At 48.4% G+C, this 70,418-nt stretch overlaps 1 protein-coding gene and 1 long non-coding RNA gene across 2 annotated transcripts in view; one reads left to right on the top strand and one right to left on the bottom strand.

The window, feature by feature from the left end:
* Nucleotides 1-9,782, bottom strand: part of Phb1 (prohibitin 1) — a 10,919-nt gene extending 1,137 nt beyond the window's left edge. Inside the window, exons 1-6 of the mRNA XM_090350650.1 lie at nucleotides 9,702-9,782; nucleotides 8,074-8,188; nucleotides 5,848-6,009; nucleotides 3,643-3,785; nucleotides 3,335-3,451; nucleotides 1,097-1,192 (exon numbers count right to left, since the gene is read on the bottom strand). Of these exons, the coding sequence (XP_090206776.1) occupies nucleotides 1,097-1,192; nucleotides 3,335-3,451; nucleotides 3,643-3,785; nucleotides 5,848-6,009; nucleotides 8,074-8,161 (606 nt within the window). The 5' untranslated portion in view covers nucleotides 8,162-8,188; nucleotides 9,702-9,782. The remainder of the gene's footprint in view (nucleotides 1-1,096; nucleotides 1,193-3,334; nucleotides 3,452-3,642; nucleotides 3,786-5,847; nucleotides 6,010-8,073; nucleotides 8,189-9,701) is intronic.
* A 25,680-nt stretch (nucleotides 9,783-35,462) lies between these two features.
* On the top strand, nucleotides 35,463-54,586 carry LOC150051607 (uncharacterized). Its single transcript, XR_016538435.1, has 5 exons — nucleotides 35,463-35,807; nucleotides 46,069-46,181; nucleotides 49,274-49,412; nucleotides 54,183-54,321; nucleotides 54,470-54,586. It is a non-coding gene; the product is annotated as an uncharacterized LOC150051607 (long non-coding RNA).
* Nucleotides 54,587-70,418: the final 15,832 nt, after the last annotated feature.

Below are 70,418 nucleotides of genomic sequence, written 5' to 3'. Positions count from 1 at the left end.
TCTATCTGGCAAATATCATGTAACCCTTTTACTAATTACAATAAAAAAATGCAAAAAAAAAAAAAAAAAAAAAAAAAGAATATTTGTGGTAGCTGGAGGCCAATGCCAAGCGTGTTATTCTAGCTACTCAGGAGGCTGAGATCTGAGGACTGTGGTTCAAAGCCAGTCCAGCCAGAAAGTCCTTGAGACTCTATCTCTAAAAACTACTCAGAAAAAGCTGGACATGGTGTTATAGCTCAAGCAGTAGAGCACTAACCTAGAACAAAAGAAGCTCAGGGTAGTGCCCAGGCCTAGAGGTCAAGCTCCAGGACTGGCAAAAAAACTAAATAAAAATTAATTAATTAAAAAATAAATAAATAAAAAAGATTTGTGGCTGGGCACCAGTGGCTCAGCCTATAATCCTAGCTAATCAGAAGGCTGAGATAGAGGATTGTAGTTCAACGCCATTCTGACCAGGAAAGTCATGACTCTTACCCACAATTAATTGTCAAAAAGCTAAAAATGTATCTGTGGCAAAAAACTCAGGGACAACGCACAGTTCCCAAGCTCAAGCCTCAGGAATGATGTGCAAGCATGCACGCACGATGGGAACAAAGGGACAGCAAATAAATAACCTTTACCAACATTAGGAAGGCTGTGCTGCAATGCAAATACATTGTGTTCTATCACTGACACATCTGGATGGATTTAACAATAGAAAAAAAAAGAGAAAAAAACAACCCAGTGTCGATAGCTCATCTGGTACAACATTTGATCTTTTCTACTGTCACCTTTCACTATATAATCATGGTTAAAAATGACTTCTCAGCAAAGTTGAAAATACTTTAGGAGGAACATTTTTACTTGTAAGACAGAGTGTTTGATCTTGGCCAAGTGGGGAAAAAAAATGGCCCTTCGGCGATTTAGGAACATAAGTTCACAAATCCCTGGCCCCCAAAGACTCTGGAACCAATTGCAGGATTAAGGTTCCTTCAACCCTTTCCTATTATCCCGGAAGAAGAGATGACAGATGATGAATTTTCAGGCCACCCAGCAGATGGGGAAGCCCCGCACAGGAGAAAAAGAAAGAACTTCTGCCATCTGGTTGAGCGCTCACCTTTTCTACCACAAATCTGGCCCTCTCTGCTTCCTGCTGAGCCACCTGTTTGGCTTCCACTGCTTCTGTGAACTCCTTCCCGAAGGTCAGATGTGTCTAGGGAGAGTGAATGAGCACAAGCTGAGGCAGTGTAATTGCTTAGACAGCATCACTGAGAGGCCTCCCTGGCCTCTGGAAGAGACCAGGAATGGCTCTAGCAGCTGGAGGCATGGTGAGACACCCTCCCACCCCCATTCCCTAGTCCACACAAAGTGTATACCTTGGGATCCTTGCATGTCTGCATTGCACTTATATACCATTCTGTCAGTATGGCCACATCACACAACACTACCCCACCTCCAGACTTTTGACAGGCCTGTGGGTACCAGAAGGTCCTACTCTACCAACCACTCCTCTAGAGAAGACCTGGGCTCTAGGACCCCTACCACTGACTAGGCTAATGTCTTTACAAGTTCTTTGATGCCCTCCTCAAAGACCCAAGGGAGGCCGGATGGAAAGCTGAGCCCCTGAGAGAAGAGGATGCCGCCAGTTCCCAGGGATCCAAGGGCCTGATGTTCTCTGCTTATGGATTAACCAGGCCTTCCCTCTCATAGCACCGCCACCACGAAACAGGAAGCAAGCGAGAGAAAGTGGAGTGCAAATCCTAGTCTTCTCAACATGTGAGTGGTTCTGGTAAAGGGTTTAAAAGAGGAGGCAGGTAAAGCCATCCATCAGGGAGAGGGTTTAAGACTGCTTATCCCTAGACCTTCCCTAATCACATAAATAACAAGAGACCTGGCTAAAGTGGCTGTCTCTAAAGATAGAAACATGGGAACAGACTTCAGATTCCTAACTGCCTAGCCTAGAGCAGTTTACTTCCTCATTCAATTTTCAACCGAGAAGGAAACAAAGGGAAGACCACTGGTTTTGCTATCAAATGGCATTTGTTTCATTTCCTCCTCTACTCTCCCAATCTCTGCTTTAAAAAAAATATAAGCAGAGTTCAACCTTCTGAGAAGTAAATCCTAGCCCCATGATCTTCCAGAGCTTTTAACATTACCCTCCCAACTCTTAAACTGCAGCTGTTCTAGTCTGCCTGATTTATTTCTGGACTCTTACTCCAAGTTTGGATAAGAAAACATGATCTTGAAAAATGAAAAATGAACTATTTAATTGAGGAATAAAATTCCTTTCTAAAAGGGCCAGCTGAGGGCAGCAAATTCCCCAGGAAATCTAATTTTCTCCTCACGCCTCTTAGATAAGGTTTCTTGCGGTCAGTCCAAAGTTCCCCAGAATGGAGTGTGTGGTCAGAGTCTAGTAGAAATGCCAAGTTTTTTCCCTCAGGTTTTTACTTCGTGTGTTCTCACAGCCAAGGTGCTTGGGTTAATAGTAAGTGCGGAGAGCCTCAGGCAGGGTTCTTCAGAGTAGCAAAAAGCTGCAGCTTGACATGCTGCCAGCAGAGGGAGCTCCCCGTCCTTCTCCTTAGACCAAGGGAAGCAAGGTGGAACAGAGCCCTCAGGGTGAACAGGCTGCATTCAGAGTCACTGTTTAAACAGCTGCACAGATGCTGGAGGGAAACCCACCTTTTCTTAGCAATGCACAGGAGAACTGAACAGGAAATACACTACCTCACCACCCGAACAAATCACTCCAAGTGATTTTTCCCAGAGCATCTAGAAACACGACCCGGTTCCCATCACCTCCTCAACCTGAAATGTTATCCTGCCTGTATTACTTCCTGACATTCAATGTCACATAAATACATAGACTATAATGTCTCAAGAGGCTAGCTTACACCTCAGTGATGTCCCCAGCCCCCCATGCCAGGCCTTAGGGAACAGAACCACTCATCTGCACCTTTCACTGGGAGCTCCCAGAACTCACTTTACCTCAGACTCTGTGCTGGGAAAAATCCCAGAGGTCAGGAAGGGAGATCTGTGCTTAGAGAGAAAGGCTACCAAGCTGCTCTTTGGTCTCCACCAGGCAGTTTCCTTCGGTGCCAAACATGGTTAATAAGATATTGCTTTCTGGGGAGTTCTGGGGAATATCCAGTATGGTTTTAGACCATTCAGGGGAAATAAAATTGTGTATGCCAGATGGCAAAAAACAGACCCAAGGAGACTACCTAATATCATCCAGAAATTTCCATTTCACACCTAGGAAAATGGGAGGCAGGATCTAACCATATATGCCCAGAAATAAGTCAGGCAGCTAAGCACCAAATGCAGCCCCTTCCCTTTGGCCTACCATAGAACTTACCAGGGACACGTCATCCAAGATGAGCCCAAAGGTTGCTGCTCGCTCTGTGAGGTCATCGCTCACCTGCCTAGAGACCAGCTCTCTCTGAGTGATCAGTTCTCCCGCATCAAAGCGAGCCTGGTTTCCAAGGGATGGAGGGAAAGCCCATTAGGCTAGTAAAGGAGTAGAAAAGTACCAGGAAACCAAAAGCTAAATCCTAGCCATCTTGTCTACCTCCCCAACCCCACCCCAATCCCCGAGCTCTTGTGGCCACCCAGCCATCTCGGGGCTGTGCTCTGGGCAGGAGGCCGAGGGTTCCACCCACTCACCACCACAGACTTGAGGATCTCTGTGGTGATGGACGGCAGCACACGTTCATCGTAGTCTTCTCCGATGCTAGTGTAGATACGAGGAAGCTGGCTTGCAACGGGCCGGAAGAGGATGCGCAGCGTGATATTGACGTTCTGCAAATCTTAGGGCAGAAGACAGACACCAGTTACTGCTTCATGGTGATGGCACCAGCGTCTTGGGACATCATGAACACTCTCTGACAGGAGCAATTCAGGCAATACTTTGCCAGTCATGCCATGTTTGGAACACTGGACATTTTAAAAGGACAAGCCAGTGTCTAGTACTCCAGTCTAAGGCCTTTTCGAGGCCTGGTGAAAATGTCCAAGTCGGAGTCCTGTTTTAGTAGGTTATGTGGAAATATCACTCAGTAGCCAGCTGTCCTCAGAGCTGGGCCCTGGCCTATCTCACCCTGCCAGGCGGATGGAACTGTAACCAACCTGAACTTTTCCTTTGCTTTGAGACTGGGGATGATGCAGGGCTGGTGGGGAAGCACACCCTGTGGTATGTGTAATGGACATATAGTTACCACACATTCATTCTCACATCATTTCTTGGTCTGAGAGAAGGGGGAAAGTAGAGCCTGGTGCTCCCAGGGCGTGAAGGGCTTTGGCAAAGGATTTAAAGAAAGGCATGCCCTGGGCAGAGGTGCGGGTTGAGCAGTCAGATTATCCAGACCTTCCTACAGGATGCAGGGAAGGGACAGCTTTCACTTTCAGCTGGCACAAAGCTAAAGCCCCAATCACTGGAAAGTCATTCAACGTTTTAGAAACAGGGATGTAAGACAGCCTTGGAACACTTACAAAGCGGTACAAAAAGAAATCCCACAGGCAGGAGTTGTGGGTCACCTGGTAATTCAGCCAATGAGCGAAAGCAAGTGTCACTGAGTTTGAGTCCCAGTATCAGACAACCCCCCCCCCAAAAAAAACCCCTAAGAGGTGGCAAGTGTAGAAGCAGGCTTTTAAAGTTGCTTATTTCATGATACCCACCTTACTCTTTAAAGAAGCCTGCTACAATTTCATGGCAGGACAGTTAGGCAGATTTTCCATTTCCCTATAAGCTCTTCTCTGCCTCCCCCTCATCCCATACTATGTCAGGATCCTACTTAAACTTAAATCCTCATGGGTGCCTTCGCAGGGAGTTGGTGGTACTCCTCTGCACTCCCCTGCTTGGCTCTGGCCCTTCAACACTCATGTCTCTTCACATGTCTTTCTTCCTTCATAGACTTGAGCTCCTCAAAGGTGCTCATTTGGCTGGGTGCTGGCGGCTCACACCTGTAATCCTAGCTACTCAGGAGGCTGAGATTTGAGGGTCGAGTTTTGAAGCCAGTCAGGGCAGAAAAAGTCAGTGAGATTCTTTATCTCCAATAAACTATCCAGAAAGAGCTAGAAGTGGTGCTGTGGCTTAAGTGGTAAGAGCATGAGCCCTGAGCATAAGGAGGCTCAGGGACCACATCCAGGTCCTGATTTCAAGCCCAGGACTGGCAAGAAAAAGGTGCTTATTTGTCATCTCCACCCTACACACCAGTACCAACCCTAGGACAATCAGACGAGGGGAACATCCGCTGAGAAATGGCAGGGAGGGCATGGAGTGTTAGCAATGGAGACAATACACCGATGTCCATGTGACCCTCTCTCCTATGTACACATGACCCACCCCCCAGAACCACACCTGCAAATGCCATTTGCTGCCTGCCCATTTCTATGAGTGACTGTGGAGAACAGTGATGATCACTCATTCCAGGCTGACTGGAAACCCAGTGGGACATGTCAGACGCCAGGCTGTGGGACGGCGATCTGAGGTCTGCACTCCCAGAGCAGAGGCCGTGGAAAGCAAGGCAAAGGGCAATTCAGCTACAAGGGCCACAGACTATGGTTTAGACAGTCACTCTGGGGAACAAGAGCTGATGGGAAAGGGGCAACTGAAGGAACAAAAGGTATATTTAAGATTTCTTTAAAATCACACCACCATGTAATCCTCACATCTTTGTATGCATCTCTAAATTAGTTCTGCTGTGTGTGTACACCTTAACGATATACTTCTGCCTATAAACCCATATAAAACTCTCTAGGGAAAACACACTAGAAATTTGTATGACTGCAGTTCAATCTCCTTTGGACCTTGGTGTTCCACAGATGCTTCTAGCCCAGCTCCCCTCCCCACTTCCTTCACACAGCAACACTCACCTTTGCTACCAGTGATGACAGGCACATTACGTGGCCGGGAGCGGCAATCAAAGATAATTGGTTTCTGTACCCAAGGGATCAGAAAGTGAGTCCCTTCCCCTACCACAATGTCCTGAACACCTCGGAATCGGTCAAAGATGACAGCTCTGTGCCCAGCATCCACTAGGGAGGAAGAACAATGACAGGTCAGAAAAACTCCTTTACTATTTAGCCAAAAGGATCTGCCTTTCAAAGATCTCTGCTGTTTTTTATTTGTTTATGAAGTTGCCACTCTCTTTCTCTGGATGACCAAACTCCAGGGCTCTAGAAGCTTCTAAAAATCCACAAAACTACATAATGACTTCCTGCCCCACGATTCCCCAAGGATGTTGGTAGGGGAATATGTTCCTTAACATGCTTTCTCTGTTTTCTCTCAGTGGTTCTGGTGGGTTGAACTTAGGGTTTACAGCACTCTATCACTTTAGGCATACCCCAAGGTTTAGTTTCTTTCTTTTTTTTTTGTCGGTTGTGGGGCCTGGACTCTGGGCCTAGAACTGTCCCTGAGTACTTCAGCTCAAGGCTACTGCCCTACTCCTTGAGCCACAGCTATACTTCTGGATTTCTAGTGGTTAAATGGAGATATAGTCTCATCATCTTTAATGCAGGAGCTGGCTTTGAACCGTGATTCTCAGATCTCAGCCTCCTGAATGGCTAGGATTACAGGCATAAGCCACTGAGCCTGGCCTAGTTAGTTTTCAGATAAGGTCTCTCACTGATGCTCAAGCTGGCCTGGACAGGATCCTCTTTTCCTCAAGAAGCGAGAATGGCAGCTATGTGCTACCTTGCCCAGCCTTTATAGATTGGGGTCTTTTTTTCTTTTTGGTCTGGACTGGCCTCTAACCATGATACTCCCAATCTCCGCCTTCTAAGTAGTTGGAATTTACAGGTATGAGACCGCTGCCTGCCTGACCCATTCATTTTCTCATCTTCCTATTTCCCTTTTTATCTTCCTTCTTTTTTCTGTGTGATGGTAAGACTGAACTCAGGGACTTACGCATGCTAGGCGAGAATTCTACCAGCTACATTACATTTCCAGCTCTTGTTGATTTTCTAATTAATCCCCAAACTCCTACTAACACAATTCCAAGTGACACAAAGCTCTTCATTGTTACTACATGTCTAATGTAGCTCCAATTTAAACCAATACTCCCAGAGTCACTATAGGAAGTCTGAAATGTAAAAGGCTCTTCCTTGTCTCTCTTGCTATGAGGCCAGATTGGCCTCAAATTGCTGCCCTTCTGCTTGTACCTACAGAAACAGTACTAGGATCATAAACTGGTATCATCACATTGGTATCTTTTTCTAATAGTCCAGTTTCTCTAAAGTTTTAGAGTATACTTAGCTGTTTTATTGGTTGAGAGAAAAATTCAGATGGTGATGACTGTCTAGCTGTACAGATCTCATCAAAAGGATCATAGTATCAACATGTGCTGCAAAACCTGGTCCCATGACTCTAGCTATTCAAGGGGTGGAGATCTGTAGGACTGCAGCTCAAGCCCAGCTTAGGCAGAAGTTTATTAGATTCTGTTTCCAAAATAACCAGCAAAAGCAGGGCTAGAAGTATGGCTCAAGTGGTAGAGTACCAACAGAGTAAGTTCTAGGTTCTGAGTTGAAACTCCAGTACCACCCCCACCTCCCCATCCAAAAAACAAAAAGCCATAAGCCAAGCAAGCCTTTCTAATCACATACTTTCTGTCTTTTCCTTTCTGGACTGTGGACTTGATCTAAACACTTTCCTTCTGAAAAATAATCCTCTTGTCCCAAAGCTACACATTAGGTCAATGGTAAGTTACAGAATGTCAGAGTTGGTATCTTAATGATAAACTAGTCCGACTCCATTGTTGTAGGAGATGAAGCCTAAAGAGGTAGAAGCAACTTAACCCAAAGCCACATAGTAAAGGGAAGAAAAGCCAACTTAAATTACTGCCACACCTTTCAAAGCTAAGCAATGCATCTCAAGCTGACAAAAGCAGCTGGGATTATCCAGCCAGTAACTGGGTAGGGAGGCCATGTTGAACAATGGCTCTATGAAAATCAACAATTTGTAAGGTAGGGCCTCTGATACAGCAATACAACTATATTGTGTGGGATGGCATCAAGTCAGTCCTCTTGGCTAAAACACACTCGTGAACAACAGCTACCACGAGAAGTCTCAAATGACATTACTCTACATTCCCAATGCCTCACCGTTATATAAGGCAGAGTTCACCACGCCTCCTGCGACAGCTAGGGCCAGGCCAAACTTGCCAATGGACTCAAATATTTTGGCAGCCATGTTTCCTTCTGTTGGACCCACTCACACCTAAGGGGGTAAAAATAAAGCAACACAAAACAACTTGATCCCAAATCAGCCAGCTCTGAGCCCCAACATCACTTCTCAAACTTATTTATTCTTGCCAGTCCTGGGGCTGGAACTCAGGGCCTAAGCACTGTCCTTGGGCTTTCCCAAGGCTAGAGCTGCACCAGTTGAGACACAGCACCCCTTGTGGCTTTTTCTATGTATGTGGTACTGAGGATTTGAACCTGGATCTTCTTGCATGCTAGGCAAGCACTCTACCACTAGGCCAAACTCCAGGCCCTCAAGCTTATTATTTTTTTTTTTTTTGCCAGTCCTGGGCTTGAGCTCAGGGCCTGAGCACTGTCCTTGGACTTTCTCAAGGCTAGAACTCTACCACTTGAGCCTCAGCACCACTTCCGGCTTTTTCTATATATGTGGTACCAAGGAATCGAACCCGGGTCTTCGTGCATGCTAGGCAAGCACTTTAACCACTAGGCCAAATTCCCGGCCCTCAAGCTTATTCTTTACTCTCTAGAGCTTTAAATAGTCCATGGAGGGACAACTCACAAATCTGCATCATCTGCAAACAGTAATATTATTTTCCCTCCACTTTTTGCTTGTGCAATTGCTTTGTGTGTATGCAAATATTGGGGCTTGAACTCAGGGTCTAGTCACTGTCCCTTAGTTTTTTTTTGCTCAAGGCTGGCACTCCATCATTTGAGCCACACTTTCACTTCCAGCTTTTTGGTGGTTAAGTGGAGTTAAAAGTCTCATGGGCTTTCCTGCCTGGGCTATTTTTTTTCTTTCTTTTCAATCTTTCCAATCTTGAAGAAAGGAGCATGAGATACTTGGCTCAATAAGGGTAAGGAGGCCTGGCTTTCATACCCATAGAGAACTGAGTACCACCTGAAACCTCTCCTGTTTCGTGTGCATTTTGGGGGCTGGAAAAATGGTGATGACGATGACAAAAAAAAAAAGTCAGTAACAAACATTGCTAACCAGGCAGCGTTCTAACGAAGGTTCATTTAATCATCACAACTGCTCTCCGAAGATGACCACAAACAGAAACGCGGAGGGTCACAGAGGCATGCAACTCTAAAGTGGCAAGTGGTGATGAGGATACGCAAGGTTTAACTCTAGGAGGTTCTGAGTTCACCAGGCCCGCGTAAGAAGACCCAGCGACCTCGGGTGCGGAGGGAGGCAGGTGTTAAACCACTCCAGCCTGAAGCTTGCAATGCCCCGCCCCGCGCCCTCGTACTCTGCCCCGACACCCCCCAAAAACCCTTCCAGATCCAGGTTCCTCCCGGCTGATTCACCTTCCTGCCTGGCCCTTTCCATTTCAATGGCTTCTGGATTTTTCCTCACCCTGCCCCCAAGCGCACCTCTCCAACCCTTTCGCAACTCCTGCCTCGTTCTCTCATCAGCCCCTTTCCCGTCCCTCATAAAGCCGACCCACGCATGAACCCCACTCGCCTAAAGAGCGTGTGAAGGGGAAAAACGCGGGAACGCGGCGCCCCGCTCCCCGAGCACGTCTCACCTGCTTCCACTCTGACCTCCACATGAATTTTTCCCAGTCGTGTCTGCTGCGCGTGCGCCAGGCAGCTTCTTTCTTTCCCCGCCCTCCCTCCAAGATCTGCGTCTCCGATTGGTGGGACCGACCGCTATGACTTCTGGGAAACGTGGTTTGTACTCTTCCGTCGCCTCTGAGATTTTTCTGGGCATGAACTACAATTCCCAAAACAACATGCAGCGGCTAAGCCCGCGCAGGAAACCCTCTTCTCTTTGGTGGTAGACAGTGGCATGTTGCCGCTAAGCCTTTCGGGGTTTGTAGTTCCGGAAGGAATAAGTGCCCGTGCCTGTTCTGTGGCTGCTCGGTACCTGAGGTACGGATTGCAGGAGGGCTAGCGCCCTGGGCTTGAGCCCAGAAAAGACTGTGGTAAACTTATAGTTGGTGAAAGAGTACGATGGGTAGTTTGCACAAAGTTGTGGTGACATACACAGTTGTTGTACTTAGAGATCTTACAGAAGCCAGGGATCGTTCTTTTTGAGTCCCTGACTGGAGCTGTGCTCAGGGTGGTGGGACTTTGATCTTCAGAACCAGGGGCACTTAGAAACCATCTGCACAGCGAAGAAGAAGAGGCTCCTCAAGGCCATGCACCAAACTAACAGAGTCCTGGCATGCGTGGGTATGTGCACACCAGTGTGCTGGTCCTCGGACTTTAAACTCAGGGCCTCAACACTGCGCTGTGCGCTTTGATCGCTTCCTCTGGAAAAGCTGGGGTTCCAGGTGCCACCCAGCCCTTTGCTTTTCTTTCTTCTTTTTTTTTTTTTTTTTTTTTTGGCCAGTCCTGGGGCTTGACCTCAGGGCCTAGGCACTGTCTTTGAGCTTTCTCAAGGCTAGCGCTCTTTTCTTTTCTTTTCTTTTCTTTTAAATATTGTATATGGAAAAGTTGTAAGAATAGTAAAAAGAACATGCGTATCCTTTCTCTAAGACACTTATTGTTAGCCAGTTGTCCCTTTTGCTTTGTTGTTATTCCCTCTCATCCCCTCCATTTCTCCCTTTCTCCCTTTCCTTTCCCTGCTCTTCTCTTTCCCTCCTCTCTTTTCCTTTTCTTCCCTTCCTCCCCCCCCACCACATGCATGTGCACATACATACTTCTCTTTCTCATTCTGTCGAGGGGAGTGTGTATTTTCTACACAAAAAAGGACATCATCTGGCTTAAGTAAATGTAATCTACCTTCTGCATTCCAATTTTGTCACTTGACCCAATTATGAACTTTATAACCTCATTTCCAATATAGGAGATGGTCTAAAACGAAGTGCTGTGTTTCTCATTTCTTTTCAGCCTTCTTTAATTCAACCTTCCTCTGACTTACTACATTTTTAAAAAACAGAATATGTAACATTTGGGATTTATTTGCTGTCTCCTCATGATTAGATTCAAGTTTTCTTGCTCTGTTTTGTTTTGTTTAAGATACTACAGCCAGGCACTGGTGGCTCATGCCTGAAATCCTAGCTTCTCAGGAGGTTGAGATCTCAGGATTACTGTTCAAAGCCAGCCCTGGCAGGAAACTCTGTGAGACTCTTATCTCCAATAAACTACTCAGAAAAACTCAGAAGTGGTTCTGTGGTTCAAGGGTAGAGGGCTAGCCTTGAACACAAAGAGGCTCAGGGACAGCACCTAGGTCCCAGTTCAAGTCCCAGGATTGGCAAAAAAACAAAAAACAAACAAACAAAAAAAAAACCCTGAAAACACCCAAAAAGCCGGGTGTGGTGGCTCATTCCTGTAATCCTAGCCTACTCAGGAGGCTGAAATCTGAGGATCGTGGTTCTAAGCCTCAGTCACTAAAGACAGAGAGACTCTTAGCTCCAATTAACCACCAGAAAACCAGAAGTGGAGCTGTGCCTTAAAGTGGTAGAGCACTGTCGTTAGCTGAAAAGCTCAGGGACAGTGGCCAGACCCAGAGTTCAAGGCCCATGATTTAAAAAAAAAAAAAAGAAAAAAGAAAAAAGAAAGGTACATGATTCATTCAGGGTCACTCAGGCTGGACCAAAATATGAATCTTCTGTGTCTAAGTTTTGTGTTCTTTCCCCTTCCCCACATTACATTCTGAGAAAAAAGGTGAATGGGAAAAGCTGCATGGCTCGAAGGCTTCATGTTGGTTTCAATTAGTTGGGGATGGGAAGATGGAAAGGATGAAGGATAAATCATCTGATGGAGCTGTGGTGTATTGTGGATCTGGCTAATTACTTCATGGTACATGTTCCTTTCTAGCTTCTTTCCCCCTGCCAGGTGTTAAAGTGGAGTTAAGAATAAGTAGATCAGGGCCGGGAGTTTGGCCTAGTGGTTAAAGTGCTTGCCTAGCATGCATGAAGACCCGGGTTCGATTCCTCGGTACCACATACATAGAAAAAAGCCAGAAGTGGTGCTGAGGCTCAAGTGGTAGAGCTCTAGCCTTGAGAAAATCCAGGGACAGTGCTCAGGCCCTGAGCTCAAGCCCAGGACTGGCAAAAAAAAAAAAAGAATAAGTAGATCAGCCAGGCACCAGTGGCTCACACCTGCAACCCTAGCTAATCCAGGGGCAATCTGAGGATTGTGGTTGAAAGCCAGCTTGGGCAGGAAAGTTTATGAGACTCTAAACTCCAGTTTTCCACCAGAGTTCCAGAGAAGTGGCATCGTAGTAGAGTAAAAATCAATCTTCAAACACCTACTGTGTTTGTTGCTTCTAAAATACATCATCTTATTTTGCTTTATTTACATATCTCCAGTTTGGAAAGGAAGATAGAGATTCCGAGAAGTGAGGTAATCTGCTCTTAGTCACACAGCTAATAGATGGCAGTTATGTGTGATACCACAGCCTGTGGTTTTCCAAGCTGTGAGAAAGAGTGGTTTGTAAGTAGTATCTTACATTGAGCCCATTCTCTAGCTCCTTGCCAATATAAGGAAGCAGCAAGTAAAGGAAGTATCCTTCATGCATTTAACACAGATATGCAAAGCTATCATGTTCCAGATGTGTTAGATATTGGGAATATAATGATGAAGGAGATAGAGGAGAACTTGTCTCATGGGGGGTTATATTCTACAGTGAGGATGGGTGAGGTAGGAAGTTTGGGTTGCAAGGAACAGAAAAGTAGGCTCCCTGGCTTAAGCACTAAGAAGACTCGAGCAGGCAGTCACGGCGTGGTTCATTCAGTGGCTCACCAAACTCATTCACAAAAGCATCTCGAGGTTGGTGGTCCTAGGTTATGCTAGGATCATATGCAAGCCCTGTTCTCTGTGAAGTGCCCTCCTCACAGAGGACTCTCCTTCAGCCCCCTGCCAGGAAGGAAGAAACATGTTTCTTCAGGTGGAGACCACCACAGACAAATGGCTGCCAATAACCTTTCCCCACCACTGACACCACACAATAGAAACCAGAACTGCTTTTAAGGAACTTCACATTGAAGGTGGTGGAATTAAGTCAATACTAGAGTTCTTACCTAACACAAGTAAGGACTGGGTTTGGGTTAGATACTCAACAGCATAAAAATAAAAGGGAAAGAGGGAAGGGAAAAAGGAGCTGATTTCATGATGAATAGAATCCAAGGGCTTCAAAGACTAGAAGTATTCTCAGCTGGGTATGTGGATGGGGATGGATGGGCTTAAAGTCTGAACAGCATTTATCAGTGTGCTTCTTGTTCTCAGGAAATCTCAGTCTCACTGTGACAGGCATGGACAGGTATGGACTCCAGCCTATTGCCCCATCACTATAAGCCACTTCCATTGTGGACTTAAAATTTGGCCTGGAGAAAGACAGCATTTGTGTGTGTGTGTGTGTGTGAGTGTGTGTGTGTGTGTGTGTGTGTGTGAGAGAGAGAGAGAGAGAGAGAGAGAGAGAGAGAGAGAGAGAGAGAGAGAGAGAGAGAGAGAGTCAGTCCTGAGGTCTGAACTCAGGGCCTGCGCACTGTTCCTGAGCTTTTTTTTTTTTCTCAAGGCTATCACCTCACCATTTGAACCACAGCTCCTCTTCTGGCTTTTGGTTGTTGTTGTATCATTGGAGATAAGTCTCATGGACTTTCCTGCTGGCTTAGAACCACAATCTCCAGATCTCCTGAGTAGCTAGGATTACAGGTGTAAACCAGGCAGGAGACAGTGTCTTGCTGTTAGGCTGAGTGTCTGTTGGGAGACAGTCAACTGGAACTGGGCTCAATTTGGAGATGAGTCGGAAAGAAACTGTGTCCCATCCCAATCTCCAGAGATTTGAGCAACAAGCCTGCTGGGACAGAAAGCAATGTTGCTTAATGGCCGCTAGGAGGAGCCAGTGTTCTTGAGTGGACTGAAGGGTGATGCTCCCGAGGGACAGGTGGGTGGGGAGAGCTGTCCCTGGACGCCAGGCCTCTCTCAGAACACTTCCCTTTGACCTGGAGTTCTTGCCATATACATTGTGGTGGTGGTGGGCCATTGTGTTTTTCTGCTCTATAAACTAGTTACATCATACATGAATCCCAAGTAAAACTTCTGCTTACCTCCCTGTCACAGAGTGAGCAGCTTAGAGAGGCACTTTTGGCAAGGTTCTTCTGGTCTCCATTTCCCTATTTGCAACAAGTGAAAGTTCAGTTAGCCAGATGTTTTCTCACGCACAACCCTAGGGATTATGAAGTCCGCCGGTTCCTAGCATTCACTGCCCTTGGCCCTCTACCTTTAGCCTTCACTGATTTCCGCAGGTGCACACCAGCTGTTCCCACCGCAGAACTTCCGGTCCTGAGTCCCTCCCCCAGCCCAGAGCCTTTCCTCTCGTAGGTATAAGGCAGCTGTGTCTCTGCCTAGACAGATGCCCTGGGCATTACCCGAGCCCCTCTCTAGGGAACATTTCAATCACCAGGCGAGACTGGGGTTCTAACTCTCAGCCAGACTTCTCCATGTGCACACTGGTATACCCCATCCCATCCTCAGGTTGCTCTTCCTCTTTGGGTGACCCCAGCCTCCCCCAGTCATTCAAGCCTTACGTCCAGGTGTTAGTATCAACTCCCCTCATCTCACATGTCCCCTTTTCCAGATTCCTGCAGCTAAAAACTCCAGACAGGTTTCTGTTAGGAACACGCTCGCCTCATCCTTCCTGTTCCCAGGCATCATCATTTCTTCTGGAACCAGTTGGTCTTCCTGACTCCAGTCTATCCTCTCTCTGATCTATCATCTCTCTCTCTGCTGCCAGAGAGCTCTTTCTAAAGCACAAATCTGATTATGTACATCTCTGCTCTAAAATCTTGGCTGTAGCTCCATGGCCGAAAAATAAATCCAAAGCCTTAATGAGGCTTCCAAGTCCATTCATGGTCTGACCCTTGCTTCTCTGCCTCAGCTCATTCCCCAGCATGCTTCTTGACCTGTCCACACTACACTTCTCCCATCCTCTGATCCGCCCATGTTCTTTCAGTGTCCTTTGTTTTTTAAACGTCAGCCTCCCAGCCGAGAATTCCAACCCTGACTGTTGCTTACAGAACCCGGACTCCTCTTTGAAGAGAAGCTCAAGACAAACATGTGTCTCATACATTCAGACCCTTCCATTTCCCCAGTTGCTTTCCCATCACCCAGAAAGGTTTATCATTTTGTCTTCTTTCTCCTTCTGCTTGTAGTACTTGGGTTTGAACTCAGGACCTTGAGCTTTGCTACACATATGCTCTACCACTTCAGCCATGCCTCCAGATCATCCATCACACTTCTCATATGTTTCTATAATTTATCTGCCTCCCCAGCTAGACTGATAGACATTTAAGGGCCAATATTAGGGCTTCAACTCCAGGCTTTGCAACCTCACTCAACTTTTTCACTCAAGGCTGGCATTCTATCACTTGAGCTCCACGAATAGCACTTTGCTGGCTAATTGGAAATAATCTGATGGACTTTCCTGACCTGGGCTGGCTTCCAACCTCAACCCTCAGATCTCAGCCTCCTGAATAGTTAGGATTATAGGTGTGAGTCACCAGTGCCTGGCATCTCGTCAGCGCTGTATCTTCATATCTAACCACTGCTTGATGGAGAGCAGTGGGGATGCCACACAAGCTGAATGTATGCATGTGTGCAGGAATGGTCTGGGGAATTGAATGCTGGGTTGCAGCTTTTCCCTTTCTGCACAGGAGCCCATGGAACAAGAACCATAGGAGTTGAGGTTGGGGACCCTAGGTAGGACTTCGTGCATCCAAACAATGAGTTTGACTCTTTTTTTTTTTTTTTTTTTTTTTTTTTGCCAGTCCTGGGGCTTGAACTCAGGGCCTGGGTGCTGTCCCTGAACTTCTTTTGCTGGAGCCTAGCACTCTACTGATTGAGCCACAGTGCCACTTTCAGTTTTTTTCTGGTTATGTGATACTGAGGAATCAAAACCAGGGCTTCATGAATGCTATGTAAGAATTCTACCATGAAACCACATTCCCAGCTGAGTTTGCCTTTTTGGGGGGGCAGAACCTCAGACACACACATTTAATCAATGCGCCCACGCTCCTCTGAGTCCCATAGTATCTTCATCCTTACATTGTCATCATCATCCAACATTTTTCGAGGTCCCTTTTCAGACACAGTAAGAAGCCAGGAACACCGAGAGCCTATGGCTCTTACCTTCCCTACTTTTACTTACTGAATAATTTAAGTTTCATTCTCCAGGCAATGAAAAGTCTTTAAAGGCTTTTTAAGTGAAGGAACCACATCATTTGATTTCCATTTTATACAACTTTTTCTGTCTATTCCATGGAAAATAGGAGATAAAAGTGGAGTAGGGAGATCAGATTTGGGCTACTAGAGTGGGCAATGAGGTGAGAGATGACATTAGCTGGACAGAGTGGACAATGGCAGGGTGGACACAGGTTTCAAGGTAAAGGGAGAGAAGATCAGACTGGCTGATGTATCAGACATGGAATCAAGAGAGAAAACAAAAAAACTTCAGCAGGGATGGGATGTTTCCAGTGTTGTACAGCAGAGGCTTAGAGACGGCCCTTTGGTTAGAAAAGGCACAGGAAACTTATCCGGAAGCTAGGTTTGCAGCGCAAGCCCGTGGTTCTTAGTTAAACCATGCTCATGTGAAGGAGGATGACCAGAGCTTAAGGGAGATGAGGATCCAAGCTCTCTTGACCTCAATCACTGGCCACAGGGTATTTGTATAAAAGGCTCTTGCCCCAAATCTTCATCTAGATTTTAGCAGCCTAAAGGTCACGTCACATAGGCCATCTTCTGACACCCTAGCTGAAGAGATGTTATAACTTTTCCTTTCTCCTCCCTTCCTTGTTCCCTCCCTCTCTCCACTCCTGGTCCTGGGCTTAAAACTCAATGCATTTTACTCTTTGCTTCCTTGGGAGGCACTTTACCACTTGAGCCACACTTCTAATTCTGGCTTTTTTCTGGTTTATTAGAGATGGAATCTCATAGACTTTTCTGCACAGGCTAGCTTTAAATTAGTGGCTGGCTCTTTTTCTTTCTTTATGGTATTTCCCCAAAACTCTGGGAACGGTTCTGTAGTGCTGCCCCTTCTAGAGTTTTCCATGTACTTCTGAGGCTCCTCTGCCCTCTGGTTTTAGGGACCTTGGCAGGTTTTGATGGAAAGAGAACCTAGCGCAGGAGGCGACTCTACTGTCCAGCCAAGGGAGGCAGAAAAACCAAAGGCTAGAAGAGGTCTCAACCCTAGAAGGTGGTAACTGTCCCCCTCCCCCATTAAGGGCTACTACCCCTCAGCTCTGCCAGCTGCCAGGCTGCTGTGTGATTAAGAGCTCCGCTTGTCAGGGCTGGGGCTAAGGGGCACGCCCCCTGGGTGACATTTTCTCGCATTGTGTCCTTCGAACAAAAACGTGTCTTATTTGAGGCGTGCAGGGGGGAGGGGAAAGGGGCCAAAGCAGCCAAGTGGAATCGTGGCTCCAGGGAATCACGATTACTCATCAAAGGCCAGGGCAGCCCGCATTTTTATGTGCCCTCTGCAGCCTGCCTTGTGCCTAGCCACAGCTGACCCCCCCTACCCTGGACCTCCCTCACACTGACACCCCCAACCTCAGGGCAGGAGTATGGGGAGCTGGGATGGTGTGTGGGCCAAGAGCTGGCCCCAGCATGGGCAAGGTGATCAGGGCAGGCTTCCTGGAGGAGAGAGTATGAAGATGGGCTGTTAGCAAAGGAGGTAGGAGGAAAAAGCCTTAGAGCAAAGGAGAGAAAGAAGGGAGAAAGGAGGGAAAGAGGGACAGGAGGAGAGGGGGCAGAACCTCTAAGGTGTCAATGCAGCCCTCTCACCCCCCCCCCCATGGAGTGTCCTGGAGGGGCTGGGGGAGGGGGCTGCTTCCTGCTACAATGGCTATTTTGGGGCCTGAATCAAATCAAATCCGCTGCAGCCCCCAGAGCTCCCAGCAGCTGCGCAGAACAGCTGTCCGAGTTGCTTGGAGCCTCAGAACCACGCTTCCTGTCCCCCACTGATCTCTCAGGCTACCCAGGGATTGTGGGTGCAGGAAAAATGCAAAGAGGGGGTGGGCAAATGGACTTGGGGCTCAAGTCAGAAACATAGGGAAAAAAATCTTATCTTTCATCCCAGGACTCTCCCTGTCAGTCCTTGGGAAGTTCCCGAAGCTCCCCTGTGAATTTCTCACTTCCAGGGAGGCCCTGCCCAGCTCTGGACGACTCTGGCCAGGGCAATGAACTCCTTCTTCCTGCCCTAAAGCAAGCTCTTCTAGTCCCCTGATGCAATGGGCCTTTCCTCATCTGCCTCTTTCCATCCTTGATGGTAGTGGAGTCACACACTCCTGAGTTGGGGTGTGTGTGTGTGTGTGTGTGTGAGCTCTCTCACCAAAGATCCTTCCTTAGCTGGGAATGAGGGTCTCTGAGAGGGGAGGGAAGGGCCTCTCCTTCCTTCACTCTGCTTCTCTGATGGCTGCCAGCATCTTCCAAAGGCCTGGGATTTGCATCTTCCTCCTTGGCTCAGTCTCCCAGACAAGGCACAGGAGTGCTGGACTTTGAAGACAAGTCAGCTCTGGGCAGGAGCCATTCAGGCTCAAGATCACACCTGCCAATCGGAACCCCAGACACTGGCCTGTTGCAGAGTGGGGGACACCACTCTCAGCAGTCCCCTACGAAGCCTTGAGGGGCAGATGCAAAGGCAGCCTCTTTTGCTCTTTGGTCCACCCTGGCCTAGGGCCAGCCAGTGACCCTCAGTGTGACCATGACGAGTCAAGCCCTGGGGCGGCACTGTCCCCCAGGTCACAAGTCCATGACAGGGTCCCTCGTGCCCATTTGGTGTAGAAAGAACCCCATTGTCCTGGGGGCATAGCTAAGGGGTGAGTTCAGAGGCCAGATCTGTCAGCTCCTTGGCTGGTCATGTCATCAGCTTTCTGTGACCACAGCAGGGTGGTGTCTGGGAAAACCCACTGGGCTGCTTGTGGGGGCCAGGAGCAGGGGTGCACAGTGCACACAAAGGGTCAAAAGCCCAACCAGTCTCTTCAACTATTTGAGGCACCCCTCCCCCCATCTTGGACAGCTCCTACTCCCCCTCCTTTCCTATTTCAACTGCCAGTCATCCTTTCTTCCCTTCTGTGGGCGAATAGTCAAATCTCCCCACCCCAGGCATAGCCACATGGAGGGGCAGCCAGGTTTGTGACACCTGTCCCTGGAGGCCTAGAAAGTCTCCAAGACTCCCTCTTCCCCTTTAAACTGGTTGCAAGCCCAGAGTGCTTTGATTTGTGTGCTGCACTTGTGATGGAGCCTGCCAAGATCAAGGGTGATGGATGAGATACTCAAAGCAATGTGTGTGTGTGTGTGTGTGTGTGTGTGTGTGTGTGTGTGTGTGTGTGTGTGTTTTGGCTAGGCCAGAGATCCTAAGCTTGCTTCCAGACCTGAGTCCTCTTTCTCCAGATGCCCCTCCCTGAAAAGTCAACCCTCCTCTCACAGAGTTCTTTCTTCCTCACATAATCCCTCCTTTTATGGGCTCCCTCCCCAACTCCTCTTCTCTGAGTCTTCTTCAGGGAAAAGCAGCAGTCTTTCCATTCCCTTCAGTGAATCTGAGCCACAGATCCAGGTGGTCTGCCATGGCCAACCCCCCAAACACCCATCCACCCCTTGGCTCTAGCCACCATGACCCCCAGACTAGCAGGTTTCTTTGGACTCAAGAATATAGACACTGGGCTGGGAATGTGGCTTACAGGTAATGTGCTTACCGGGTATGCATGAAACTTTGGGCTCGATTCTGTAGTACCACATACACAGAAAAAGCCAGAAGTGGCCCTGGGATGAAGGGGTAGAGCACTAGCTTTGAGCAAAAGAAGCTCAGAGACAGTGCCCAGGCCCTGAGTTCAAGTCCTAGGACTGGCGAAAGAAAAAAAAAAAGCCAGGTACAGTGGCTCACACCACTCAGGAGGCTGAGATCTAAGGACTGAGTTTCAAAGCCAGCTCAGGCACTAAAGACTATGAGACTCTTATCTCCAATTAACCACTTTCTAGTGGCAAATGGGGCTGTGGCTCCAGAGGTAGAGCCATAGCCTTGAGCCGAAGAACTCAGGGACAGCGCCCAGGCTCAGAGTTCAAGTCACATGACCCACAAAAACAAGAAAGAAGAAGAAGAAGAAGAAGAAGAAGAAGAAGAAGAAGAAGAAGAAGAAGAAGAAGAAGAAGAAGGAGAAGAAGAAGAAGAAGAAGAAAAAGAAAAAGAAGAAGAAAAAGAAGGAGAAAAAGAAGGAGAAGAAGAAGAAAGAAAAGAAAAGAAAGAAAGAAAGAAAGAAAGAAAGAAAGAAAGAAAGAAAGAAAGAAAGAAAGAGGAGCCTGGAGTTTGACCTAGTAGTAGAGTGCTTGCCTAGCATGCACGAAAACCCCAGTTCAATTCCTCAGTACCACATATGTAGAAAAGCCGGAAGTGGTGCTGTGGCTCAAATGGCAGAGTGCTAGTCTTGAGGAAACCCAATGACAGTGCTCAGGCCCTGAGTTCAAGTCCCAGGACTGGCGAAAAAAGAAGGAGAGAGAGAGAGAGAGAGAGACAGAGAGACAGAGACAGAGACAGAGAGAGAGACAGACAGAGACAGAGACAGAGAGACAGAAAGAAGAGAAAACAGACATTAAAGCAAGTAAGCCTTCTTGGCTAGGCTTCAGGCAAAGAGAAGGGAATGAGAGGAGGGTAGACTTGTAAACATACTGGGTGGAACTGGAGTTTGGCCATGGACCCTATAATCTAATTTCTTAGGAAACCATTTACATATACTGGGAGGACCCCCTAAGCAGGCATCCAAGTGAGAAGTGGATCTTGCGCCCACCTCTCCCACCCTAGAGATAACCAGGCGTCAGGAAGTCATGGTACATGAATAACTTCAACTCTTCTTGTTGGGGGGCGGGGTGTTGGGGGGATATAGCGGTGCTCTCACCCAAGTGATAGCAGGAATGATGGGATTCAGGGAGGGGAGGAGGGCGAACCAGAGACAAAGACAGAAAGCTAAAGACGTGAGCCATTTGAGAGTCCTGGATCTGGATCAGGAGAGATAAGAAGCTGGGGGGAGGGGAGGAGAGGAGGAAAGGGAGGTAGAAAGAGAGAATGCAGGCCAGAAGTGCTGACCCAGGAGCTGAGAGGAAGGAAGCCAGCAGCCCCCCTCTCCTACCCTCCCTCCCTTTTTCCCGCAGCCAAGCAGGCACAACTCCAGACACAAATGCATCCTATTGGGTGGCTGCCAGGGAAGAGCCAAATTGCAGTTCCTTCCAAACTTACCTGGCCAAGGATGCCTGCTGGAGCCCACCATCATTGCCCGCTACCACCTAGATGGGGATGGACCCATTGTGAGGCTAATTCTGGGCACCCAAAAGCTGGCTAAAAATCTACCTAAATCCCCTTGCAGGGCTCTTTCAACCCCCAATATGGCTGCAAACTGCCTCCCCCTCTGAGAACTAGCTAAGCACCGGGAGGCCAAGCCAGGGCAGAAGCAGGGCTGCCCCCTCTTCTGCCTGTTCAGACTATTTGCTGACTGTCTCTTTCATGTTGTTAATCGCCTACCCCCCATTCTAATTGGTAATTAGTCTTGAGAGCCCAGCCTGTGCTTGGCTAATTGCTGTTTGTCTCACCCTCATCTCCGTCGGAGCTGTGCCAACCCAGTGCCTGGGCTCTATCCGGACTGCAGACATGCCAGACTCAGTGGAGGTTTCTGCAGCCCCACCCTGTTCTTTTCCAGGGAGGCTGTGGGGTACAGCCTCTGTCTGCCCTGATGGAGGTTCCCCAAAGCCCCTTTGGGCAGCAGCTGTCTGTGACCCATGCTTTCAAGCATATTCCATGCCTTGTTATATAGAAAAAGCCACGGGCAAGTCATATTACCTGCTAAACCTGGGCGGACTCTAGGGAGGAGGAGGTATCTGCATGGTGTCTTTAAAAAGTCTCTCAGCTGAAATCCTTTACCTCCCTTTCCTTGCCTGTTAGTTCTCCTTGAAGGTCCACACAAGGTCACCTCCTCTGAGAAGCCCCTACCTCGAGTCCTCCTGGCATAATGAGTGTGCCAGGAGGAGTGGCTCTGCGTACAAGGAACCTCTCTTGATATCTAGGACCTGGTGTCTGTCCTGTCTATCAACTTCCGAGCAGCTTCTTGAGCAGAGAGGCTTGTCCCATTCCTCTTTGCAACCCTGGCACCTGATCGGAGCACTTGGTGAGGAGTAGTAGCCATGACAACTGCCCACATTTATTGTGAGTTTATGCGGAACTCCACGCCGTGCAAACCACTTTGGTTGTTTTGTAACATGTATTCAATGACTCCATGAGGTAGATATTTGTATTCTCTACACTTCACTGAGGAGAATATCTGAGGCTCAGAGAGTAACTTGCCTCAGGTCACACAGTGAAGCTGGCACAGCTGGGGCTTGAACTCAGTCCATCAGGCAATGTTTTTCCTTACTCTGAGTCACGCCGTAGAGCTCTTCATATGGATGATGGAATTATTGAATGAACAGCATAAGGATTCCTTGGCTGGAATTTCATCAACACATTTTTCTCCCTGCCACAAGGAGCCAAGCAAGAATTCTTTGCAGGCGCCAGCCACCCAGTGGTCCTGGCACAGGTAGCCTATTGCAGGGATTTGGTTGATATTCCTGGGCTTCTGCTTCTTTTTTATTCTATTTTATGTTCTTGTAGAGGTAATGCACAAAGGGGTCGTAGTTACATAAGGTAAGGAGTATGTTTCTTTACGAACAGTGTTACTCCCCCCCCTCATTTTCTCCCACTTTCCCTCCTCCCTGGGCTTCTGCCGTTAGTAAAATGAATCTTCAGGGTCAGATGACTTGTGCTCCTGGCTCAGCCACTGGAGTCACCTTGGAACAGGTTAGGTCACCTCTCTGAGCTGCTCAGTGCATTGCAGGTAATAATGAGCAGCAGAAATCCTAGACTCAAGCTGGGTGCCAGTGACTTACACCTGTAATCCTGGCTACGGAGGAGGCTGAGATCTGAGGATTATAGTTCAAAGCCAGCTGGGGCAGAAAAGTCCTTGGGACTCTTCTCTCCAATGAACCAGCAAAAAGCCAGAAGTAGAAGTGTGGCTTAAGTGGTACAGTACAAGCCTTGAGTAGAAAAAGCTAAGAGATCACACTCAGGTCCTGAATTCAGATCCCAGTACTGACATTCACAAAAAAGTCTAATTTTCCATATGATCATGTAAACCAAAGAGGAAGAGTCAAAGTGGAAAATGTCATCTTGGCCGTTCAGCTACCTCCTCCTTCTCCCCTCCCCCGGCAAGCACCTGCAAGGACCCAGAAGGTCCACAAATACAGCTGAAATATACTCTTACGTTTTTTTCCAGGATCCTCCCTGAAGGAAATCTCCAGCTCTTTTTTTCCCAAGGTCTTCAGTTTGGGGCCCACGGCAAAGCAAAGGATCACAGCTCATCCACCCCACCCTACTTCTCTTTGCAGTCCCATTTCAAATCCTCCCCGTGAGGCTGGGAAGCACTTGTGCAATTTATGTTCTGGGGCACGAGGCCAGCAGGGCTGGAGGAAATCAAGGGCCCAAAAGGAAAACACAAGATGTCCCTGCTGGTTTTGGTAAAAGTGCCAGGCCTCACTCATGTCACCACAGGCGGTCCTTTTCAAAGCCATCTTCCTGGGAGGGGAGCTCCCAATAAATAGCCTGCCACTCAGGCCCCCCAGCTTTCCTGGATAGAGGCAGAGCTCTGTAAGGAGTAAATTTCAGTTTGGGGAACAGCCAGGACCTGCTTGAGTCCAGCACAGTGAATAGGAGCTCCTGCCTCAATTTGGGCAGGTGAGCATTGTGCAGCACACAGCCCCAGGCCAGGTGTTCAGCATGTGTACAGTGGGTGTCCCTGGAGGTGGTTCAAAGACGACCGAGGAATTCTGGCCATTTGCTGTCCAGCAGGGAGACGAAGACCCACCCTGGAGCAGTCCAGGGTGATGTGGACAGTACATTCAGGCCCACTGGCCAAATAGGAGACTTTCCTTCCTTAGAGGCTCCAGGAAAAAGGTGAAAATGGAGGGCACGCCTGCTGCACAAGATTCAAAGGCAAGTATGCCTAAGAAGTTCCTCCAACATGTGGAAAGGGGCTTAAAAATCCAGGCTGACTTCCAGGATGAGTCAGGCTTGTCCTGGGTTTCAAATGACAGGTGAGATTTAGAGTTAAAGGAGATGATTCTAAGGAGAATGCACAAACAAGGGGTCATTTATTTGCTTTTTGGTTCTGGGGCTTGAACTCAGGGATTGGATCTGTCCCTGAGCTTCTATGTTTAAGGCTAATGCTCTATCACTTGAACCACAGTGCCACTTCCAGCTTTTCCTGAGTAATTTGTTGGAAATAAGAGTCTCACAGAAGGGCCAGGAGTTTGGCCTAGTGGTAGAGTGCTTGCCTAGCATGCATGAAGACCCAGGTTCAATTCCTCATTGCCACATACATAGAAAAGCCAGAAGTGGTGCTGTGGCTCAAGTGGTAGAGAACTGTCCTTAAGGAAAGCCCAAGGACAGTGCTCAGGCCCTGAGTTCAGTCCCTAGGACTGGCAAAAAAATAATAGTGTCACAGATTTTTCCTGCCAGACCTGGCTTTGGACTTTTATCCTCATATCTTAACTAGAATTACAAACATGAGCCATTGATGCTGGCTAAGTGGTCTTAAAATATGTGTGTAAGATTTAATAATCAGTGAAGGGAGAAAGGACAGAAATCTTGTAAAAGAAGGCTTCAAGGTAGGGTTGGAATAAAGGTTGCTCAGAGAAATGGAGGTGCCTGGCACAGTGTGGCTTCAGGATGGTGTGTGTGTGTGTGTGTGTGTGTGTGTGTGTGTGTGTGTGTATGTGTGTGTGTGTGTGTGTGTGTGTGTGTGAGAGAGAGAGAGAGAGAGAGAGAGAGAGAGAGAGAGAGAGAGAGAGAGAGAGAGAGATTAAGTTAGCTACTATAGCCTGACTGAGCCCTGGGAAGCCCAGATCCACAAGTCCTGTTCACCATAGTAAGATTACTCTAAAAGAGTAATTCTCAAACTTCAGTCTAAAGGAGACACCCCCAACATCCAAGAATCTGACCACATGCTGATTCTGATTCAGTCATCCAAGGTGTAGCCTAAGTATCTCTCTCTCTCTCCCTCTAGTACGGGGGGTTGAACTCAAGAGTATTACACTTTGCTAGGCAATTACACTACCGCTTGAGCCATACTTCTAGTCCCTTTTTGTGTTATTGTTTTTGTTTTTCTTTTGGTCGTGGAGCATGAACTTTGGGCCTGGGCGCTGTCCCTGAGCTCTTCAGCTCAAGGCTACTGTCCTATCCCTTGAGCCCCCCACTTCCTGTTTTCTAGTGATTAATTGGAGATAAGAGTCTCTCGGTCTTTAGTGCCTGGGCTAGCTTTGAACTGCAATCCTCAGATCTTAGCCACCTGAGTAGTTAGGATTACAGATGTAAGCTACCGAGCTTCCTTTGAACTGTAGTCTTGCTTCCAGACTACTTCCCAAGTAGGATTTCACAGGTGAAGCATTTTCACTAAAAAAGTAAGTAGTTGGGCCGGGAGTTTGGCCTAGTGGTAGAGTGCTTGCCTAGCATGCACGAAGACCGGAGTTCAATTCCTTGGTACCACATCTACATAGAAAAAGCTAGAAATTGTGCTGTGGCTCAAATGGTAGAGCTCTAGACTTGAGAAAGCCCACCAACAGTGCTCAGGCCCTGAGTTCAAGGCCCAGCACTGGCAAAAAAAAAAAAAAGTAAGTAGTTGGAGGGCTAGGGGTTTAGCCTAGTGGTATTGTGTTTGCCTAGCATGCCCAAAGACCCAAGTTTGATTCCTCAGTACCACATACATTGAAAAAGCTGGAAGTGATGTTGCTTAAGTGGAGAGCTCTAGTCTTGAGAAAGTCCAAGGACAGTGCTCAAGCCCTGAGTTCAAGGATTGGCAAAAAAAAGAATCCAGGTGAAGAGGCTCAAGTCTGTAATCCTAGCTAGTCAGGAGGCTGAGATCTGAGGATCACAGTTCAAAGCCAGCCTGGCACTAAAATTTGTGAGACTCTTATCTCCAATTAATCACTAGAAAATGGCAAGTGGGGCTGTGGCTCCAGGGGTAGGGCAGTATCCTTGAGCTGAAGAGCTCAGGGACAGCACCCAGGCCCAGAGTTCAAGCCCCATGACCCACAAAAAAAAAATAGTTGGATAAAAAGGTTTCAGTTCCACAAATCAGTTTATAAGTACAATACATCTTGGCCAGTGCCTCCCTACCTTCATTGTCCTCCATCTCTTTTGCAATCCCATCTATACCCTCAAGTTACTTGGTTAAGATTTTGCATTTTGAATAAGACAGGCCCTTCTAAATGAGTCTGATGCAGCTGAGCCAGGATCATCGCTTTCTGTGGTAAAGGTCTAGGACTGTGGCTTATCATCCAGGGGAGGAGGAAGAGAATGCTAGGGCCTTTCTCAAGGTGTTCCAGAGCTTTGAAAGCTCCCTAGGTGACTACGCTGTGCCGGGAGCCTGTGAGAGCAGCATTCCTCCAGGATGTAACCCATTCGGGCTGCAGCAGCCACTCACAGCTCCCTTCCCAGCAGATGATCTAGAAATAGAGTACAATTCACATGAAGTCCTGGCCCCTGCCCTGTGGACTGCATTCCCAATAACCCCAAAAGGGCAACTGAGGGGTATCCATATCAGGAAGGGACAGGGGCAGGAAGGGCAGCCCCCTCTCAACTCTGTCCCCACCAGTCCCTTGGAAATGGCTTTGTCCAGTGTCTGAGACACTCGACTAATTATAGCCTGGGCTGGGGGCTGAATTCAAGCTATTGAAGCCTGTTGCTTGCCTTGGCCCCAGCCCTACGATGCAGAGGCTAAAGAGGAGGCTGAGGGCAAAGGACAGATGAAAGGCAAGTTCTGCCCTAGCTCATCTTGAAAATATGGGGTGTTATGTTGGGGTGGGGGGAAAGATCTCTTCCTCACCTGCACTGGGGACTGGATTGTGTCTCTCCCCACCCTTCCCCTGTTTGTATGTTAGCTGGTGTTCTTCATTAAATGTCATTCCAGGTTTCGGCATCTTGAACAAAGAATTGAGGGAAACTCACACGAACAGGGAGAGATGCAAGGGTTATTGAAGTGAAAGTAAAGAAATAGTAGAGTGGAAATATAGGAGTGATCTGACCAAGAGAACCCCAGGGCCCTGAAGCATGGTGTCTGGGACAATTTATGGCTGGCTTGCATTTTTGGGAAGGTTGGAACATTCCTTCTGCAAGACAGGCCTTTCATAATGGACAATTTTTAGAGATTCTGTTATCAGGTTAAGGTGATGGTTTGTGAAATTTCCCTTTATTATTTTTAAAAAATTCTTTTTTTAGTTTTGGCTGGGTATTTGAAGTTTCCCTTTAGAAAGAGGGACTCTCCACTTAGGGTCCTTGACTTCAATCGCAGAATGACTGGCCATGTCATAAAAGTAAGAAAACTTGGGAGAACTTTATTGTGTAAGCAAGCAAGCAAGCAAGTAAACAGACAGGCAGAAAGGCGGAGGCACACTCGAAAAGAGTGTAGGTGTTCTCAAAGAGAGAGACACAGAGCTCTTTGACATTAGGGGAATTTATATGAAAAGGGCAGGGTCTGGCTTAAAATTATGCAAAGATAGGTGTTCTTTTTTAAAATTGCAGCTCATAATCATTCCTGGTGTTACATTTTCTGAGTTAGTTCTTGGCGGTTGTTTACCATGAGGATCTTCTTGTTTGTGACTCACTCTTTAATGCACAGACATTCCTCCCAGGAAAGAATGCTTCCTGCCATAAAACAGATGCTTATCCTTGCGATATGGAATGTATCCCGTTGTCTCTCAGAAAAGGCTTATTTAGAGGCAAAGAAAATACTACTTTTTTTTTGCCAGTCCCAGAGCTTGAACTCAGGGTCTAAGCACTGTCCTTGGGCTTTTTCAAGGCTAGAGCTCTACCACTTGAGCCATAGCACCAGTTCCAGCTTTTATTCTATGCATGTGGTGCCAAGGAATTGAACCTGGGTCTTCATGCATGCTAGGCAAGCACTCTACCACTAGGCCAAGCTCCTGGCCCCAGAAAATAGTACTTCTAAATACCTTGTCTATTTCTAAGTTCCTAGATGCCATCCCCATGCCACAATTTTTCTAATCTATTCTGCCTCCACAAGTCTTTCTTTCTTCCTTCCTTCCTTCCTTTCTTTCTTTTCTTTCCTTCCTTCCCCCTCTTTCTCTTTCTCTCTCCTTTTCTCTCTTTCTCTCTTTCCTTCATGCCATTACTGAGGCTTGAACTCAGGACCTTTGGGCTCTTGCTCATTTTTTTTTTTTTGCTGGCACTCTACCATTTCAGCCATATCTTCAGCTCAGCATTTTGCTAGTTAATTGGAAATGGAGTCTCTTGAACTTTTCTGCCTGAGTTGACATGACACTGATCTTAGCTTCGAGTAAGATTGTAGGTCTGAATCACCAGTACCCAACTATAACAGTTTTTAAACTCTGTGTGCCCATTCCCACAATGCATTCTGTTATGGTCATATTAATGATATGCAGTACATAAACATGATCTCTTAATGAGGGTCTCCTCTGAAAAAGCCTCGTAAGGACATAAACCTCCTGTGCACTTGCCTTTGTGTAATGTTCTGCTTCATTGGACCAACATCCTCATTGAGCAGATACTATATATATATATAGCCAGTCCTGGGGTTTGAATTCAAGACCTGGGTACTGTCCTTGGGCTTTCCTCAAGGCTAGTGGTCTACCATTTGAGCCACAGCACCACTTCTGGCTTTTTTCTGTGTATGTGGTATCGAGGAATTGAACCCAGGGCTTCATGCCTGCTAGGCAAGCACTCTACCACTAGGCCATGCTCCCAGATCCCTGATACAATTTTTTCTCCGGACTCTGGGACAGCCGTTCAGTGGAGTCTTGGGACATTTCTTAGGTGGGGTGGAGCTGTGGACTGGTCTTACACATGTTCATGGGAACCTTTTCTATCAGCCTGCCTCACTTCCTGCTAGAAAGGTAGTCCCCTTAAAACCTTTAAGAAAGTGTTGAGGGACTGAGGCCTCCATGTTCCATCTAATTCTTGGTTATTCTCTGTCTGCTGTGTCTCCTACATTCCCCAACAGAACAATGAAACCAATCCTGGTTTTAATGTGCCAAATATCTTGTAACTGCCCTGAGCTAAGAAGGGTCATAGATATGTCCTTGCTTATGTATTTGTTGTTGTGGCAGTGGGTTATGCAGTCATTCTTGGGGGCACCATTGAGTCTAATGAATATTAGAATAAAATTGTATGAAAAGCAGATCTAGGATTCAGGCAAATATGTGAATTTAAATAATCAGTAAGTTTGCCTGAATCCTAGAAGAAAGAAAATAGCGCTTAATTGTATTTTTACCAGGTACAATTCTTATTTCATAGTACAATCAACAAACATGAACATCAAATAAAATGGTATCTTTCACAATAAAAAAAAGAAAGAAAAGTAGATCTAAGGGGCCAAGAGGCACCCAAGGGTTACACTGTAGGGTTTAGAAGCCACATTGTAGCATCACCAGTAACTTTGTAGCCTGGAGGTCAGAAAAGCAAGTCTTGTTAGAAGGTAAATAAAGCCAAACCCAATGGCAAAAAGGAGTAAAATAGATATCCAGACATCCCAATAAGGGGAAAAGCAGGATAACTACAGCTAGGTGTTTTCCCATGAGAACCATCCTGGACTGGCTTGATTTCCCTTCCTCCCTCCCTCCTTCCTTTCTTCCTTCCTTTCTCTCTCTCTCTTTCTTCCCTTTGTGGCACTGTCCATGAGCTCTTCAGCTCAAGGCTACCGCCCAACCCCTGGGTCTGGATGTTATCCCTGAGCTCTTCAGCTCAAGGTTACTGGAGTGGCTTGATTTCTAAACTGAAAGGTGTGATGGATTCATTTACACATCTTAGCCTGAACTTGCTTATGAGCTATTAATCCCACATCAATCATCTTCTCAAACATAGCACAGGATCCTCTCTCCCTCAGGCAGCAGGAATCATGTCTGTTTTGAAGTATTTCCCTATCTTGACATCTTTACCTCCAAGTTTAGTAAAGTTAGCCCCTGCACTGTATCAGTATCCACTTTTATAGACTGGAGAGGAGAACAAAACTTTTGGTTAAAATATCAACCACGTGATTCTGTATTTTTACCTTAGGTGTGGTATTTCCCCAGGGTGTGGGGAGGGCACAAAGTCAGAGGAAGAAGGGTGAAAGAGTAACAGTAGCAGAGAGCACTGGCTGCATCAGACATTAATGAAAGCGAACTATGGGACTCGTGGGTGGAGATGGAAGAGAAGGAATGGGAGAGACTGAGGGAACAGTTGACACTGCAAAAGGAAATGTACTTATCATCTGACAGATATAAAGGTAGATCCAATAGGCATCTGGATTTCTTCTGGATCTGTAGAAATAGTTGACAAAGAAAAGACAAGGGTCTAGTATCTTCTCATTTGGAACTATTTCCTCTCTACCTCTTTCTTTTACTAATTCTCTCTCTCTCTCTCTCTCTCTCTCTCTCTCTCTCTCTCTCTCTCTCTCTCTCTCTCTCTCTCCGTCTCTCTCTCTGTCTCTCTCTATCTCTGTCTCTGTCTCTGTCTCTTTCTCTCTCTGCATGCTGGTCCTAGGGCTTGAACTCAGGGCCTGGGCACTGCCACTGAACTTTATCGCTCAAGGCTAGCTCTCTACCACTAGAGGCACAGCTCCATTTCTGGCTTTTTGGTGGTTAATTGTAGATAAAAGTCTCCTGAGCTGGGCATGGTGGCTCATGCCTGTAATTCTAGATACTCAGAAGGCTGAGATCCGAGGTTCAAAGTCAGCTTGGGCACTAAAGACCAAGAGACTTATCTCCAATTAACCACTAGAAAACCGGAAGTGGTGAAGTGGCACTGTGGCTCAAGGCATAGGGTGGTAGCCTTGAGCTGAATTGCTCAGGGACATCATCCAGGCCCAGGGGTAGGGCACTAGCCTTGGGCTGAATAGCTCAGGGACAGGGCCCAAGCCCAGAGTTCAAGCCCCACAGGAAAAACAAACAAACAAACAAACAAACAAACAAAATGAAAACAAAGTCTCCTGGACTTTCCTGCCCAGATTGGCTTCAAATCAAGATCCTCAGATCTCAGCCTCCCGAATAGCTAGGAGTAGCCAACCAGAACCTGGCTGGTTTTAGTTACTTTGGAAAGGTTTGGCACAATGCTCCATTTGGAATCTGACAACATCCTCTCTTGTCTGAGCAGTTTTCCCCAAACTGTTTGTCCCTGAATGGTCTCTAGTGGCCAGGATAAAGTTTTGTTTCAGTAAGTCTCTCCTCATGCTGGGGTGAGATGTTCCAGTTGACTTTTCCTTCTTGTTGGAATAAAAAGTCCCACTTTTGTAGTTTGATCCCACATTGGATGGGGTGACAGACAGGTCAGGTGGTAACTGTGTCAGTAAGACACTTTTTTGGTCATATTTAAGCACTTGAAGAGACTGAAGGAATAGCTTCTATGCAGGACTTACCTCAACTTTCTTTCTTTTTTTCTTTTGCCAGCCCTGGGCTTGAACTCTACACCCAGAGCCCTTTAGTTTGCTTTTTAAACTTCAGGTAAAAGTCACACAGGTAGCTCACACCTGTAATCCTAGCTACTCAGGAGGCTGAGATCTGAAGATCGTAGTTTAAAGGCAGCCCAACCAGGAAAGCCAGAAGCAGGAAAGTTCAGGGACAGTGCCCAGGCGCCAAGTTCAAGCCCATGCTGGACCAAATTAAAAAGTTACAGTAGTAAAATGTTGCCAGAAAATCAGTGTAGCCATCTATCTTGGTCCTCACATCTAGTTAGAGGAGAAAAGGGGATAGAAACGTTTATCTGAAAACAACAGGAGACAGATTTGCAAGGAGAAGAGCAGTTTATCTCAGAGAGGAGATGAATGATGCATTTCTTTGTGTTCCTGCTTTATGGGGGATGAAAAGGATGTTTTCCACCCATCATTAGTTTATCAAAACGTCATTGGATTTTCTTTAGCAAAATTTCCTCCCACTTAAATTTTTACAAGATCCTCTTAAACATTCCTACGTGAGTCTAGAAGTTGTTTACATTCCACAAGGACTAATTAAGATAACCAGCTTCCAAATGACCTTGAACAACTAAAACACAGGCAAAAAGAAGGCTGAAGGGAGAAAACACACAGACAGCCCCCATATCTTTGTAGGCTTACCAGAGTGAGAAGAGTGACGTTGGGGAGTAGGGGAAGAGTAGGAAAGTTCTTAAGTAGGGGTTTTCTCCAATTGCAGATTCCGGTGAGTTGGCTAAATCATTGTCAGGTAGTGGTCTTGGTTAGATGTCTACCAGATTCCTGGGATCTAGAACAAAGACTTGAACGAAACGCACACGTAATGAGAAAGAGCAAGCATTTATTAAATTGGAAATAAAAGAAGCATCCAGCAAAATGTTCCACAGCATGGAAGGATTGAACAAGAGAGAGCGCCAAGGTCCTGAGGAATGGTGTTGGGACAATTTATGGCTGATTTGGGTTGAAGGGAAGATAGGAGAATCCCTTTCATAGGAGGAACTCTTCTGGATAGACAATTTTGAGTGGTAGGTGGTAGTTATGTAACATTTTTCCAACCATTCCCACAATGCATTCTGTTACAATGATATTATTTGTATAGGGTCTGAAACCATAATTAGTGGTTTCTCTGAAATGATCGTGTCAGGGTACAGACCTCACCTCCTGTGCATGTGCCTTTGCAGCGAGATGTTCTGCTTTGTTGGACAAATATCCTGGTGATCAGAATGCAGTGATTATTAGAGTGACCACAGGTGTGTGTGTGTGTGTGTGTATTGGGGCTTGAACTTGGGGCCTGGGCACTGTCCCTGATCTACTCTGGCTCAAGGCTATTACTCTACCACTTGAAACACAGTGCCATTTCTGGCTTTTTCAGTTTATGTAGTACTGAGGAATCAAATCCAGGGCTTCACTTTAGTCAAGCACTTCACCATTAAGCCATATTCCCAGCCCTACAGCTACCAGCTTATAAAAACATATCTCTTAGTTGGAGTGCCCACAAGAGGCTCAAGAGAGGCCTGGGGTACATGAGGTCAGGGTGATGCATGGAGCTGAGAAAGAGCCAGAGCCACCCTTCATCTCTCACATACCAGCCTCCATATAAAACTCCACAGGCAGATCCCTCTTCCCCAGAGCACCCACAACATCACATACAGACACCCAGCATCCCAGAAACACAGTTTGTGTGGCATCAAGCCCCTCCCCAAGGAATGTGGGCTCTGTGGCTGGTCCCCACCCAGCCTGTTTAAGCGGTGAGTTTGCACAGCAGAGAGGCCAGAGGCACATTAAGGATTAACTTCCTGGCTGCAGCCAGCCTGGCTCAGCCTTCCTGTTAGAGGATTCTGTGGGCAACCTCCACCCAGAGATACAGCTCGGCAAAACCACAGCCCCTTTCCCAAGCCTGGGCCCCCACCCACCCACCAAGCCTTCTCGGGCACCCAGGCAGGAACTGTTTCTATCCATATTTCTTGGACCAGTAAGGCCATGGGACAATGGGTCTCAAGTCAAAGAGAGATATGTGGAGGTATCTTAACTTGGCTAAGGGATCCCAAACATTGGAAGTTTAACAAAGTTGAAAGGACTAATCAGTTTAATTAGCTTTATGATGGGAAGACCCTGCCCACTGTATTCAAATGTGGAGTTTGGGGAACATAGCCTCTAATTTCCAGCCTCCACCATGAGGAAGATGGTGGAGACACCTCTCACCTTCTGATGAGAGAGTATTGGCAGTCTGGAGCTGGCTGAAGTGAAGACAGGTTAGAAGAGACAAGGAGGGGATTGTTCAGCAAGACTCAAACAGGTACAGTAGGCACTGGCAGAGAGGATAAGGTGACAAGATCAAAGTTGATGTTACTGTAGACTTCTCTGAAGAGTCACCAAGGGAACCCTCTAAAGCAAGAATTATGTCCTCAACCTCAGAGAGGGCAGAGTCCCTCTGCTTTCTATACTCCATGTCCTGTGTGACAGGCTGGTGCCCTGTGAACTCTGATGGGCATCTCTCCTTCCCATGCCCTTAGCTGACAGAGGAGCTTCCAGGCCACCATTTTGCCTAGATCCACCCAAATGAGTCCTACCTGTCTCTAACCAGCAGATCCTCCCCTGGACTGAGGGTGATGCCCTCTCCACCCCACTTCTACTACAGTAATGTCTGCTTCAAAGTCCCAAGTAAACTAGGAAAGCAGGCCTGGATGGGGGTGGGTGGGTAGTCAGTGTGCTGAGGGGAGGGGGAGCCATTAGGGAGCTGAGCTGCTGCAGGACTAGGAGGATTCTAATCGATGGGCTCATGTTATATTTATCAGCCACAGTACTTAGGCGCTGCCCTGAGCAGGACTAATGGGCTCCCCATTGGAGACGCCATTACAGGAAGTGTAGGGGGAGGGGACAGGGTCCTGAGAGGAGATGGGGATCTGGCAAGGGCTACTCCTGGCAATATCCACTCACCAAGCCCTTCGATGGAGGATGCTTGTCCTGTAGGCTGCTGGGATTGGATGCAGAGTGGGCACTGTCAGGAGGAATCACCCAGAATCCTCAACAAGAAAGTTACCATAGCACCCCTCTGAGTCCCCTTCCCACAGCCTTTTCTTCTTCCTTTTCTTCTCTTGATGGAAGCAGCTCCCTTGCCACCCTTTGCTGTCTGAGTGACAGCGATGTTGGCCAATCAAGTAGCTCAGCTTTTCCAGGGGTAGAGTTGCCATGGTGACCTTTCAGTGAGGTGGGAGGGGGAGGGAGAGGGTCTAGATACTTCCTCTAGCAGCCTTAATTGTTCATTTATTTAGGGCAATTAGTCCCCAGCGACCCTCCCTTCCATGACCCCAGAACTGGCTATTCTCAGCTTGTACAACATTCCACCAAGATGGGGTGGGGCCTGGTCCAGAATGAATGGGCTGAGGGAAGCAGGGTGTGGGGAAGAAGCACTGAAGTCTGAGAATCCACATTTAGAGGCTGACCTGGTCCGACCATGGCCGGTCAGTGGCCTATGATCCTGCATCCTTCTCGCCTTCTCTTGACCCATTCAACCCCATGGTTGGACCCAGTCCTTCATACTCCCCATGTTGGTGGTCTCTGCACAGCTGTACTTCTTGTCCAATGGCACCACTGTCCTCCCTGGTTAACCCATCATGGCTAGTCCTCTCCCCACCGGCAGCTGCTCCAATAGCTGACATTCTCAGAGGGCCCCTTCCGGTCCTCACAGCTCCCATCCTGTCCCACCTGGTAACCTCACGAATCTCTCTTTTCCTCAGTCCTGCTGGCCAGACCTTAGTCCAGACTACAAAGACGGGTGGCAGAATGAGCACATTGGCAGATGGAGGAAGCAGTCCCACCCAGAGACAAATCGGTGGGGTTCCTGCACTAGCTGGAGGCAGCCAGAGAGATCCTGGCATGCTAGATGCCAAGTCTATGACACTGGCACCACAAGTGACAGCTCTAATCTGTGTCCACTGACCGCCCATGCCCAGCACGTCCCTCCTCAGCCCATCCTGAAAGCAGAGCTTCCTTCTTGATGCCTCTGGCTCTCGTTAGCTCTGCCAGGCCACAGATACTTTTTGTCTTCTGGGCCTCGCAGCCATGGAGTAGAGGAGGGGGCTTTCCCCTGTAGGGGAGGGTCTGTGGCCTTCCCTCGGAATATAACTGCCATTCTCCCTGGCTCCTAGGACCTCTTGCTCTAAAGAAGTGACAGTTGGCGTCTCTTGGCTTTCCTTTCAGGTTTGAAACCCTTTTTCTTCTTTCTTTCTTTTTGTTTTTGACAAACCATCTTAGTATCTGGAGCTCCTTGTGAGGAAGGGGTCATCCACTAAGCTAGGAACTGTTTCTCAGTCCTCATTCTGACTTTCACCTCCTCCCACACCTGCCAGCGAGTCTCCTTCCCTCTGGGATCTAGGGGGAAGCCCCTCATGGGAATGGGGCTGCCAGGGGCTTGAGGACAAGGGATTGGGGAGGCAGCTTAAGCTCAGCCTTGGTGTCTCTCTGGCTGTGGGACAAAGGGAGCCATTTGGGGGATGACCTCACCCTTTGGGCATCCTCTGCTGGACACAAGGCCATTGTTCCTGAGTCTGGATGTGGGAGGCAGAGGATGATACTAAGGGTTGGACCCTCTTTTGAACCCTCTTTAGAGATCCTGCATTCCTGCCTGCTACAGCCCAACAGGGGATGCAGGCAGGAGCAGCCAAGCCTGACTGCCCTATGGATAGCAGAAGAAAGCTCAGGAGATCTCCATTAAGGAGCCCCCCCCTGGGGTCTGATGTCAATTTTCGGACACTAAGTCCACTACTTCCAAGCTAGAGGCAGATTCCCTTTGCTACTGCTTTTCTTTTTCCCAGACTTGAGCTACTGGGGGAAGGGGAGTGTGTCTTCTCTTTCTCTTGGAAGAATAGTAGAGTTCCTTTACTATTCCTCTCCTGAACCCCAACAGTGCTGAGATCCTTCCATTGAAGTCTTGTAGAAGTCTGACTGGTAAAGTAGGTATAAATTGGAAGCCACTTGAAATCACCATCCCAGTGTGTGTGTGTGTGTGTGTGTGTGTGTGTGTGTGTGTGTGTGTGTGTGTGTATTAGTACTGGGGCTTGAATTCACTCTTTTTTTTTTTTTTTTTTTGCCAGTCCTGGGGCTTGAACTCAGGGCCTGGAAACTGTCCCTGAATTTCTTTGGCTCAAGGCTAGCACTCTACCACTTGAGTCACAGTGCTACTTCCAGCTTTTTCTGTTTATGTTGTACTGAGGAATCGAACCCAGGGCTTCATGCATGCTGGGAAAGCATTCTACCACTAAGCCACATTCCCAGCCCTTGAGCTTACTCTTGATTGACTTTTTTGCCCAAGCCTGGCACTTTACCACTTTTGGCATTTTTTGCTGGTTAATTGGAGATAAGAGTCTCATATTTGCCCAGGCTGACTTTAAACCTTTGTCCTCAGATCTCAGCCTCCTGAGTAGCTAGGATTGCAGGCATGAGCTACCAGTGTCCCAGCTCACAGCTGACTTCTTTTAAGGCCCTCCTGAGAATCTGCCGTCATTCTTGGTCCGAGAAGTTCTTGGAGGATATGGACTCCATCTTTTCATCCTGGGACCTTCCCCACCCCCAGTACCTAGCTCTAGCAGGGCCTTGCATGGGTGGGCAGCTGGGCAGGAGAGGTGAGTGAGACTGCCCTGTTTATGCTTGGTCTGATAAATAGCCCAGACCATCAAACTTGCCTTCCCTGCAACGCATGCATGCATCCAGACAGACCCTAGTCCTCCCTCTCAGAGTGGCCACCCTCTTTAAGACTGTAAGACTCCATGTGACATGGGGGAGGGGATCACCCTCCAGATGTTGTTAGAAATCTAACACGTCTACCCTACCCCTTCTTCCCCCACCTCCTTCTCCCTCTTCCCGCTCCATTTCCCTTAAATATTTACTGATTTTTTTTTATTTACATTCTTTGCCCGAGGTGCTCGGCCCCTGTCAGGTCCCATTTGCTTGGCCCCCCTGTTCTTTCCCACTAGTCACCCTCCTCATCTCTCACATCTGGAGCCAGCAATTGTGTATGGATGGCAACAAGCTTCCCCCAGACCTAAGGGGTATGAGGGGTGGTAAGGTTGGGGGCTCTCGGGACAGGGTTGGACAGGGGGTCAGGGATAGAGGGATAGTTTGTTCCAATCTGGGATCACTTTAGCCACCTCTACGTCCTGACTTGGTTTCACAGGAACTTCTGGAAGGGACTGATGAATGCCAGATGCCAGGTCACTGTGGGAGGACTGCAGAGAGAGGGAGGAGGGTGAGAGACACTGACATCCACTGGGGGAGCCAGCTCTGTTCCTGGCATGTAGAGTGGCTACTTGGAGGCTTCCAGACACTCTGGGCCTCCTTTGCCCTTGCTGAGCCAGCACGAATGGTTTTTATCTCCATTCCCAAGGTAGCAGCACTGCTTTCATTGTTTCCCCCCTCTTAGGCACTCAACTACCTACGAAGCACCTTTTGCAAGCCAGGTACTGTCCCAGGTGCTGATGGAAGCTTGCAGACAAGCTTCTTCCTATCCCGCAGAGCCTGCTTTCTCCCGGAAGGGAAGAAGTAAATGATGGCATGTGGGAGTGGATTCTAGGTTCAGCAGAGAATGGAAAGGCAGGCAAGGAGAATGGAGGAGAATGGAGAGGAGGATGCGGTAGGACTGGGCTTTGTGGAACAGTGTGTGTGTGTGTGTGTGTGCCAGTTCTGGAGTTTGAACTCAAGGTCTGAGCTTTTTTTTTTTTTAATTCTATTTTATTTTATTGTAAAGGTGATATACAGAGGGGTTACAGTTACGTAAAGAAGGTAATAAATGCATTTCTTGTTGAACAATGTTACTTCTTCCCCTCTCCCTGAGCTTTTTTGCTCAAGGCTAGTGTTCCATCACTTGAGCCATAGCTCTACTTCTGGCTTTTTGTTTTTTTAATTGGACCCTGCTTGGGCTGACTTTGAACTGGGATCTTCAGATCTTAGCTAGGATTACAAGTGAAAGTCACCAACTCCCAGACTGTAGAATAATTTTCACCAACAACATAGGGGAGGCTCTGGGGAGCAAGGCCTTGAGGCAGGAAGGGAGTGATCCTTGTATCTCAGCCTCCTGCAAAGCTAGGACTACAGGTGTGAGCCATCTGTGCCCAACTTGCCTGGACCTCTTGGCACAACAAGACAATTCCCATCTCCTTTGCTCCCTCTTCTCCACACGGGTCACACTGCCTTACTGCTTCTTGCTCTCAGCCACCCTAGGACCTTTTCCTTTCTCCCTATGACCTTGGGCTAGAACAGTTCCCCTCCCAATCAGTCTGTGGTGTCTACAAAGCTCGCCTACTTCAGGAAGTCTCCCAGGATTGCTCAGAGGAGTCAGCCTGGCTCTGTCTGGACAGTAGATTCTCTTTGCTTTCTCATTTCCTCTCCCAGGGGAAGGACATTAATGAGGGAGATGGTCCTGCAGCCACCCCCTGAGCAATTGCCACCTCCCACGAGCCTTTCTCCTGTCATCCCGAGTTTCTCAAAGACGTTTCTGTCTTCCCTTTCCTTCTACTTCCTCCTGCTCCCTACCCCATCTCCACTCTTCAGGCAGGGACTGAAGCCTCCACTTCTCTTCTCTGGGAGGGGCCTGGAAGGACCATTTCAGAGGTAAAGGGGCAGCGGACACTGGGCTCCCAGGCCCTGGGCTGCTGCTTGTGTTGTCACAAGCTCTGTTTTCAAATCGTGACTAATAGCTCAGAGGTGGAAACACCGGCTTCCAGGAGGACATGGCCTGCGGCTTCTCCGCTTGCCACTCCAGGGTCTGGGTTCCTGGCCTTTCCTCATTGGTTAAGGCCACACTGGGTGACCTCCCACACAGGTGCGTTACTCCCAAGGCTTTCTTCATTCACATAACAGCTATTTATTGAGCAGCCATTGGAGGGTAGAAACTGTGCCTAGAATCACAGAAAGTGCAAACGGACTTGGTTTCTACCCTTGTGGAACCTGCAGCTCGAGGAGGAGAAGATATCAATCAAATAGTCACATGAATGTAATCACAGGAAGAATCTTGGTCAGTGTGAAGAAAAGAAAAAAGAGGATGCTGTGGTTCTGAGAGTATGTTGGAGGATCTGGCCAGCCAGAGAAGCTGGAGGCAGGGAGGAAGATGCTTCCCCAAGCAGGAGATACCTGAGCTGAAACCTGAGGGGATGGAAGAAGAGTGAAGGTAGAAGAAACAGTATCTGCAAAGGCCCTGTGGCAGATAAAGGGACTATAGATAAGATGCTGTGAGGAGGTGAGGCCAGAGTTCAGAGAGCAAGGGGGACAAGTGGGGAGACAGGGGAATGGAGACTAATCATGCAGGCCTTCTTTGCTAGGAACAGGAGCTACAGAGCAGGGTAGGAGAGTGGAGTGGGGGGCTACGTAATGGAGAAAGATGGGGTAAAGGATGATCCCTGACTTTCTCCCCTGTAGGGAGAAAAGAACAGCTCTCCTTTCTCTTTGCCAGATGTGAAATACCAAAGACAAAAATCCTCTTGGATGACACTGGAGGCAGATAGAAGACATTCATGTCTTATTCTCCCCAGCCAGGCAATCCTCCAGCCAGACAGCTCCTGTCGAACCCAGGGAATAGAAGACATGCACCTACCGTTCCTAGAGGCTGGTTTCGATTAGATTGTGTGCTGCTGCCCACAGAGCTACAGGAACACCTCTGGTAGAGCCTGGAACATGGATGAAAGAGGAGACAGACCCCATGAGCAGGGATCTGTCCTGGAATGCAGCACAGAGGCCTGTAAACACCTCACTCAACAGTTCAAGAGCGATTAGAGCTGGCCCGGGCCCGGGACGTAGCAGGGCTGGGGACAGAGCTTCCAAGCACTTCCTTTTCTGAACCTGCAGAGGGGTTTCTTCACATACCACCACCTCCTGCAGCCATAGTGCATGAAGACAAGGAGCAGCATGCATAGGACACGAGTCCAGCAAGTGGCCAGTCACACACGCAGGGAGGAAATGCGCTGAGAAGTCTTTGTGGAAAAGAAGAAGAGGAAGAGGAGGAAGACAGAGAACAGAGAAGGAGATGAAGTAGAGGGACACACAAAGGAGGGGCCAGGCCAGGCCTGAGAGACGCACGAGTTCATGTGTAGTGAAGGTTTTGTTCAGATGAGGAAGCAGGCTCAGAGAGATAGGTGACTTATCTAAGGCCCCGTAGCAGCTGAGCCATGATGGGGTTAGACTGTATATCAAAGCTGTGCTTTCTCCACTATGGAAGGTTCTGGCTGTAGGTAAGCCCCTAGGAGGCTGGCCTCCAGGACAAGCTAGACTTGTGTGTGTGTGTGTGTGTATGTGTGTGTGTGTGTGTGTGTGTGTGTGTGTGCAGATGCCCATTGTATATGTGTAGATGCATGCATGCTGATACTAGGGATTGAACTCAAGAGCTACCCTGTGATATTTTTGCTCAAAATAGTGCTCTACTCCTTGAGCCATACGTCCAAGTCAGGCCTTTTTGGTGGTTAATTGAAAAGAGTTATCTACTCAGTCTGCCTCCAAATCTTGATCCTCAGATCTCAGTTTCCTGAGCAAACTAAGATTATCAGCACAAGACGGCACGAGGCCCCCTAGTTAGGCCTCTGGGACCCAGAAGGGGCTCCGCCATATCTCAGGACATGCTCGGATCAGCAAGTTGCCTACTGAGCTGGAGCACTCACATTCAGACCAAGTGACAGCCTAGAGAGGAGAGGTGTTGACGGGTCTCTCGTGATCCACAAGCCTCTGTCATTTCGGGCAGCCAGCACTTACTTTAGCACCTCTGGCCAGCACTGTTCTGTGAGTGCTCCCTAGACCCCACTCCTGCAAGCAGGGACTTGTCATGTCGTAACTGTCACTCCCCTCCCTAATTGGCAATACCATTTAGTTCATTGCTTCCAAAAGGGTCTCTGTGACACCAAGTCTTTGGCTTGCTTTCAAACAGGATGGAAGTGTGATGGAGAAGGTTTGGGCAAGCTAGATCCAACATGGAAATGGGGCGTCAGGCTAACCTTGTAGGACTTCTCAAAGCCTTCCTATGCCCATGTAGAACATGAACCCCAGGGGTCAGGCAGCTTCAGGAAAGAACACTTGCAAAACATTTGGTCCCTGATGGTCTCTGCTGGAGCTTCTCTTGGCATGGGTGAGTTCTGTGGGGACTGGTTACTGTGGCTGTGGCGCATTTCACAGGCAATTAAGCAGTGGGAGCATCTGGTCAGTGACTTAGAAAAGCCATTGGAGCTGAGGCATGGTGGCTCACACCTGTAATCCTAGCTACTCAGGAGGCTGAGACCTGAGGATCTCAATCTGAAGACAGATCAGGCAAGAAAATGTGTAAGACTCTGATCTCCAATGAACTACCAAAAAAAGCTGGAAGTGGCACTGTGGCTTAAATGGTAGAACACTAGCCATGAACAAAAAAAGGTCAGGGACAGTGCTTAGGCCCTGTGTTCAAGCCCCAGGACTGGCACAAGAAAGAAAGAAGGAAAGAAAGAGAGAGAAAGAGAAAGAAAAGGGGAGAGAAGAGAGAAAAAGAAAGAAAGGAAAATGAGAAAAAAAGAGAGAAAGAGATGAAAGAGAAAGAAAAGAAGGAAGGAAGGAAGAAAGGAAAAAAGGAAGGAAGGACGGAAGGGAGGGAGGGAGGAAGGCTATTGGATGGGCTGGAGGTGCCAAAACAGAGGCAAGAAGCATTCAAGAGGTGGTATGGATTGTCTAAAAAGAGTAGCAGAGCCTTCTTGACATCTAGGCCCTATGACAAACCAGGTCTCTGTCTTGATGGGCTTACCATGAAGGCATCAAGAGGGAGGCCAAGGACTTGGTACCTCACACCTGTAATCCTGGCTGCTTATGAGGCTGGGATCTAAGGATCTTGGCTCAAAACCAGTTCTACCCCCCACCTCAGGAAAAGAAACGCCAGAAGTGTAGCCATGGTTCAAGTGATAGTGTTCTAGCTTGGAGCAAAAAAGACAAAGGAGAATGTAAGAACTTGAGTTCAAGTCCCCCCACCCTTCCCCGCCCTGCACATGCAGGCACCCCTCCCCACCACACACACATACATACAGGCCAAGGACCACCCAGGACTCTTCCTCAAGATGAAGAAGCCAAGCTCTGCACTCTGAGCTGCAGCCCTGATCTGGAACTGAGAAGAGCCCTGATGACGAATTCCGCTGCCACTGTTGACTTTGGCCAGCTGCCTCTCTCACTTCTCTTTTCAGGAATCAATACATGACTTGAGCTTAGGTCAGGTGGCACCCTGCTTTTCTTTAACTCTCATTGATGGGCTTGATGGTCTCAGCATTCATCCCCCAGAGGGGTGTTAGGTCAGCCTGTCATCTTGTTGGGGCCTGTGGGTCAAGTGTGTGTGTGTGTGGGGGGGGTGGTCTTGGCACAGCCATTTTTGTGGCTATGGCTAGGTAATTTTTAGTCTGTTAAGGTGGAGAGAGAGAGAGAGAGAGAGAGAGAGAGAGAGAGAGAGAGAGAGAGAGAGAGAGAGAGAGAGAGAGAGGGAGGGAGAGAAAGGAGGGAGGGAAGGAAGGAAGGAAGGGGGGAAGGAAAAGGAAAAAGAAAAAGAAGAAAAAAAAGAGTCCTTGGGACTCTGTGGCCAATTAACCAGCAAAAAATGGAACTAGCCCGAGGCACTGAATTCACACCCCTTAACCGAAAATAAAAATAAAGAAACAAAGAAAGTGTTAGTCCTATGCATCTGGGATAGCTTAGGTCCAACCAGGTGGGCTACAGGCAGTACCAATGACATCTGCCCTCTCTCAGCTTCTGTATCTGTTCCACCCACACTGCAGCTCCAGGCCATAGGAAATGGCTCATGCAGTATCCGCTCCTTGGGCAGACCTGTAGCAAAATGAAAAGAAAAAAACAGAGAAAGTACACAGCCCTCATCCACCTCCTTCCTGAGCTGATGTGGAAGACTGCTAACTCTGCATGGATGTTAGGTCCTGGCACAGATGTGGCTGTCAGGATACCTTGGAACACACACTGATCCGGAAGTCCAGGGACCCTGGAACCGGATGCTCCGAATGGAATCTTCTCCGGGTTTCAGTTCTCTCGTGTAGACAGTGAGTCTTGTTCTCTGGCTTGCCATGATCTTGATACTTGCTTTCTCAGATATCATTTCTACCCCCACAGGATAGATTAGAACAAACCTCTTCCCCTCATCTCTCTTTTCTTTTTGGAACCAACCCAGAAGATGAGTTTGTTTTCCAACATAAAATCTGATTAAGTCACTCTTCCACAACCTTCAGTGGCTCCCACTTGGCCCAGGATAGTCCTGAGAATGGCAGAAAAGTCTGTGGTGATCCAGCTCCTATTGCAATACTGTTTTTTAGCTTGAGTTCCTCCCAATAAAAATCCCTATTTTGCTATGCATTTCTTGTATTTTGCCTGTCTGTTGTGCAACTAGATTGGCAGTTCCTTGAAGGCGGGGTGCCTGAGGATTCAGTCCTATGCATGTACAAGTAATGCTGGGTGAGCAAGGGTGAAAGGCTACAGAAGGAAGGCCCCTAAGTGTCCTCACTTGAGCTTATAAAGCTTCTCACCCTAACACTCTCTGTAATTAGTAATTAATTAACAATTCTGCTGTCAACCGTCACAATTGTAGTGGCAAACCAAAGTAATTAAGCTCAGAGGTAAGACGTCTATGGTAAATGAGCCAGACTGGCTCGCTGGAGGTGAGTAGCACTTCTTTGCCTTTCATTCCAGAGGCTGCCTACATTTCTTGGCTTGTGGCCCCTTGCTCACCTCATTCTCACCTCGGCTTCTGGCCTCACATCTCTTGGACTCTCGATGTCTTTCCCTGGCAAGGATCCCTAGTGCTTACCTTACCGCCCACCAAGATAATCTCCCTCTCTCAAGATCTTTAAGTTAACCACATATGCAAAGTCCCTTTTGCCATTTAAGGTCACATTCATAGGTTCTGGGGATTAGGAAGTGGACATTTTATTCTGCTCACTGCATCCTGAAAACAGAATGAATTCGTTTGGGAAGGAGGTAAGGTCCCTGTCTGGCCTCAGTTTCCTCATCTGTAACCAGAGGGATGAGACAATGGAATTCCAGGATTCTAGCTCTGAAGCAGCATAGAGCTAGACCATTGGAGGTCCATTTTCTTCACCCCCAATGTTGACCCTGACAATCCCTTAGCCTGCCTTCCTCTACTTCAACTGAGTCCTACTGAGACCAAGGGCTTCGGAGACATGATTTCCCTGGTTCCCCTGCCCTGCACACCAGGCAGGTCAGAGGGCTTTGCCAGGGTGATTTAAATGGAATGGAGGTACAGGGCCTCGTATGTACTCGTGGAGTGAGTGAACAGGCAAAGACAATGGGCAACTAACAGCATGGCTACTCCCTCACAAGTCATTGGGGGTAGGCCAGGAGTGGTAGAGTGCTTGCCTAGCATGCATGAAGACCCAGTTTGATTCCTCAGTACTACATACATAGAGAAAACTAGAAGCGGTGCTGTGGCTCAAGTGGTAGTGCTCTAGTCTTGAGAAAGCCCAAGGACAGTGCTCAGGCCCTCAGCTCAAGTCCCAGGACTTGCAAAAAAAAAAAAGAAAGAAAAAGAAATCACTGGGGCAAAGTATCACTTAAGTGGAGAGAAGGTATTTTCATAAAGAAACACATGGAGCGTTCTGGAGTGGAACATACATTAGCTAGAATTTCGGAAACTAGACTGGAGAATCCATCTCTGGAAGAGCCGCTGAAGGAAGAGCTGGAGGAAGCACAGGCCCTATCCTAGAGGCCCTGCTAAGGCCACAGGAGGAGCTAAGAGGGAAAACAGGTGTGTGTCAAGGCAGTGCGAGGGAGCAGGACAGAGAGATTGATGGCAGGTCTGAACAGAAAAAGGCCTAGGGGAGGTGGGAGTGTGAAAGATGTTCCTTTCCTTTGTCCAACCACCGCCCCCTACCCACCCCTCATTCTCCCCCCCCCCCACCCCCCACCACCGCAGCCCTGGTCTTCACTTCTGCTGCCTGCAGAGCCTTAGTGGGACTTCTTGCAGGACAGGCAGATGTTTCCAGATGAGGCCAGATGTTATGGAACAGGGAGAGCGCTGGGCCCAGTGGGCTTGGAGGGGATGAAGGGAGGAAGACAGGACAGGAAATGAGTGAGAAGGGAATGAGATCTCCAGCCAGGGTCTATGTGTACTGTCAACTCCTCACAGCAACTGGAGGGAGGCAGGTGGCTGGCCTATTTTATTGATGAACCCATGAAGACTTGGTGCCATCATCTCAGCATGTAAAGATTACCTCCCTCTCCCCTGTCTCCCTCCCACACTCAGCTTAGCTGCTCGGCTTCAGATGAACACACCTACCCTACACTTCTTTCATGCCCCCTCAACTCTGGTAACCTCCCCTCTTTTCCCTTGCGGCCTCTGTTCCCATCTGGCCTCCTCCTCTGGGAAGTCCAGCCAGCTCCGTTCTGCTGAGCTGTCTATCTCTGTCAGCTGAGGAAGGTATTCTACCAACCCCTCCAGCTGACTTGCTCTTCCTGTCAGATCCCCTACCTCGTCTGAAGTTGAGGACTGCTCGCTTACTGCTGGGAGCGGGGCTAACAGGCACTGCTGGGCTTGTTGAGAAGAACAAAGGGAGCGAGGGGACTTCAGATGAGGTGAGAGTCTTGGCTTTTCCCCCAGCCCGTAAAGATGGGTGTTAACAGCCACCTAGGGAGCTGGTGAGGGGCGATCAAAGGGATGGACTGAGGCAAAAGCTCCTCCCAGTTCTGGGTTGCCACTGGCACCTCCCTCTGCCCCTCCACATGGAGTATCTCACCCAGGGAGTTGCTGACTCAAATGACAGTGGTTTGTTCCAACTCCTTATTCTTCCCGGCTTGAATGCCTCCCCACACCTCCCCCTGGGCTCCATCTCCCACCTCCTCCGTGGGAAGAATGGAGATTGTGCTGGCATCAGCTGGGAGATGAGGAAGGGGAAAGGGAGGGAGGTCTGGGCTGGCCTACCTACCACAGCCTGGGCTTCTACCACCCTGCTGACAAAAACCAGGATCGTAGGCCTGCCTGGAAGTGGGGGGGGGGGGGCAGAGGAAAGGCCCAGAGAAATCCAGCAATGCCTGGCAGGAATGGTATAGAGGAGTGAGAGGTGAGGACGGCGCAGACAGTCCCCTGGTGGGCTCCCCACCTATGTGCCAGTGCCTCAGCCACTAGGAATAGTCAAGAATGATGTGTTCCACGGAAAACAGTGACCCAAAGTCACACAACCACACCTGCGGCAGCGTGAAGACAGAACTGAAACACCACATGTCCATCTACACGCATGAGCGCATGAGCAGGTTTTTGTTCCTCTTCCCCTTTTATTCTTTCTTTCTTTTATTTATTTATTTTTTTATCAGTACCAGGGCTTGACCTTAGGGATCTCGCAGCACTGGGCTTATTTCCTAAGGGCAGGTACTCTTATCACTCAGTCACATCCCTAGCTCAATTCTTTTTTTTTTTTTAATTTTTTTGCAGAGCTGAGGACCGAACTCAGGGCCTTGCACTTACCAGGCAAGGGCTCTTCCACTGAGCTAAATCCCCGGCCCCCATCCCAATTCTTTTTATTTTGCATAGCATGTACCTTTTCATTGCACCCGAACTCCCTTAGATTCTAATCTTCTAAGCATTGCTTGGCTTTAGTAACCCCTAGACCAGCCCTGGAAAAAGATGCTACAAAGATCCATTCATTCCCTGGGAGTCTCCATCCCGCAGCTTTTTCCTTGCACGTATCTGCTCTGACTTCCTCTCCAGCTGGTCCCTCATTCTCTTTAGAATGCTCCTGGGAGAGCTGTGAGTCTAGGTTGGACAGCCTATCCTATCTCCCAGATACAACTCTCCCTGCTCATTCATGCACCAGGCTGGCCGGCCAGGACCTTCACGGGCTATGGAATCACTGAACAACCAACCAATTTATAAATATCAGAGCTACAAGCGACTTTTGATGTCTTCCCTCTACCTTACTAAACAGATGAGAAAACTGAAGCCCATTGAAGAGAAGTAGCTTGTTCATAGTCTCTTGTTGTAGTTCAGAATCTATACTTTTTTCCCTTAGGGCTTGAATTCAGGACACCATCCTTAGCTTTCACAAGGCCTGTGCTCTACCATATGAGCCACAGCACTACTTCCGGCCTTTTCTGTGTATGTGGTAACCAGGAATCCAACCCAGGGCTTTGTGCATGCTAGGCAAGCACTCTACCACTAGGCCACACTTGCGGCCAAGAATCTGGACTTCTTGATTTCTCTTTTATCCATGTGGTTGGTCCAGACAAGGCACTTGTGGGTCCAGGGGTCACGTTCACTCATGCCCAGCTTCCAGGATGGCTTTTCACCGCCTCCTCCATTCCCCCCCACACCTCCGGCTTTCTAGCAAGACTCCTGTATCTGATAGCTTCATCTTGGGACAGAACCAGATGAACAGGAAGTTGTAAACTAGAAGAGAGAAGAAGGTTAGACCATCCATCAAATCTTTACTGAACGTCTCTAATGTTCCAGATCTGATCACAGAATTAGAGTTGAGCCTGTCTAGTTGAGGCCTCTGCCCAGGCCTCTCAGCAGGGGCTGGGCAGACAATGATAACTATGGAGGTATGGGGCTAGGAGGCTAAGCTAGGTACTTGCAGGAGTGCAGAAGGGGGAGCAAGCCACCCTGCAGGAGCAGGGCTAGCCAAGGTTCCCAGAGGAGATAACATTTACTGACTGTGGGGAGACAGTATAGTTTGCCAGGTGGAGATGGAGAAGAGCACTTTCTAACAAAGATGAGAGTAGGGAAAAGGCCAAGGGTACATTCTGGGCAAGATGAGTAATACCACGTGGCCGTGGCTTACTAAACATTAAAGGGGAACAGGCCAAAAACAGAGTCTGACGAGTACTCTAAGCTGGGAGAGAGAGAAGTAGTAACATTGAAACTTATGAACCTGTTTCCCCTCTGTAGATCACCCTTATAGTAACAATAAAAACATTTAAAAAAAAGAAGAAGAGGGGGGAGAAGCCGGGTATGGTGGCTCATGCCGCTAATCCTTGCTACTCAGGAGGCTGAGATCTGAGGATCGAGGTTCAAAGCTTCAAAGCCAGCCGGGGCACTAAAGATCGAGAGACTCTTATCTCCAATTAACCACCAGAAAACCAGAAGTGGCTCAAGGGACAGGATGGTAGCCTTGAGCTGAAGAGTTCAAGGACAAGGCCTGGCCCAGAGGTAGGACAGTAGCATTGAGCTGAAGAGCTCAGGGGCAGTGCCCAGGCCCAGAGTTCAAGCCCCAAGACAGCTAGAGAGAGAATAAAATAAAAGTATTCTAGGTCCACTATGAAGGCCATTTAATGTTTCATCTTGAATGCAATGGAGGGGATCTTTTTGTTGTTGTTGTTTACTACTAGGTTTTGACCTCAAGGCCTTGTGCTTGCTAGAAGTGTGCTCTACCACTGAGCCCCTCTGAGTTTTGTTTTGGTTTTGTTTGGTTTTGGTTTTGTTTTCAGTCCTGGAGCTTAAATACAGGGCCTGAGCACTGTCCTTGGGCTTTCTCAAGGCTAGCAATCTACCACTTGAGTCACAGTAGCACTTCTGGCTTTTTTCTGTGCATGTGGTACCGAGGAATGAAAACCAGGGCATGCTAGGCAAGCACTCTACTGCTAGGCCGCGCTCCCGGCCCTTCCTCTGGTTATTTTGAGACAGAGTCTTACACACTGACTATGATTATCCTATTTTATGCTTTCTGTCATAGCTGGGATGACGTGTCCACTACCAAGTCCAGCTTCTTCTACCCAGATGGAGTCTTTCAAACTTATCTGCCAAGGCTGATCTTGAACCATGATCTTCAGTTTCTGAGTAGTGAGGTGTCAATTTGGACCCACCTGTTTAAGGTAGGACTCAAAGATTTTTATTGTATCTGAGAACCTGCATTCTAGCAGTAAATATGCAGGAAGGAATCAGAAGGTAGGACCCTGAAAGCCCACTGAGAGATTGTTAAAATTGCCAAGAACCTAAGCTGCCACATCGCTGGTTTGTAGGACCCCAAGGAGAATCCATTTCATGATGATGTTGACCAGATTCCATATTCACATGTCTGCTGTGGAGAGGGATGAGGAGGAGATGGAATACCTCTGCACTGCTGACTTGGGCAGTTCTACAGAGGAGAAAGAAGTGGGCTGAGACCCCCTGGGTATAGAGCTCAACTGACCCCATTGTCTTCTTCCCTACCACTGCTTAATTTGGGCTTAGGGTCAGCCATTGTCCTATGGCTGGAGTGGATTGAAGCTTTGGGGCTTCAGCCTGCTGTGAATGACATCAGTGTAGAGACACCACTCCCCAAGGGTTCAAGGAGATATCCTGGACTTTGGTGAGGCTGATTTAGTTGGAGCTATGTCTATTAAGCCTCTTACCTCGGAAGCCCCTCTACCCTGGAGGAAAGAAGGATGAGCAGGCTGCCTCACTAAGAGGTCACCAGCCAGATGTTTTGTTGGCAGAACCAGTCTAGCAAGGTGGGAGGACCTGGGGCAGGGAGTGTCCAATGCCCTTGAGCCATGCAAATGATATGTAAATTACAGGAATGCAGCTCTGCCCACAGCAGCTTGAGTTGCAGGAGGGTCTTCTCAACGGTTCTCAGAGGGAGGGGCTCTGGAGAGGAGAAACCCTTCCAGAGAGAAGCAGCACCCTCTACCAGGGCCAGGACCCTACTTCGATGTGGGGGGTGGGTAGAGAGGGATGTAGAGGAGTGAGCCGATCGGACTAATGGGTTCATGATTCATTGCAGGCTCTTGTCTGTGCTAATTGGCTCTGCTGGCTGACTGATTCATGGCAGGGAGCGGGACTCTGGGGGGACCCCTGTGTCCCTCCCCCACCTCCCACTCAGGATGGCTGTGTGAGGCTTTTAGATCCAGGATCTGTTCCAAAGGACTGCTGCCTGCTGCCCAGCATCCATCACTGCTGACAGACTCGAGCTCTGAGTGGGGGGTGGGGATGGCAACTCAGGGCTGCCATCTGATGCATCTGACCCCACCCAGAGCCCTGGTCACTAAGGGATGTGTGTCCAAGGGCAGCTGAGGCCTAAGCTACCCAGATGGACAACCAGACAGGTATCAGTGCTGAGAGTGGGGCGGGGGGAGATGAAGTACCGAGGTGAAATGGGAAGACCCTTGGGGGCAAAGACTTAGATGCTGAGGGCTTTCCCATAGTGCTCTAGTGCTTCATCTTCAACTGCTGTCAATGCAAGAGACCTAGACTTGGTTTGAGAAATTGCTTTGACCTTTGATAAGTCATTTATCCAGTCTGAGCCTGCATGTCACAAGAGCTATAGTGAAAGAGAATCACCTCTAGGCATAGGTCCTTTGGTACTTGGGGGAACTGTCCTCTGGCATAGTCTTGTTCCAGATACTTAAGATCCCTTGTACTGTCTTTCATTCCACACAACAGTGGCCAAAGCTGTCCTGCCTGGCACAGAGATGAGTGGGGTCCTTAGGTTCCCTTAGATCAGAACTCTCATTTTCCTCTGGAGTATCTGGACACACAGATTGATTTGCAAGCTCTCCAAGGCCCCAGCATCTCCGCAGCAGCATGAGAAGCCACACCCAGTAGGCTGTAGGGGGAGAGCTAGCCAGCCTACTCTTAGCAATGGGGCAGACACAGAGCACGATGAAGACTTGGAAGAGACACATGGCTGAAGCTCAAGGAGTATTTCCTGCCAGAATCCATGAATGAACAACTGTCCTGCAGCCTCTGCTAAGGGAGGGCGGGGCTTGGGCAGCAGGGGATGAATGAATTGTAGAGTCCACAGTGAAGCCTCTTGGCTTTTCTAGCCAAGGCCCAGGTATCGCTCCTCTCTGTAACCCCTCAGCCACAGGCAGTGGTTAGCAGGGGCTGCTGACTCAAATTCTAAACCAAACCCAGGATGGGGCTCTCCTTGAAGTAGGTCACTACTACTGTGGTTCTCAGCTGGACTCTACAACAGCTGGACTCTGGTCTCCCTTCCCTGCACCACACTCTCCACACATCTAGCCACTGGCCACTTCTCTAGCCAGTCTGCCACTTGTTCTAAATCAGCCTAGCTCACTCCCATCCTGGCATTTTTTTTTCAGGGTGGTTTGTTCCTACATCAGGCCTTAGACACCTGCTGTTCTCTCTGCTAGGATGCTCTGCTAGCTCTATACCTTCTTGGCTTCATCCCTGTCTTGGCTTTCAAGGTATCAGCACAAATGTTACCTCCATGAGTCTCTATCATTCCAATCTGCTTTTTTCCCCCCTTCCCTCCCTTTCCTACCCACTTCACTGTCCGCAAATCCTTAAACCTATCTGATAAGTTCCTATATATTTGTTTTAAAATCTGTTCGCACCCAAACACAATCCTGTTTCCTGCGTCTCCCCTGTACTGGCTGCTGTTTGAGAGGCGGGGGCTAGGTATTTCCTAGCATCTTAGACTCCCCCAAAAATCATGTTTCCAGCTTTTCTTCACAAATTATTTGTTTCTGTTTGGGAAAACTTTGTGTTCTTATGCCATCGCCTATATTTGGATAGTTAGTCCTATCTCCTAGCCAATCTGTAACTCCCATCTCATCCATTATCTCCCCTAGCCTGGGACCAGAGCTGCTGTGATGTCATCATGGCTAAGGAATGATCAAGTATCTTGTGGGTCTGTGAAGCTGATGAATGGGCATCTCCAGGGGCAGGGTGAGGCCCCTTTGCCACCTACCACACCCCCTTCCTCAGGGGGGCTGCCTCAGGAAAGAGGATTCCCTCCTAGCATCTATCTATCTACTCTGCCGCCAGTGGAGTTCTCAAGCGACCTTTGTGACCCTAATCCTCTCTCAGGATTTATTTCTCTTCCTCCCATTCCACCACAGAGGAAACTGTGGGGGTCAGGGATCAGGAGAGAGGAAGCCAAGTTCATGGCCTCAGTGCTTGGATATCAACTGTGATAAGCTGAAAAACAGAGAAGTCACATTTTGAGGATCGAATCTTGGAGTCTTTATTAAAAGACCAGTGACTGCATTGGTAAACTCTTGTCTCAAAGACCAGTAGCCAACATTTACAATTTAACATTGCTAGGAAACGATGCCATTAAGGCCAAAGAAGAAAGAGAACAAAACCAATTCCATCCAATCAAGTCAGCTCCAATGGAGACATGGGGAGAGGGTGTCCTTGTCCTCAGGCTCTGACGAAGCAGAGGTCTCACTGGCCTAAAGTCATTCTCAAAATCTCAAGCCATGAAGACTGAGTTTGCCACCAGGAGACTCTGAATTCAACTCAGTTCCTAAGGACTGAAAGAAGGTGGGACGTGGTCTTGGGACCACCCCATGAATAAGGAAGGCAGTGGGATGGGGAAGGGGCAGGGCTGAGCTTTTTCTTAGGGGCAACAGAAAAGGGTTAAGAGATCCAACAGGTTGAATTCCACCCCCCCCAGCCCCTTCCACCGCCCCCCGCGTTCCACCCCACCACCAATGCACCCAGACCAAGCATATTTTCTCAGCCATCCCAAATGTGGTTTTAAATGGGAAACACAAGCCGTCAGGGTAGAAGCGTGTTTAGATGAAGAGTCCCTTCTGCCTCCCCCATCAGCCTGAGAGCTTGCTTTCTGTGAAGGCAAACATGTGATTATATTTATTTCACAGGCCTGGGAGGCCTGATTGTCACTACCCCCCCCCTCCTCCCTTTCTATTCTCCCCGCTAGGTCAGACAGATCTGGGCTCCACCCCCTGTGGTTTCTACTCCCAAGAGCTTGGGGGAGGGTGGAGAATTTCTGGGTTCAGAGTGGAGGAACATCAGGGTTCCAGCCTCAGCTTTGGGTGACTGGAGTAACAAGAGAAGTCTCTGTTTTCTCAGCGGTAAGATGGAGAGCCCAGACACCCACTTGGTTGTATAGAGGACTAATGTCATGAACAAAATAGTGTAGGCATCATGGGAGGGTAGGTGATTTGGAGATTACATGCTTCTTGTCTTCAGATCATGAAGACATGGACCTTTCCTCTTATTCAATTCTATACTACTTGCTCTGGGCAGAACCAGTTAGTATCAGTGGGCCAGCCAGGTAAGTCAGTCATCCGCCCTCCCTCCCGCATCCTTCCTTCCCGAGTTGGTGACCCAGGTGACTTTTGGTGACAACCCCAGGTCTACTCCACTAAGATCTAAAATCACAGAGACAATGCAACTGAACACATGCTTGAAAATATTTAGGCCTCTGAATTGGGTAGTCATTTGTTTCACAGCCCTAGATAACAAATGACAACCGTTCCTAATTTCTCTCACTTTCTCCCAGGCCACTACACACCTCAAAGTGAAACCACTATGACCCGCTGCCTGCCCCCAGCTTCTCCCACTTTGCTGGGGTGGCGGCCAGCCCTGTGTTACTAGTAAGCTTTTAGATGAGTGGTGCTGCCTGAGTTTCTGCATCTCAGTCACACCACAAGAAGACAGCTGGGTAACCCTTTCACCCTCCCCCTGTCTCTCTGCTCCTAGGCCAGGCTGGGGGTTACCCCACCTCACTGCATCTGTCTCAGGCTAAGTATCGCATAAGAGCCAGACTCGAGCAAGGAGTGCTTTCTGTACTGGTGAGGTTCGGACTCAGTTTTACAATGGGATTCCAATCCCCTCCCTTTTCTCTCTCTCTCTCTTTTCTTCTTTCTTTGTTTTCTTTTCCCCAGTGCTGCAGATTGAACTCAGGCTTTCATACTTGCTGGGCAACATAAAAGAGATGGAAAACTTGTCTGCCTATGGCTTGTGGCAAGGGCTTGATGACAACCTGACTTTGAAAAGCACCTTACAAATTGTCCTATGTGCAAGGTCAGTAGCTGGGAGCCTTTCCAAGTCTCCCCTTCCAGCTTCACATACTCTCATGCCCATGCTGTAGTCCATGAGTAGCCTTAGCTCTCCTGCAATACCTGCTGCCTCCTCTACCTGGAAGGACTTTCCCTTTCCTCTTTGTCGTTAGGCTCCTAATCATCCTTCTCAGGCCAGCTCAAATATCACCACCTCCAGGAAGCCCTCCTCATGGTCTCCAGGCAAAACTTTGTCTATCATCTTCACCGTGCCTATTTATGATTGCACATTATACCTCCCTCTCTCAGTTTGTGTGCGTGTAACAGGCGCTCAATAAATGTAGATTTGTTTGCTTCCCCAGCTCCATACTCCAGTCCTATTTGATAGCAGTTTTCTGTTTCTCCTTGCTTTCTCCAGCACATCCTCTTCCAAATAGATCTTCAAACAAAAAATCTTAATCAATTACCTGCCCTCTACAACAAGAGCCAAAATGAAGCGTGACTGTGGTCTGGCACTCGGCCTCCTTCCTAGGGCCTGGGTAGACAAGAAAGGCATAGGGAGGGATGGAAGGCTGCAACCCTCCCCCCCCCACTCCTCCTCTTTTTCCCCCAGGGAATTAGCTTTGGCTCCGTTATTATGGGGAGGGGGTTCAGCACTGGGTCTTCTGGCCTTTCATTTAGGTCTTGGAAGTCAGCTCGGCTGTCAGGAGGTTGGGAAGGGGCGGCTGGCTGGTGGCAGGGGGTGTCTCCACGAGTAGTTCCTAACATCTCCTTAGTTCCCTCCCTGCGCCCAGGGTGAGATCAAACATCAAAAGCACTGGCTGGTCCCTGGACTGAGAGAGCCTGACAAGGCCCTTCCAGATGTGTGCAGCTGTTTCTCCCACTCCCTATTCAGAGTTTTAGGTTTGGAGAACCCCATGTCAAGCCACTCGGTGGGCCCCCAGACCCTCAGGTTTGGGGTTGTGAAGGCTGGCCTCCTCCATGACCATGGTTCTCTATGATGCACAAACTTTTGCCTCTTCTCTCCCTTGGTGTCCCAAGGATTATGCTAAGGAGCCATTGAATGGAAATCCTCCTTGCTCTGTGTCTTCCATCCTTCCTGCAGTTAATAACCTATCTCCCGGGACTGGAGGAAGGTAAAGGAGAAAAATCTCAAGCAGAGAGGAAGGAAAGAGAGACACTCAGGATCTTTGACTGGGGAAATGTAGAGAGATAATGAAATATGTGGAGCTCAAGTTAATTTGCAAATGGGGACGCTCCACTTCCAGGCACTCGGCCGACAGAGAGGCTATCAGCCTCTCAGCCGCCCAAGTCCTCCTCTCCAAATGCTATAAGCTCCTAATAAGGATGAAACACAATTGAACGCATTACAAACTGAATTGTTTATAGAAATTCATCCAGCTGCAGACATAGACTGGGAGGACTGAGCCCGTGGGAAGACGAGAGAGCTGGAGACAGAGAGGAAGGAGAGGAATGAAAGACAGATTGGGTTGAGGGGGGGAGAAATGAGGGGAGGGACACCACAGACAGAAGGAAGGAGGAAGGTTCTGGAGTCCCGGAAGGATCAAGAAGACTCCACCACAGGCACACTGAAAATAGTCAAGAAATTCAAAGGGAGGGCTGGGGAGGTGGCTTAGTGGTAGAGTGTTTGCCTAGCATGCACAAAGTCCTGGGTTCTATTCCTTAGTACTACATACACAGAAAAAGCCGGAAGTGGTGCTGTGGCTCAAGTGGTAGAGCGCTAGCCTTGAGCAAAAAGAAGCTTAGGAACAGTGCTCAAGCCTTGAGTTCAAGTCCCAGGACTGACAAAAAAAAAAAAAAAAAAAAGCAAAGGAAGAAGGTTTCAGAGAGAAAGAAAAGAGTCAGAAAGCCAGGGGAGGGAGGGAGGAAGAGAGGGAGGAAGCCCCACAGACTTCTAAGTCTGCTGCCCAGACCCAGGCCTCTGGCAACCAGCCATTTCAGAGAACCAGGGAAGGGCTGTGTGTGGAGGAGCTGTCGGGAGAATTAGCCAGAGGGTCATTACTAAAGGGAGAGAGGAGGGTCCCCTGTAGGCTACAGGCCTGTCCACCTAATTATGGTTACCTCCCAAGGTGGTAGCCCTGGATCAGAAAGGGCACAGCTTCTTCTTCTGGAGGCTGTGGGCAGCCACAGAACCTCTCTGTGGGTCAAACGGAACTGTTCTCTTTGGCCTGTATTGTGAGGGGACGTTCTGCTTTCACCTCATCCAGGAGCAGTGTAGGAGCTGGAGCCCCCAGATCAGCCCTCACTGCCCCTCCCACCCCATATTCACACGGGAGCCTCAGGTTGGGGGTGATGGCATATCTAAGATCACCCTTGGATGGTGGCAGGGATTGGGTCTGAATTCAGAGCATCTTGACTTCCAGCCAAGAGCTCATGCTGCAGCGCTTTTAGAAGCAACTTTAGGGAAGGATGTTACTGCTGGTTTCCAGAATAGCAGAAGAAGCAGAGGAATGGTGGAGAGTGTCTGCTGCCTCAGGTCTGGCTCTCAGTCCAGAGTCCCGACTCTGTGGCCCCAAAAGAGCACTGTGTGAAGAACGTCCTATTAGCCCAAGAGAGAGGTGGAGGTGTCTTCCTCAGAGGCCCAGGCAGTAGCGGGTGGGACGCTACCATGTGGGAGTGTGGAGATGAGCAGGATCCTTGCAGACCATGACGCTTGTGTTGCAAACACACAATGCTTCAGCAAGAAGACTCACTGAAGCCAAGCACCAGTGGCATACACCTGGAATCCCAGATACTCAGAAGGCTGAGATCTGAGGACTGAAGTTCAAAGCCAGCCTGGACAGAAAAGTCTGAGAGACTCTTATATCCAATTAGCTAGGAAAAATCCAGAAATGGAGGTGTGGCTCAAGTGGTAGAGCACCAGTCTTGAGCCAAAAAAAAATTAAATGAGAGTGTGAGGCCCTGAGGACAAGCTCCAATACTAACACACACACACACACACACACACACACACACACACACACTCCTCAGTGAGTTGATCTGAGTAATTGGATGGCTTCTTTGGTGATGTTTTAGCTGGACTTACGAACCTTCCAGAACCCATTCTTCTCATCATTGTTCCTCTCTTTGGATATTCTCTCCCTCAACCAAACATGCATAAATATAGACATGTACTCATTCATTCATTCATTCATTCAACAAACACAAACCATTAGTATCTGTCAGGCACTGCCCTTGGCACAGAGGATTCACCAACATGAGACCCATCACCAAAGACTTCATGGACTGAGAGACAGAGGCAGCATCATTCACCCTTCAGGACAGTAGGAGGAGCCACCAAGCCTGCCATGTAGTCAATGGGCAATGAATATTTGTTGAGTGGTATGAAGAAAGTGCTGGGAGTAGATCTGGGGTTAGACCCAGCTGGGGAGCCTAAACTCCTTGAGGGGGGGCTGAGGTTTGCTGAGCTTTGGAGTTCATCACCTGGTGCTGTGCCCAGCACAGAGCTGCAGCAATGTAAATGTTCCATGAGTGAATATGTGGTAATGAGGAGGTTTGGGTTATCAGAAAAAAATCTAATATGCACTAGAGAGAGAGACAGACAGACAGAGACAGAGAGAGACAGAGACAGAGACAGAAAAGAGGAGCAGAGTGGAGAGAGGAGAGGAGAGGCCAGAAGAAGAGACTATTCATGCTCATCATAATTTCCCAGAGTGACGTTAAGATCAAGGTCAAAGTCCAAGTAAAGCTAAATGCAGCTGATAAATGTCGCTCCAGCACCATTTGACTCTGCTCTCTTCTGGTTTGGCCTCATTCATAGTCACGCTTTCCCCAAGGGAGTGGTAAGGCTTACAATACTGCAGCTCTGCACCCTCAGCAAGAAGAAAGCCCAGGCCGACTTTGAGTAGATGGATTTAATGACAGCTCCATTCTTCAATCATCAGGTGGCCAAGAGTATTGTACATGCTTTGGTCACCTGACCACACCAGGAGTTGGCAGATGGGTGAAAGTGGAGTGAAAATGAACCTGTCTGCATAAAAGGGTTGAGGAGATGTTTCCCCTAAGCAAACAAAAGAAAGCAATAGTTACTTATGGAAAATGAATATATGCATGGCTAGATAAGTGAATTGGGCCTTGAAGGGTACGTAGGAGTTCACCAGTACAGAGAAGGAAGAGGGTTCCGCATGTGCACACATACAGAGGGTGTGATTGCATGTTCTGTTCTGTTCTGCTCCCTGACTGGCCATTCTTGTCTTGTCCCCATCTGTGTGTCTACATTATCCTCAAAACCCCAGAGGGCAGGAACAATGTCTGCCACATGCCATCTGGGTACTGCCCAGGCCTGTCCATTTAGACATTTAATCCAGGCTGTTTGTACTCTGCAACTGATCTGTGTTATAAAAAGGGCGCTCCTCTCTCCCCCGGCAGATCTGGGTTAGGCCAGGCCACTGTCCAGTTCCTGAGATGTGGGTAAAAGCAGTCAAGAGGCAGAGTTCCGAAAGGCGAGGTCGAAGGACCCCTCCACAACTGCTTCCATTCAACTGGGAACTCATCCCTCATCCTCACTAGCATAAGAAAGTCCTTAAGAAGGACGTTTCATCTGTGAAACGTAAGCATAGCAATGTGACATAACAGGAGAGTATTTTAAAAAACAATAATAACATACAATGGCTCCTGGCTGGTCCTGGAAGGTTTGAGATAATTGACAGGTGAGCTTAGGAAGAGTTGATTCCTCTTTGTCTTCTTCTCACTCTCCCCACACAGGCCCTGGCATAGAGGACACTGGTCCTTTGATCCTCTTGGTTCATCCTGCCTTCACTTACTGAGCACCTACTATGTATGCCAGTCCTAGGCAAGGAGGTCACCCAGAGATCAGAACTAGCCCAAGGTGGGGGGCCTCAGCAGCACCCAGGCAGAGGGGGGGGAAGGAAAGCAGCCACCCCATGGCTGTGTTCGCTGGACCAATGTACTTGCGTGTTTCAGGCACAAGGATGAGTGCTTGAGGGCAGTCTCCCTGAAAGGAGAAAATGGAGGGTTTTCTGGAGGAAGTGGTATCTGTGTGGCCTTCATTTGTGTGTGTGTGTATGTGTGCACACGCGCGTGTGTGCTGGGACTTGAACTCTGGACCTGAGTGCTGTCCTCCAGCTTTTCCCACTCAAGGTTTGAGTCATACCTCCTTACACTTGAACCACACCTCCACTTTTGGGGATAAGAATCTCATGGACGGGTCAGGAGTTTGGCCTAGTGGTTAAAGTGCTTGCCTAGCATGCATGAAGACCTGGGTTCAATTCCTCGGTACCACATACATAGAAAAAAGCTGGAAGTGGTGCTGAGGCTCAAGTGGTAGAGCTCTAGCCTTGAGAAAGTCCAAAGACAGTGCTCAGGCCCTGAGCTCAAGCCCAGGACTGGCAAAAAAAAAAAAAAAAAAAGAATCTCATGGACTTCTCTGCTTGGGCTGGCCTTGAACCATGATCCTCAGATCTCAGCCTTCTGAGCAGCTAAGATTATAGCAGATGCCTCTGATGAGTGCCTCATTCATTCTTTTGCTTAACCATTCACTGATATAACTCATCCATTCTCATCTGCCTCCCTCCAGGCTCAAAGCCTGGTCCACAGAGTGTCCCCACCCAAGGATCTTCTGGAAAGACCCAGTGGAGCAGTTCACACTTGTGCCTCTCAGCCTATGGGGGCTGGGGTGTAAGCTTCAATTGGAGGGCAAAGAGAGAGAGCCCAGTAGAAGGAAGGGTAAGAGAGGAGAGTTCGTTGGGATTTCAGAGGAAAGACAGCATCCTTCTCCTTGAGGCTGAGTTGGGCTAAGATTAAAATTCACATCTAGCCTCCTATAAAGCTTGGGTGACTCTACAGTGCCATAGCTGGCCCCCGAAGGAGAGGGCCTCCAAGGAGGATGGGGATGGGACGAGGATCTCAAAAAAAAAAAAAAAAAAAAAAAACCTGAGGAAGGAGAGAAAAGCCGAAAAGCCGCTGGGGGAAATTACATGTTTCCGAAGCTGCCTGGGCTGCAGTAATGAGAACCAGAGAAAGGGCTAATGGAGATCAGATTGCCCAGGGGCTGGCTCCCAGCAACTCCCATCCCATCCCCTGTGCAGAAAGGAAAGGCCTGGGGACAGGATGGAGGTGGGAAAGGGCCACCCTCCCCACCTGGCCCATCCCTTCATCTCAGCTGGAGGTGGGAAATTGAAGAGGGAGGGCGTGCCAGGTGGAGTATCCAATAGGAAGTGGTTGAAGGCAGAGTGACAGCGTAGAAAGCCAGTAGCCAGTGTCCTGGCTTTGGAGGCCTCACTGTTCTCCCAACCTCTTCTATTTACAGGAGCTTCTAGTCAAGAAAGGCTGAGGTGGCCTCTCACAGAGAAAGAAAACCTTAGCTGCAACCCCAGGTACACTCGATGGAAGTTCCAACCTGGGGTTGAGGATACAACCCTGGGTTGGGGGCGCCATCAATCTGGTGATGCCTTGAAGGCTGGATGCTGCCCACTTGAAAGCCCTCACAGCAAAGAGATGAGATGAGATCAGGAAGAGGAGTTGAAGTGCTAGAACTAGCAGAGTGTGTGTGTGTGTGTGTGTATGTGTGTGTGTGTGTGTGTGTGTGTACTGGAGCTTGAACTCAGGGCCTAGATGTTATCCCTTAGCTTTTTAGCACAAGGCTGGTGCTCTACCACTTGAACCACTTCTGACTTTTTGACAGTTAAGTGGAGATAAGCATCTCATTAATTTTCCTGCCTGGACTTGGCTTGAACATTATTGTTGCTGCTAGTTCTGCTGATACTTCAGCAGCCATTTTGATTGAGCACCCACTTTGTGCCTCCATTTAGACTCAGATAATCAGCACAAGCACCTGAGGCAGAGAAAGAGAAGGCAAAGCTTTGACAGAGGCAGTCACAGGCCCAAGGTCAAGGCCCTGGAGGAGAATGCCAAGCAATGACCTGCCGGGTCCCCACAGTAGCTTGTGTTGTGAGCTGCATACCAAGGGGCCATGGCCCAGCAAACCAGAGCCCTCTTCCTTGTCTCTTCTCGCCTATCTGTCTTTCTCCAGGTTTCTTCTCCCTCCCTCTCTTCACTGCAGCTCCTCTTTGTCTCTGTTCCTCCTTCTTGTGTCTTGTCCCTCTTGTATCCCCTTCTCCAGCTCAAGTTCAGCAGGTCACTTGGTCCAAGGAGGTGATGAGGAGGCCCTAGCAGAGGCCTTGTGTGCTCATGGTTTGGTCCCAGAGCTGGGAGCAGAAGCCAGGGTTCTTGATGGCATACATAGAGCCCAGGAGCTCTCAAAGGACACCCACAGGAGGAGGTAGAGGTGAGGCAGCTGGACATAATGCTTAATAGCCCTGAGCAGCCCCTCTTGGCAAGTTGGGGCTGGAAAGGGCCCCGTCTCCTTCATTCTCCCCCCCCCCCAAGTCACTCTTCTCTTCTGCCCTTGGTTTCCTTTTTTTCCTCCTTTCTCATCTTTCTTTCTTCCTCACTCCCCATCCCTATATTTATAGGAGAGCTTGCATTTTCTTTCTTTCTCTCTCTCTTCCTGCCTTCTCCATTGCTCCTCCTCCTCTTCCTCCTCCTCTATCGATCAGTCTCTCTGGCTCTAGCCAACACGGAGGCCTTGGACAGTACTCACAGTCTTGCTTTAAAATTTATTGCCCAGTAAACGAGTCGGCAGATGGAAGTCTCTGCCACCCCACCCCCCATCCGCCATGGCTCCTCATCTCTACAAAAGCCGATTTAGACGTGAATATCGTCCATCAAATACACCAATATGTGGTTATTTATAGGCTACCTCCTTCCAAGAAAGCAGACTGCTTTTTCCCTCCTCCTGTCTATCTTTACTTTGAGCTCCCACCACTCAGGAGCAGGGAGGGGGCCCGTGGGAGTCAATATTTGAAAAGCTGCATAATGAGGCTCCACCCCTCCAATTCTAGGGTAGGGGGCGTAAGAAGTGTCTTGATTGGAAATGAGTTAATTAGAAGTGAGGCTCTTCAAATCTCGGAGTTGGGTTATTTATAGTGTTCAGTTAATTTTGATAATTAACACAGGGGAGGAATTGTGAGTTCGGGGCAATGCAGTGCCTGCCATCAGAGAGACTCACTTCCTGCCCCGACAGTTACCCAGCCCCATGCTGCTCCATTTGGACTCCCCAAAATAGACTATTCCCTGTTGTGGAGTCCCTGGGATTTTTAAAAGTAGAATGCAGAAGTAAAGGCCAAGGACATGGGGCCATAGCGGACTCAGGCTGATAAGATCAAATCTCCCAGCCATCCTGTGTCCAGCCAGTGCCCCTGTCCTTTCCTGGCCAAATGTCCTTGTAAGGGAAGCAGTGCCCACCTGCTGGTTAGTGAAGCATTCTGCAGTGTATTCCACAAAATGTGAGAGAATGGGTGATGCTCCATTCAAGGTCTGGGCATAGAAGCCCTTCCAGGGGTTGGTGACTCACACCTGCAATCCTTGCCACTCAGGAGGCTGAGATCTAAGGATAATAGTTCAAAGCCAGCCTGGTTAAGAAAGTTCCTGAGACTCTTATCACCAACAAACTACCCTCAAGAAAGCCAGAAGTGGAGCTGTGGCTCAATAGTAGAGCACTAGCCTTGAGCAAAAGAAACTCAAAGACAGTGCCCAGGTCCTGAGTTAAAGGTTCCAGGGCCACACACACACACACACACACACACACACACACACACACCAAACAAGGAAAGAAGCGTGGCAAGAATGACCCAAGAGGATAGACAGACAGCCACCAGATTTGGAAGGAGAGAAAAGATGGTCCAGAGACAATTCTTCGAGAAGTTTTTATTTGGAGCTGCCTATGCAGGAAGGGACTTCAAAAGGACAGTGATCCATCACCTAGTAGTGACAGAGGTCTTCTAAGTTTGCTCCTAATCTGTCTAGCTAGCCCTGCCTCTATCCTAACCCACCCCCCAACTATGTCCTCAGGCAGCCCTAACTTGAACAGTTAGCCTTTCCAGACCCAGAAACCGGGTCACATCCCTCTACACCCCTGTTGACTGTTTAAATAAATATCAACTCTGCTCATAAGGCTTTGCTTTCTCGCCATAGAAGTTCTCTTCTACTTCTCCAGGTTCTGTACCCATGTCAGACTTTGCCAAGTTGGTGGCCTCCGTCTCCTGGTGCCACTAACTTTGGTTGGTGAAATTCTCCAGGTTGTCAGGGGCATCTAGGGGTAAAGGCCAGCTGGAAAGACACGGAGCTAGATTCTGAAGGGTCCTAAATGTTCCTCAGTGGAATATGCCCCCTCGCCCTGCCCCCTGGAGATGACACAAACTGCATACTTTGTCTGGGAGCTTGCTGATCTGCTGAGATAAAGACAGCCCCCAAGACACAAGAATGGTTTAGGGATAAAGATCATCACACCCCCACAGCCAAGTGGAGGGCAGGTGAGACCACCCAGTACAGGTACAGGAAGTGGTGGGAGGCCTTCCTTTGTGGGCAACCTCCTCTCCCACTGGAGTGCAGAGGCGGCCGGAACATGGAGAAGAACTTCAAACGCCACCGTCCTGTCTTAGCTCTCAAAGGGAAGATCCACTCCTGGACCTGCCAAGCACTGGAGCCAGACCGGAAGCTGGGATCTGTGACCACGAGCTGTAGGCTCTTCTTGTTCCCGTAGCCCTTGCCAGCTCCCCACCCCCTCCTTCCCTTCTCCCCCTGCGGATGTTCTCAGGTGTCTGTCTCTAAATCCTTTCCCTGACAGTCCTTGTCCCCTCACAGGAGGGAGGGAAAGAAAAGGGCGGAGCCTGGCTGGTCCTGCTGGTAGCTTCTGCTCACTTGGGCATCCAGGCAGCCTTCACAGGTACCTTGCCTCTCCTCACTGGTGTCTGAAGTCCTCTTGAAAGAGGCCCACTGAGGCAGGTGGCCCCACTGCCATCTGCCATGTGTATCTGACACACACTTTGGGCCACCCTTGTGCTTGCTTGTGGAGTGACCTAGCCATTTTCTATCCTAACTTCTGCCAACTTCAGTCTTTCTCGACAACAGTGATCTGGTCCCTTTTCCCCAGACAGGGGATTCCTCAAGAGTGAAGGTCCATGAATGGAATTGCTTCTCTGTCTTGACCAAGGTCTAGGGTACATGACCTTCCCATCAGTGTCATTCTGTCTCCTCATCCTGTGCCCAGTGGTCTCCAAGTGGCCAGGTGGTAGTTCCAGGCCAGTGTCTAACCTTGGGCCACCTTGTAAGGCATCCCATAATGTCTTTTTCTTGATTTCCTGCTTAGCCATCTTGGGGGGAGCCGCTATTTCATCTCCAGCTTCCTCTGAACCCAGAGCACATTTTTAATTAAAGTGGAAAGAAAGAGCTGAAGTCTGTTTGCACTTAATCATCTTGACGACCTTTTTTGCTTAAGAGGTTCCAGTTGGGGGGCGGGGGTGGGGGGAGAGAGTGCTGGGAAGGGAAAGTAAAGATATTTCTGAGTGGGCCTGGGTCGAGAAGGGGGAGGGTTGGGGATGAATAATGGAGCAGGGCAGGGGGGAGGCAGCTGGGCTTTGAGTGCCGACTCAGCACTTCCTAGACTGCTCGGTCCTCTCCGAGCTGCCCCCACCTCTTGGCACCTACAGGGGCTGGACAAGATCTCGGCCTCACTCCCTAGAGAGCAGGGATAATGTGTGAAGGACAGCGGCCCTCCTGTCACAGTGGAGAAGCAGGCCTGGAGATGTCCAGTGCCCGGACCACACAGCGGGAGGCAAGTCAGGCAAGGCTGAAGGAGAATGTCTTTTCTTTCCTCCTGACAGGGTGCTTGCTGGCACTGCTCTATTATCTACTTCTCTGCAACTGCCCACAGAAAGACATCTTCCTTCACTGTAGAAAATCTCTGAGGGCTGGGAGTTTGGCCTAGTGGTAGAGTGCTTGCCTAGCATGCACAAAGACCTGGGTTCAATTCCTCGGTACCACACGCATAGAAAAAAGCTGGAAGTGGTGCTGAGGCTCAAATGGTAGAGCTCTAGCCTTGAGAAAGTCCAAGGACAGTGCTCAGGCCCCGAGCTCAAGCCCAGGACTGGAAAAAACAAAAACAAAAACCCACCTCTGAGCTGCCTTCCACTTCAGAAATCCAGCTCCTGGCCTGGAATGAGTAACTGAACTGTGTCTTTCTGTCTAGGTGTGAAGCATTCCTATTTGACTTCTCCTGAGGAGAGGAGAGAGAGAGAGAGAGAGAGAGAGAGAGAGAGAGAGAGAGAGAGAGAGAGAGAGAGAGAGAGAGAGACAGACAGAGAGAGACAGAGAGAGAGAGAGAGACAGAGAGAGAGAGACAGAGAGAGAGAGACAGAGAGAGAGACAGAGAGAGACAGAGAGAGACAGAGAGAGAGAGAGAGAGACAGAGACAGAGACAGAGACAGAGACAGAGACAGAGACAGAGAGAGAGTCCATGTTTTGAAGTTTCTCTCCAAAGGAAAGACCCCTCTCTACACAGAGTATAGCCAAGCTGAGTTCCTCCCTCAGAGTAGGGGGGTATCCCAGGCCAGCACTCTGACCTCTTCTGTTGGAGTTTCCACCAGGCCAATTGCAGCATGCAGTTGGTGAACTGGAAGAGCTCTCTCAGGAAGATCTGGTGCACCCATCCTGTTTCAAAATTTCCAGTCTTCTCTCTGGGTTTGCCAAAAAAAAAAACAGCCTTTGTGTTATAATGGGTGAGATTAGGAAGTGATTTTCTTCCTCCAGACACCCCATTCTGGCCCTTAGAGGGGTCCACAGGCTGGGAACATGACTTTGTCCAGACTGTGCATCCAGGATCTTCATCCTCCCCGCTGGAAAGCGACCCAGACAATTGCACTTGACCCCACTTCCCAGACTTGACTGTAAGAGAGAAGATAAGCTTGGGCTTGAGACGTCTCCTCCCCCAGCAATTCCCGTGGGAATTTCTCTGAAGTCCAAGGCCTGTCACAGTTCTAGCTCTTATCTGCCACAGAAAGGACCCTGGTCTCAGTGTCCACCCCTGAAATGCCATCTCACCCCTCATCCGGTCTCCAGTCAGAAGCCATCAGCAGCATCAAATGCAACAAGATTGACTGACATCTTCCCAGCCCCCTTACTTTCAAAGCACATTCATTCTCAATACTTCCTTGATATTTTCTTTTGTGATACTCATATCTGATGTCAGTTTTAAAGATGAGCAAACTGAGGCGCAGAACAAGCAAGAAACTGGCCAGCCTGGGCAGGAAAGTGCACTCTTATCTCTGATATAAAACTACTCAGAAAAAGCTGGAAGTGATGCTGTGGCTCAAGTGGTAGAACTCCATCCTTGAGCATAGAGAAGCTTAGGGCAGAGCCCAGGCCCTGAACTCAAGCCCTAGAACTGGCAAAATAAATACATACATACATACATACATACATACATACATACATACATACATAAATAAATAAATAAATTAAATAAATAAATAAATAAAATGCTTGGCTGCCAGGCACTGGTAACTCACACTCATAATTAGCTACTCAGGAGACTGAGATATGCCAAGTCTGAGCAAGAAAGTCCATGAAACGATTATCTCCAACTATCAAAAAGCTGTAAGTAGAGTTGTGGTAGAGTGCTAACCTTGAGCACAAGAAAGCTCAGGGACAACAGACAGGTCCGTCCTGAGTGCAAGACCAGTAATCAGCACACACACACACACACACGCACACACACGCACACACACACACACACGCACGCACACACACACACACACACGCGCACGAAAGAAGACTTCAGAATAGCTGAAGTTGAGAATGTAGACGAACATAATCCTACATGAGCAAGGGCTGCTCATGGAGAAGAGAGGCTGGACCAGTGCAGGGTGACCTCACAGTCAACTAGGGAGATGACTGATGCGAGGCCTGGGGCCCTGTTCACAGAGCCCCCAATTCTCCATTTACACTTCAGGATAGCATTCTCCTTGCCAGAAATAAATCCTGGAGAAAACTAAATCCCTACCACCGATGTCTGAATGAATTGGTCTGATCACATGGGTGCAGTCTGGGGAGGAAAGGCCACATGGCCTTTTCAGGAAAAGAAAAGACTGCACAAAGACAGGAAAGCAGGAGCCCTTTCCCAATGCCACTGGTATCAGGGGGTGAGAGGGAGTTTTCACACAGGACACCTTGTGCAAGGTGAACATGGTCAGATGGGGCAACTTGTAGGGCAGGGTGTGGGGAGGAAAGGTAGAGGAGGGCCGCGCTCATCTCTGGGCAGGAACAGACGGTAGGAGGAGGGCACTGAACAATTGGCTCACTTTGATGCTCGAGTTAACCTCAGTGGACTCCAAAATTGCTAATTCTTCCCACCCACCCCTCTCATTACTTAATTCAGCTTCAGAATCAAAGTTTACTAATTCCTGGACCAATCCCTGTGCTCCTCCCTATCCTCTCCTCCTGCCCACCCCTCGTGTTTATAGCCCAGAGGAGTTAGCATGAAGCAATCACTGCATCATGCTTCAAAGCCAACAGAGCTAGCTCCTAATGGGGGCAGCAGGGTTTCATTTACCTTGTCTGGCCGCCCGCCCAGGGCAGCTGGGATGCAGCTGGGGAGTCCTAGTCCTTCCTCCTGCCCTCTTATCCACTCCCTACCCCCCTAAAATCCTGTGTCCCTGTCTCCCTTCCTTCAGTCTCTCTCTCCCCTGTTGGACATGGGAACTCGAGGAGGGGAAGTGATTCCTCATTCGGTGAGAGCTCACAGAGCTAATACCTGGGTGGCTCTACAAATCTTACCTGGCCTGCAGCTCACGTTTGGAAATGCATAGCAGAAGCAGCATCTGAGTGGGGCAGTGAGGCGGAGCTCAACCCTGCTGAGGTTAAAGTTCTGTCTCCTCAACTCATAGGGGCTCCTTAAGGTCTCAGTAGGATGAAGGCCAAAGAGAGGAAAAGCAGTCAATGGTGAATAGTATGATTCTTCAAAGCCATTGTGGCAAAGAGAGCAAAGGTGACACTCCTGGGGCCCTTTAGCAATGGCCTGCCTTCTTCAAGTGTCAGTATTCACATCTATAACGTGGGGATCTCAAGTGGGTATTAATGGTTCACACCTGTAATCCTAGCTACTCATGAGGCTGAGATATGAGGATCAAGGTTCAAAGACAACCTAGGCAGGAAAGTCTGTGAGACTTATATCTAATTTGCCACCAAAAAGCCAGAAGTAGAACTGTAGCTCAAGTGGTAGAATGCTAGCCTTGAGTGCAAACGCTCAGGGAATAGCACCCAGGTTCTGAGTTCAAGCCCCAGAATTGGCACCAAAAAAAGTGGTGATTTCACCACAGGCCTTCCTGGGACGCTAATGGAGATAGTTGCATGCATCCCCCGCCCACAAGAAGGTTCTAGAAGTGTATGTCTGTTTTTTCCACTGGGCTTGGAAGGGAGTTGATGTTCCAGTCTGGTTCCCAGTGGTTCTGGACATAGCAGCAGAGAGGGTTTTGAAAATATATGTGGAGGACTCAGAATCAGTGGGTGTCCAGTGGAATAGGAGGAGGGGGAGCCTGTGGGCTGGTGAGATAAATGGGGTGGGGTCTCTCCTATTTGGTGAGAAAACAAATCTAATCTGCCTAGGACCACATAGCAGTAAGCATGACTGGAGAAGAAGGAGTTGTTCTTAACAGGCCTGCGGGGCTCTGTCCTCTGAACACTCTGCAGCCCCTCTCCCTGCTAGCATTCAGCAGTACATTTCGGTCTTTTGCTTGGGCAAAATATATTAATCATAGAAATATTGCTAATAATAGTAACAATTGCTGTTTGTAATTGTTCAAGTAAAGTTTAAATGATCAAGACCATGGGAATTATTAATAACCCCGGGCCCAGCCACAGTGGTGTAGGTCATATTAAATTGTGTTGAGATGGATAACCTTGGCAATAATAGTAACTAGGATCATAAATTAATAACAGGAGTATTTAAATTAATGCCATACTGTCAATACCCTTGGTAGTAAGCATCTCGATGCTGCTGTTAGTACTAATATCGCCCTTCCTGCCGTCCATGAATTCAGCTGAGAGGAAGGCAGGGTTTTGAAAGCATTGGGAGGAGGGGACATCTTAGAAGTGATCTCTGTCTGGGAAGATGGAGTCCTCAGGGACTTTTAAGGATGTGCTTGCTTCCTGGACTCTTAGACCCTGTCATGGTGGCTCAAGGACATGGATGCTCAAAGCCACAATGATTCTACCTGTCCTTTCCTGGGACTGTCCTCTAGACTTTGTAGATAAGAAAATTCACACCCCTACCCCATCAGTGAATTAGCATCAGCTGATCTAAGAAATCACTTACAAATAGCTAGTTATGAAATTACTTGTAAATGGCTAGCCAGCCCTCTTCTAAGTGCATTTGGTCTCCTGGGTTTTTTTATTTTGTTTTGCCAGTATCCAGGTTTGAACTCAGTCCATACTCTATAGGTCACATATCTAGCCCTTCCCCTTTGGTCTCTCATTTGGAAAAGTTAGTATCATCTTTCTTTCTTTCTTTCTTTCTTTCTTTCTTTCTTTCTTTCTTTCTTTCTTTCTCTTCTTCTTCTTCTTCTTCTTCTTCTTCTTCTTCTTCTCTTCTTCTTCTTCTTCTGGCAGTCTTGGGGCTTGAACTCTGGGCCTGGGTATAGTCCTTGAGCTCTTCAGCTCAAGGCTACTGCCCTACCCATGGAGCCACAGCCCCACTTCTCATTTTCTAGTGATTAATTGGAGATAGGACTCTCACGTTCTTTAGTGCCCAGACTAGCTTCGAACCTCAATCCTCAGATCTCAGCCTTCTGAGTAGCTGGGATTACAAGCGTGAACCACTGTGCCCAGCTCTTATTTCTAAATTTTATTTCTTTGTCATTTATTTATCTTTGGGTGTTAATCCTCAAAGAGAAAGAGGAGATCTGGAGTTGGCCAAGATGTAAGTATTAAGATTTGCTCCTTAAAATGAATTTTGTGCTCTTGGGCCCTAGGGGCAGAGTAAAAATGAAAGGGCAGGAGGAAGAGCGCCTCCATGAAAGATGGTGGGTCTTTACTTGAGGGGGGTGGTCTGTGTTTGGACTTGTCAAGGTTCCTGATGTACAACAAGCATGGTCCTGAGAATGTCATAGATGTATGAATATGTGGATATGAGTTTATTTAACCACTTTTGATCCGTTCTTTCCTATAGACCATTATTGAATGCCTACTGTGTACCAGATGTTCAAGCTTAAAAAAAAAATAAAAATATAGGCCTTGCTTTCAGACAGA

The sequence above is a fragment of the Megascapheus bottae genome, chromosome 17 (assembly GCF_031878675.1).
Source record: "Megascapheus bottae isolate mThoBot1 chromosome 17, mThoBot2.hap1, whole genome shotgun sequence".
Classification (NCBI taxonomy): Eukaryota; Metazoa; Chordata; class Mammalia; order Rodentia; family Geomyidae; genus Megascapheus; species Megascapheus bottae.
The sequence above is the reverse complement of the archived record's forward strand: the minus strand, read 5'-3'. Positions and strand labels throughout refer to the sequence as shown.